Source organism: Martes martes, assembly GCF_963455335.1.
Source record: "Martes martes genome assembly, chromosome: 16".
Lineage (NCBI taxonomy): Eukaryota > Metazoa > Chordata > Mammalia > Carnivora > Mustelidae > Martes > Martes martes.
Genome location: NC_137904.1, coordinates 2661858 through 2730362, shown reverse-complemented (window position 1 = coordinate 2730362; position 68505 = coordinate 2661858). Strand labels below are relative to the sequence as shown.

General features: G+C 54.7%; 2 protein-coding genes across 2 annotated transcripts; both read right to left on the bottom strand.

Annotated features, from left to right (window-relative positions):
- Positions 1–7768: 7768 nt before the first annotated feature.
- Positions 7769–16961, bottom strand: ALOX15B (arachidonate 15-lipoxygenase type B; the record flags this gene model as incomplete). Its single annotated transcript, XM_080826090.1, has 14 exons — positions 7769–8951; positions 9383–9553; positions 9633–9733; positions 9831–9952; positions 10103–10272; positions 10379–10465; positions 11422–11625; positions 11728–11874; positions 12099–12271; positions 13487–13590; positions 13858–13980; positions 16253–16334; positions 16513–16756; positions 16815–16961. 14 exons carry the CDS (start codon positions 16959–16961, stop codon positions 8772–8774), a joined length of 2055 nt encoding a protein of 684 aa, XP_080682216.1. The 3' UTR covers positions 7769–8771.
- A 21218-nt stretch (positions 16962–38179) lies between these two features.
- GUCY2D (guanylate cyclase 2D, retinal) lies at positions 38180–51068 on the bottom strand (the record flags this gene model as incomplete). Its single annotated transcript, XM_080825751.1, has 18 exons — positions 38180–38273; positions 38390–38475; positions 38589–38683; positions 38827–38925; positions 39196–39370; positions 39558–39750; positions 39840–40003; positions 40499–40647; positions 41201–41350; positions 41834–41990; positions 42072–42278; positions 43937–44017; positions 45282–45383; positions 45777–45879; positions 46102–46186; positions 46523–46874; positions 49927–50231; positions 50327–51068. 18 exons carry the CDS (start codon positions 51066–51068, stop codon positions 38180–38182), a joined length of 3339 nt encoding a protein of 1112 aa, XP_080681877.1.
- Between the last annotated feature and the right edge of the window lie 17437 nt (positions 51069–68505).

Sequence of the window (68505 nt, the reverse complement as noted above, 5' to 3'; positions counted from 1 at the left end):
TACTGGTGTCTGAGGGAGCTGGAGTGGGAGGCCGTTCACGGGGAGGGTGGGCATCAGGCGGGATCTGAGTGCAGAAAGTGCAGCCTCTTACCCTGTCCACGGGGCCACATCTCATGGTCGACCTCCTGACTAGCTGTGCCTCTTTGGGAAAGTTAACTAACCTCTCTGTGACCCAGGTTCTTCAGCTATGATGGGAGGTTGGTGGGGGCGCCTGGGGGGCTCAGTCTGTTAAGTGTCTGGCTTTGGCTCAAGTCATGATACCGAGGTCCTGGGATCGAGTCCCAGGTAGGGCTCCCGGCTCAGCAGGGAGCCTGCTTGTCCCACTGCCGCTCCCCCTCCCCCTGCTTGTGCACATGCTCGCTCTCTCTCTCTCTCTCAAATAAGTAAATACATAAATAAAATCTAAAAAAAAATAATAAAGTGAAGTTGGTGATAAGCATCCCTCCTTCCTTGGGTTGCTCTGAAAGATTAACTGAGTTCAACCTGGCCAGTGATGGAGGCGAGGTAGGAAGGCTCCCCGCTCTGATCACCTCCCGCACAGCAGGAAACGGCCCAGGCCGCCTTGTTGGCCCGTGGTGCAGAGCCAGGTCCAGGGCTCCTGGTACCAGCCCAAAGTCACCCCGATCCCCGGTTGTGTGGGGCAGAGGCTGGAAGGGAGGGCGTGGAGATGCCTTCCAGAAGGGGTTCTGTTGGGAACACGGCCATGCGGTCCTAGGAGCATGGTCCGGTAGAGTCGATTTGGAAACCCATGTCAGGGGGGTTTGTTCTCTGACACTGAGTATCACAACCTTCCTATCAAGGTAGAGATAGAAAAAGCCTAGACAACAGCAACGCCCAAACTAGGAAGAAAACCAAACTACGGAGGGGCCAGTTGGGTTAGATGTGGTGTGGTGATTGGCACTTGGAACAGTAGCATGGGGGTGGTTGGCAAACCTTGCGGTCATCCCCAGGGGAGGCTGTGCCCCGCTGCACCCCCAGCCCTCCCAGGGCCCCGCCTTGCTGACCTGGATGGTGAGGGGGAGTAGGGGCCCGTTGAACTGGGCGGGGGGCTGCCAGGAACTGGGGCAGTTCGTTAATGATGCTGGGGCGGACCCCAAGCGGTTGGCATGGCCCACCGGGTACAGAGGGATCTCCAGCTTCCCGCCTCGGTCACTCCCTGATGCTCCCCTTCTCGAACTCCGACTGCTTGGACGACTGGATTAGTAAGCGAGTTCTCAGAAGAAAGGGGCTTGGAGGCTTGGGGTCCTCTTGTGGAGCCACGGATCCCGCAGCCCTACTCATTCCGGGGTACATCTCAGGGGCTCCCCAATGTCATGTGCGTCAGGACATGCGCGGAATGTGAGAAAACCAGGATGAGGAAGGGTGGATACCGCAGAGCCCCGGCTGCTAGCTCAGGCTTCCTGCACGGCTGCTCTCCCGCCGGCCCCCCAGCTCCCGGTTAAGACTCACCCTGTGGCGGTCTCCTGCTCTCACCCTCCCCGGCTCTCTAGGCTCACTGGCACCCTGTCCCAGGTCCTTGCACGCCTGCTGTCCCGGGGTCCAGGAGCGCCCCGGGAGACAGGAGGCCAGCAGGCGGTTCTGGGGAGACCCCGAGGCACCTGTCGCTGCATGGGCGCGCCCCTGCCCTGGGCTCCTGTCGAGGTGGCCCAGGCTGGCCGCCTCCTCGCCAGAAGTGGGTGGGCTTTCAGCTCAGGACACTGCCCATCCCCTCCTCCAAGGTGCCCCGGGAGAGACTTGTTGGTATCTCCTTCTCTGCGTCTCTGTCCTGTCCACTCCCAGCCCTGGAGGCCAGTGTCTCCTCTACCACTCTGAGTCACCCCGTGTCCTCTCTCTCCAGTCCTGCACCCCATCTCTTGCCTCGGTCCCCTCCTCAGCTCTCCCGCAGGTGCTGGTCTGTGGGGGTGGGGGTGGGGCGTGGTCTGCACCGGGTCCTCCCAGGGGAGTGAGCAGAGGCTCCCGGGGGCACCGCTCACACAAAGGCAGGGGGAAGGCAGGGAGAGGACCGAGCAGGGCCCTGGCTCCAACCTGTCAAAGCATAATTTCAAAAAAAAAAAAATTACGAAGACGATTCATAAATTTAGAATGAGGACAAGTCAAAGATTTAACTCAACTGGGAAGGATGGTAATGGCGGTTCCAAGATTGGTTCGTGCGCGGTGCGGTCAGAGCTAGTCACGGGCAAACCTCGTTTACTCGAGTTTCAGTTTACTATGCTTCACAGATACTGCTTAGTTTTTGTTTTTTGTTTTTTTGGGTTTTTTTAAGATTTTATTTATTTATTTGACAGACAGAGATCACAAGTAGGCAGAGAGGCAGGCAGAGAGAGGGGGGGAAGCAGGTCCCTGCCGAGCAGAGAGCCCGATGCGGGGCTCGATCCCAGGACCCTGAGATCATGACCTGAGCCGAAGGCAGAGGCTTAACCTGCTGAGCCACCCAGGTGCCCCGGTTTTTGTTTGTTTTTTGTTTTGTTTGTTTTTTAACAAATTCAAGGTTTGTGGTGACCCACGGAGAAAGCCCATGGGGGCCATTTGCTCACTTCCCATCTCTGTGTCACTTTGGTAATTCTGGCAATATTTCAGACTTTCTCATTCGCTGTCTCTGTCACGGTGATCTGTGGTCGGTGATCTCCGACGGTATTATTGGGATCGGTTTGGGGTGGGATGAACTGTGCCCGTAGGAGACAGTGTTGGTGTTCTGGGTACCCAACCAATGGGCCATTCCCCAGTGTGTGTGTCTCTCTCTCCTCTGACCTCCCTGTTCCCTGAGACGCAGCAAAATTGAAATGAGGCTAATTAACAATGACCCCACAGGGGCTTCTAAGTGTTCAAGGGAAAGGAAGAGTCACGCATCTCTCACTTGAAATCATAACCTAGAAACGGTTATGCTTACTGAGGAAAGCGTGTTGAGAGCCGAGATCGGCTGAAAGCTTGGCCTCTTGTACCAAAGTGACCCAAGCTGTGAAGTTGTGAACGCGGAGGAAAGTTCTCGAAGGAAAGTACACTGCTACTCCGGTGAACACACGAATGGCAAGAAAGAGAAACAGCCTTCTTCAGTGTGGAGAGTCTTTGTGGTCTGGACAAGGTCAAAGCAGCCCCAACGTTCCCTTAAGCCAGAAGCCTAACCCAGAGCAAGGCCCTAACGCCCTTTAATTCCACGAAGGCCGAGAGAGGTGAGGAAGCCGCAGAAGAAAATTCTGAAGCGAGCAGGGGTTGGTTCGGGAGGTCTAAGGAAAGAAGCCGTCTCCCTGATGAGAAAGGGTGAGGTCAAGTAGCAAGCCCTGCCCCAGGTTCTCCAGAAGACGGAGCTGAGCTAACCATGAAGGTGGCTACACTCGGCAGCAGATCTTCAGTGTGGGTGAAACTGCCCTCTAGTGGAAGAATACGCCACCTAGAACTTTCATAGCTGGAGAGGAGAAGTCAATGCCTGGTTTCAAAGCTTCAAAGGACAGGCAAGCTGACTCTGGCTAGAAGCTCGTGCAGCTGGTGACTTTCAGTTGCAGCCAATGCTCCTTTACATTTGGAGAATCCCAGATCCGCTCTGCCCGTGCTCTATCTGTGCACAAACAAAGCCTGCACGACAGCACATCTGCTTATGACCTAGTTTCCTGACTATTTTAAGCCACTATGGAGACCCACTGCTCAGAAAAAAGGATTCTTTTCAAAACATGGCTGCTCATTGACCGTGCACCAGGTCTCCCCAGAGCTCTGATGGAGATGGGGAGTGAGATCCGTGTTGTTTGCATTCCTGCCTACATGACAGTCATCAGCACCCCATAGGTCAATGAGCCATTTTGACCTTTAAGCTTCATTACTTAAGAAATATATTTGGTAGATTTCCACAGACTTGCCACAGACAATGATTCCTCTGATGGATCTGGGGAGGGTGCATGGAAAACCTTCTGGAAAGGACTCTCCCTTCTACATGCCATTAAGAACATTCATGATGCATGAGAAGAGGTCACAATATTGACACGAACAGGAGTTTGGAGGAAGTTGATTCCAACACTCCAGGATGACTCTGGGGGGTTCAAGTCTGGAATGGAGGCGGTCACTGCAGGTGTGGTAGAAACAGCAGGAGACCTAGAATCAGAAGTGGAGCCAGGAGACGGGATTGAATGGCTGTAATCTTCTAAGAGAGGAGGAATTGCTTTCTTTTCCTTTAAAATTTTTTAAATTTACATTCCAGTTTGTTAACGTATAGTGCACTGTTAGTTTCATTTGTACTTCCAGACATCACCCAGTGCTCATCATGATGAAGGCACGCCTTCCTCCCCATCACCGATTTCCCATCCCTCCACCCCATTACTCTGAGGACTGTCCAGTTTGTTCTTGAGAGTTAAGGGTGTTTTTTGGTTTGTCTATCTCTCTTTTTTTCCCCTTTTGCTTGCTTGAGTGAAATCATATGGTGTTTGTCTTCCTCTGACTTGTTTCGCTTAGCATAATACTCTGTAGTTCCATCCGTGTTGTTGCAAATGGCGATTTCCTTCTTCTTTATGGCTGAGTCACATTCCATTGTATCTCTACACCACATCCTCTTCATCCATTCATCTGCCAGTGGACCCTCGGGCTCTTGTAGATCACACTGCTATAAACATCGGGGGGCACGTATCCCTTTGAATTAGTATTTTTGTGTTGCCGGGGTGAATACCTAGCAGTGTGATTGCTGGATCATAGAGTAGCTCTTTTTTTAGCTTTTGGCGGACCCTCCATACTGTTTCCCACAGTGGCTGCCCTAGTTTAGAGGAGCTGCTTTTTATGGATAAAGAAAGAAAGTGGCTTCCCCTTTTTTTTTTTTTAAGATTTTATTTATTTGTTTATTTGACAGAGAGAGAGACACAGCGAGAGAGGGAACACAAGCAGGGGGAGTGGGAGAGGGAGAAGCAGGCTTCCCGCTGAGCAGGGAGCCCGATGCGGGGCTCGATCCCAGGACCATGGAATCATGACCTGAGCCAAAGGCAGACACTTAATGACTGAGCCACCCAGACGCCCCAAGAAGGTGGTTTCTTGAGATGGAATCTATTCCTGGTGAAGATGCTGTGAAGACTGTTGAGGCAACAACAGAGGACAGAGAATATTCCGTGAACTGATTTGATAAAGCAGCAGCAGGGTTTGAGAGGACTCCGATTTTGAAAGAAGGTCTCCCATGGGTCAGATGCTATCAAACAGCGTCACATGCTACAGAGAAATCACTCGTGAAAAGAAGAGTCACTCGATGCAGCCAATTTCACTGTTGTCTTATTTTAGGAAATTGCTAGGGTCATCCCAGCCTTCAGCACCCACCACCCTGAGTGGTCGGCTGCCCTCAACGCTGAGGCAAGACCCTCTAGCAGCAAAAAGATGAGGAATTCCTGAAAGCTCAGATGAGAGTTAGCCTTTTTAAACAATAAAGTATTCTTATTTTTTTAAAGATTTTATGTATTTATTTGACAGACAGAGGTCACGAGTAGGCAGAGAGGCAGGCAGAGAGAGAGGGAGAAGCAGGCTCCCCGCTGAGCAGAGAGCCCGATGTGGGGATCGATCCCAGGACCCTGAGATCATGACCTGAGCCGAAGGCAGAGGCTTCAACCCATTGAGCCACCCGGGCGCCCCAACAATAAAGTATTTTTAATGTAAGGTATGTACACTTTTTTTTTTTTTAGATTTTATTTGTTTATTTGACAGAGAGAGAGATGCAGGCAGAGGGAGGGGGAGAAGCAGACTCCCTGCTGAGCAGAGAGCCCCATGCGGGACTCGATCCCAGGACCCTGAGATCGTGATCTGAGCCGAAAGCAGCGGCTTAACCCACTGAGCCACCCAGGCAACCCAAGATTCAATATCTTTTCGCAGGTTTGTTAGACATTGAGGTTTATTTTATGGACTGCTTTTTAAAAAAATTTCCTATTGTGTGCTCTCTTTTCTGCTGGGTTATTAAGTGGTACAGTCCCTTCCTGTGTTTTAGATATTTACTACGTCTGCACGTAGTTACCCCTCTTGTGTCTCTGAGATCATGCTTGACAACGCCTTGCCTCTCCATTGTCCCATTCACCCGTTCTGCACAAACGTCTTAGAGTTTTGTATCTTTTTTTTTAAGATTATTTATTTATTTATTTGACAGACAGAGATCACAAGTAGGCAGAGAGGCAGGCGGGGTGGGGGGGGATGCAGGCTCCCTGCTGAGCAGAGAGCCCCATGTGGGACTCGATCCCAGGACCCTGAGACCATGACCTGAACTGAAGGCAGAGGCTTAACCCACTGAGCCACCTAGTTGCCCCAGAGTTTTGCATCTTTGTTTCTAGCCCTTTTGGGGCCCCCTACCCAGAACTTTTCTCCCCTCCTTCCCTGGTGACTCACCCAGTCCTGGAGCACTGTGCAGGGAGTGGCAGGGGTAAGTGGGGCTTCTGCCCCACGTTTACGACCCTGTGTCCTATTCTCCCTTATTCCCTAACTGAAAGGCTAGAGTCAGGGTGGTTAAGAGGGAGCCACTCCTCCCCTTCTGGCCAGCAAGTCCAGCGAGGGCGGGGTTCTTCACAGCATGACTCTGGGGTCTGGATGCCCAATGCCTTATTGTCCATGAGGAAGTCCCCACCGTAGGCCAAGGGGACCACCACGCTGAATTAGATCTCCCCTAGAGGTGAATGTTACCTGTAACAACCTTCTCTTCTTAGGGCTCACCAACCAAGAGTCCAAGGACTGGGGTCTGTGTGAGAGTGACAGACAGAGAGAAAGAGAGAGACAAAGAGAGTCAGAGGGGTCACAGGCCTGGGCGGTGGAGGTGGTGGTGGCTTCTCCAAGGAGGATTGGAGACTGAATTCTTGGATTTTCCCTCCTGAGCTGCCTTGGTTTCTCCATTTTCTCCAGATGATAGTTGTTCCCAAAAGACATACATTGAAGCAAATACTGGTTTATTGACCAGAGCACGATTACCTTCCAACTCAGTAGTTCATCCATTCCTCTGTCCATTTTTCTATCCATCTCTCCATCTATCCACCTATCTACCCATCTGTCCATCCATCCATCCATCCATCCATCCCTATGTCCTTCAATCATTCTCCCTTTTATCCATCTTCAGACAAACATTTGTTAGTTCTCTCTCACGTTGTCAGCACAGTGCTGGGCACCAGGAATATAAACTAAGTGAGACCCAGTTCCTGCCTTCAAAAAACTCATGGTCTAGCTGGAGAAACACACAGATAACTGCAAAGGGGGACAGAGCATTTGAGGAATCATTTGGGTAAGATGTCCTCTGCTCAACCCCTACTTACTGAGCCCCTGCTGTTTGCCGGGCGCTGTGGTGGGCAGTTAGGGAGCCTGTCCTCATGAGCTTGCAGTCTAGTGATCAGGGAGAGGAGGGGGCTCACGTCTTCTTGAACATGTTTCCAAGGTAGCCTCAAGGGCGAGGGAAGGATGAGGGAGGCAGGTCAGCTCCTAACCGCTTCATCGTGGAAATGACATACTTTGCTTCTTCCTCGAGTCACTGGCTACCATTGGTCATAGGGTCCCAGCTGGAGCTATTTAGCAAGCACAACCTCTCTGCCCCAGCAACTAATACTTTTTGCCAACCCAAGTCAAGTCAGACAGACCCTTCCTCATGGAATTTGCCTCTTGAGACAAAGAATTAAAAAACAAAAAATGGTAGGAGCTTGGTCATTCCAACAGCGATGCCTAAGGAGGCTGTGCATTGGGTCCTGTGACCAGAGCCTCCTTGGGTCCTTCCCAAGGACCCTGTTTAATGTTTGTTTTTTTTTTTAAATCCCTCGAGATATTCAGTTTCTTTTCCACTTTTATTGCTTTTATCACTTAAATGATCAGGAATCGTCTTCTGTTGCTTGGAGTCTGAGAGTTTAAAAGTTCCGTGTCTCTGACTCATTTGTGGCCCCAAATCTCAGCCGAGAACAGACGTTTGGGGAGCTGCCCACCAGCAACTTCCCCATGCATCGCTCTCTCAGGGGTCGTGTTTGTGCAGTGATCTGAATACATTTTGTGTTCTGTCCACACTGTTTTATAAAACTTGGCGAGCCACAAACACCAAAGCAGTGACATCTACATCTGAGCCAGAGATGGTGATGGTTAGGTGAATTCCAAGGGAGCCATTTTGGTCTTAATGGACGGTTCTTGATTTGGGACAAGAAAAAAGAAGGACAGGAGGGAAGACTGTGCATGCAGTGTTGGAATCCCATCACTGCGGACTGAACCAGAAGGCAACCTAAGATTATTACGGCTCTGCTGTTTTCTAATTCTCTGGAAATGGAGACTGCTTTATAATACGCAAGTTTTTGTCCAACTTTGGAGCAAAGTTTTAGGAAAGTGTACATGGGCACTGCCCAGACAGCTGTCCCTTTCCTTCTGCCCTGCTTCTGGTAGCCCCTTCTTAGTGGGCTGCTCATTTTACAGCTGGGACCATGGGTCACTATCAACCTCTTGGGCAATTTTTCGGCCGGTCAGGAGGGCTGCCCTGCATCAGGCGACCATTAGGCCCACCCAGCTGTGGTCAGCAGGACTAGTGGGACCAGGGCATCCTCCCTCCCCCATCATAATGTAATGCAAACACACAAGGCAACACAAAGTCATAAAACCCTTTAAGGGAGCTGTGGGTGATCAAGCACTTTGAAGCTTGGAGTCTTCAAAAGGCACGTGGGTGCTGTTCTCTGGGGTCATTGGTTTCTCTGTTTTGTTTCTGTTGTTTTGTGGTGTGTAGGGGGAGTTCCACGTGGCTTGGTTGTCCCAGGAGAGGCATATGGGGGCTGGGTTTTATGGGGCCCAAGGGATGCCTCAGAGCACACTGTTCTCCGGGGCATTTAGATGGAGACGCTGTTCTCGATGAGGGGAGGGTCCAGGTAAGTGTAGGGCAGCTCCAGCCCCTGGTTCCGCTCCCGGATCTCCCGTGAGATCTGGGCCAGGCGTCTCTGGAAGGTAGCGATGCTCCGCCGAGGGGCCTCCTCCGTGAAGTGCTCGTCCGGGTACGTGCCCAGGGGCCGCTGGGAACCAACCACAAGGTCGAGTGAAAGGGCCGCTCAGCAGCTGGGACCCGCCTGCGCTGTCCACCCAGGGACCTGGCTGGAAGCAGCCTCCCTCCGAGCCTCATCCCTGCCCCTGCCCCTGCTCTAGGCACTGAGGGTCACTGCAGGCAGCTCTCGGGGACCAAAAGCTCAAGTCGGGGTGTTCAAGGGGACGTTCCCCACCCCCTGCACGATCACCTTGCAGCTGGGGTACTTGATATCAAGTCATTTAATCATCTGACCATCCTTGTGAGAGGGCCAGCGTTCATGTGTCCCCTCGGGAAGGGTCAGTGGCATGAAGGGACCCAGTGCCTTGAAGGCAGTGCAGGGTATCCGGGCCAGAGAGAGGAAAGGGCACCCCCTCACATACCCCAAAGCTGGCCTGGCCTGACCTCCAGCCCCACACTCACCCGGTCTCCAGGCTCCTGGCTCAGTAGCCAGAGGGCAATGATGATGTCACACGTGGCATTGACCGGTGGGAGGGTAGCTAGAAATCCCTCTGGCCTTGTCTGGCCTTTGGAGGTGGGGGGTGGCAGCTGCATGGTGGGCGGCAGGTTGGGCATCCAGATACAGGAGTCAAACTGGAGTGGAGAAGGCAACACTGAGTCCTAGGAGCCCGGCCCCGCTCTGTCCCGCTGGCCCGGCACGGACCCTCCTCACCTGCCCGGCACTGACGGCGTAGTGCTTGGCTGAGCTGTTGAAGATCACCATGGTGACATACTGGACCAGGGCTTCCCGGGTCTCCAGCGTGGAGGGGACACCTGCGGGGGGAGTGGGACTGGGTGTGCAGCCACCACGGTCCTCGGGACCCCGCTGCAGGGGACTGAGGGTGGGGTCCAGGGGCTGAGGTCCCCGTACCTGAGCTCTCCCTGCCCAGGAAGCCCTCTGAGAAGATCTCCCGCACCCAGGCCTGGAGTTCAGGGTCATCTTGCACGGCTGTGTCACTCGGGTAGTAGATGTGGATTATTTCGGAGACAAAGCTGCAAGCGCACTGGGGTCAGTCCCGACTTTCGCCCCGACCCTCCCCGAGGAGCAACGCAGTTCGGTGTCCTTCACGTCCAGCCCTCCTCCTTGTCGGGGGCCTCCCTGGGCCCTCCCCCACCCCAGCTCGCTGAGGACGGCCCCTTCACCTCTCCACTGCCCCCCAGATCTTCAACCCATCATCGCGGTAGTAGTAATTGGGGATGTCTTCGACGCCTCGGGCCCGGATGTCCTCGGGCAGACACAGGATGGAATAGTTCAGCTGTTGCATGTTCCTCTGTATCAGCTCCGAGAAGCCCCTGACACCAATGCCTGTGGACTGGGAGACAGAACTCCTGGGTGCTGGAACTCTGGCCCTGGAAGGGTGAGGCAGCATTGGTGGGATCCCCCCGCCCCTAACTCAGCCTCCCTGAGGCAGAGCATACCCGGTCCACCACCTGCTCCGGGGCGATGAGCAGCTCGCGGGCAAGAGTGTTGATATGCAAAGTGTACCGAGTGTGTGGGATCAACAGCTGTAAGGTCAGAGAAGACCGAGGTGGGTGAGGCCTGCGTCTCTCCAGCCCCAGACCTCCCTGCCTCGAGGCACCAAGTCTTAGGAATCACCCATGAAAAGAGATGACAAGTGACAAGAGGGCCAGCCGGGGACTGGGATCCGGGCTCCAGACCTCATGCCCGGAGCTGGGCTTCAACTGGCATCCTGTTCTATAAACCGGGCCTGGTACCTTCCTCTCTCCGGGCAGATGAGGGGGCTGATCTGGGGGAGCACTACGAGCCCCCCAGCTCTGGCATCTTGTGGTTTACTGACCCCTGCACAGGCCACGCACCGTGAAAAGCAGGCCCGTGGAGAAAATGGAACCATCCCCCAGAGTACCAGGCCCTGGGAGCTGCTGATGGTCAGAAAGAAGCAGCCTGGACTGGAGAGGAGAGAAGAGGACCCGGGAGAATGGCTAAGGAAGGATCAGAAACTCCAAAGACCCGTGGATCCCGCAGGGGAGAATTCCTGCCCTCAGAGAAGAGATGCCCTAGGTCCCTGGGGGAAAGCAATCTGGGCCCTCTGACGGCTTAGCAGAACCCACATTAGAGAGGTGGGTCTCCCTCCTCGGGCTCCCTCACCCCTGCTGCTCTCTGCAAGAACCCCACTGCTCCCTTAAAGTCAAGTGCACACTCTGACATCTGCCTTAGATCTCTCCAAAGAACGGGGCTTCTGGATGGCAGCTGACCGCTCGCCCCTAAGAAGTCCTATGCAGTCCCGTGCCGTCCCCTCCCTCACCCCAGCCCCCATGCTCCTCGCCCAGGCTCAGGGCCTGGGGGAAAGCAGGCTGCCGGCGGAGTTGTGCAGGGAGAGGTGGCTGCAGCGGGATGGGGGGCTCTGCACCCCCGCCTGGAAGGACAGGGCCACATGGGGACAGGCTGAGGAGCACCCCGAGGTACAGGGACCCAGTCTGGGCCCCGCTGCCGAGCCGCTGACCTTGAAGAGTGGGTGGCATTGGGGCAGCTGGCGGAGTGTGGCCATGGTGAAAACCTCAGGCAGCAGGTGCGCGTGTAGCAGGTGCGTGACCGCCTCGTGCACGGAGAACTCGGCGTTCCGCACCCACGTCTTGGCCAGCGTCCAGTCCCACTTGTTGTCCCCGGGCAGGAAGATGGGGCTGTCGGGTCCCGGGCTCTGGCTGAGCTGTAGGAGGAGCCGGTGCAGGGAGGGGTGGCCGTGGGGGGCTGGCCGACCCCTCTGTCAAACCCCTCCCTCCCCCTGCGCCGCCCTCTCCCAGGCGCTGACCTGGATGGCGAGGGGCAGCAGCGGCCCTCCCCCGGGGCGCTGGTACAACAGGGTCATTGGGGCCGCAGAGAACTGAGGCTTCCCGTTCACGACGTTGGTGTGGATGCTGGAGAGGATGCCATGATCCACCAGGAACAGGGAGCCCCTCTGCAGGAGAGAAGAGGGGAGCAGGGGCTTCCTAAAGGATGCAGGGCTCGGGCGGGGAGAGGACCCAGGGCAGGGAAAGGACTGTGCCCGGGAGAGGGTGCTGTTGGAGCATACACACGGGCAGGTCCCCCGGAACTATGCACGCACGTGGCCCTCTCCAGCAGGGGACGCCCCGAAGGCACTGGGATGGCAGTGGGCCAAGCCTGGACCCCTGAGTCCCTCACCTCCAGCTCAGCCTGCAGACTGTTCCCAGGGCCCAGCACGGGGGCCACCATGTCATCGGTGACGGGGAAGTTCTCTGGGAGGTGGCGACAGCGGCGGATCAGAACAGGGTTGAGGCCGTTCAGGAACTGGGAGGCGAAGAAGGCATCCTCTTGCCAGTGCTTGACCACGTACTCTGGAGGGGGGGCAGGCAGTGGGGGGAGGGGGGCCGGGCCATCTCAGCGTGGAAGCCCACTCCCCCCACCCCCGCTCTCGGTCCACCAGCTTCATGATGGAGTTGCCTGCTCCTGGGTCCATCCTGGGCTCCCTTCACTTCCCACTCTGTACCTTTCTCAGCCGGGGCTTCAGCCACTGCGTCTCCGCAAGCAACAAACCTGAGTCCCCAGCCCGCCTCTCCTGCCATCTACCTGACGCCCCAAGGCCAGGATTCATCAGCCTCAAATGCAGCCCTGGGGGCTGCTGCCCTGGCCCCGCCTCTCCTGTCACCTGGCATCTGGGGACCGGCAGCCCCCTGCCACTGGTCGCTGGCAGGTCTGGGGACGGCTCACATGTGCTCCCCCCCCCGTGCCCTTCCCAATGGTCCCCACGGATGCTCCATCCTGAGTAGCTCTGGCGCCACCTGCTTCCCGTCACGCCTGCCAACACCCTGCCACCCCCCAGGGCACTGCCAGCTGTTCAGTCCCCACCTGGCAGCCAGCCAGGACTTCCCACTGCACTTGGGGAAAGCCCGAGTTCCCGCCCAGGGGCTACGCCGCCCTGTGCGCCCTGGGGTCCCGTGCGCCTCCCCAACTCTGTCTCTTATCGTCACTTCCTATGGCCAAGGCAGAGGTCTTTCTTCCCCCACCCCGAAAGGCCTCTGGTCCCTCCATCTCCGGGACCTTCTCATTCACTGTCCCCTGAGCCCGAAATGCACTCTGCCCATTCTCAGGACTGTTAACACCGACCCACCCAGGTAGGCAAGGCACGCAAGTCCCCTCCTGGGAGAGCTTTCCAGGACGCCTCCCGTGGCCCAGATGAGGCAGGTCCCCCTGTTACGTACTCTCTCTGGGGCCAACAAATAGGTTTCACGAGGGAAACTCAGTGTTTTGATTTTGAGCCTATCGTCCACTCACCTGCTCTACTGTGAGCCCTCTGGGGACAAAGACTGTGTCCATAGCCCTAACCCAGTGTCTGCTGGGTCACCACCCAACAAATGTGTGTTGGATTAAGGGGTCTTGGAAGGTTAGGGACGTGCCCAGTCTCCACCCTCTTTTGGATCTGTGGAGGAGGTAAGGTCTAGTGAGGGACGGGGACCTGCCCAGGGTCACATGGTGAATCCGTGCTTGACTGTCCGAGGCCCTGGACTGAGGTCTCAGGGAAGAAGTCAGGGCTCCCAGCCCGAGTTCCTCACCGGCGGCCGGGGTCTTGCGGAAGTTCAACATCGTTCTCATCTCGCTCAGACTTTTCCAGAGCCCTTTGCGGTCCAGCAACCCCTTGAGTTTCAGCTCCGTAAACCTGCCAGGGGGTGTCAAGGATGGGGAGGGGGCATGAGGCCCCCCGGGAGACCCTCCCCTGTCAGCTGGCCTTATCTTTCCTGGGCTCTGGAACCGGCCCCCCGGTCCGGAAGTAGCCACTGGCCCTGAGGTCATCACTGTCCTGTGGGAACTGGGGATGGGCAGAGGCTGTGCGGTGGGACCCACGTCCTTGACAGTGGGGGAGGGCAGAAGACGGGAGTCCCAGGGCAGCTGAGGTCCAGGGTCAGGAGGGAGGGGGCATCCTTACGCGGAGCCGACTTTCAGGTAGAAGCAGGAATTCTTCTTGACTGAGTATTTGATGTTGAGATCCAGATCTTTTACGGACTTCTCATCCAGACAGCGGGGCCAGCCCGGGCTGTAAGTCTTCCAGCTGGAGGGGGGAGTAGGAAGGTGGTTCACGAGAAGGCTCAGGGAACCCACTGACCAGGGCAAAGGGAGAGGTAGACCCCCGGAGGCGCTCATCAGAGCCATCCCCTTCCACAAGCAAGGGCATTCCCAGCCCTGCCCCTGCCTGTTCCCACAGTGAACTGGTCCAGGGTCCAGGTCATGGGACTGGTCCAGGGCTGGGCACCTAGCCAGAGCCAGGCCAGTCAAAGTCCTTTCCGGGAAATCAGAGATGGGGGCTATTGAAAAAGAGACATCGGGTCCAAAATGGAGTCACTTGTGCTAAGCCCACATCTGCAAACCAAGGCTTCACGCCTGACCTATTGGCAAGGTCAGCGGCTCCCAGGATCGTGACCTTTAACCAGTCAATCTGGAATTCCTAGGTCATCACCAGGGAGATAACCTGCCTGATAGATCCCCGCCTTTCCCCAGAGGAAGGTGATCTTCCTGAAACCGTTGGTTTTTGCTAGAAACTTCCTTTTTCTGCCCCCAGGTGCCAAGAAAAGTCTCTCATTTTGTATGGTTCCCCAGAGGCCCTTCTGTGCTAGAGGGGATGTGGCCTGATTTGCAAATCATTGAATAAAGCTAACTTGAGCTTAAAATGGGCTTGGCTTCTTTCTTTCTTTCTTTCTTTCTTTCTTTCTTTCTTTCTTTCTTTCTAACAGGGCTGAGCTAGAGAGAGACTCTCTGTCTGGGTATCTGGACTCCCACATGCAAACACAGGGACTGTTAGATACTGTAAGGACTGGGACCCAAAGCAAGCTATTCTACCAAGAGAGAGAAATGTGAAACAAGAGAGAAGCTTCTAGGCCCCCAGAGACAGGGAGAGAATCCCCTTGGCTTCTGGCCTCTGAGATCTGCGAGTCTGTGAGTGTATGTCCTCCTGACGCACTCCCCCCCCCTCCCCGCCGTGGCCCAATTTTTTTCCTGCAACCACAAAATTCCGGAATCCCACAGATCCGTCTCACAGAGGGATTTCAGGAAGGCGAGGCACTTTGACTTCCATTACCTTGGGGGAAGCCCAGAAATTTACTCTGCCCAGGTCTGGGGAGACTTGATCAAACAAGCACGACAGCCTGCAGACTTTGGTTGAAAGGGTAAAATCGGGTCCCCAGGAAGCTGAGCTCACCCCTCACCTGGCCGCAGGCCAGTTCTCTTATTCATTTAGTCAGTCACTGCCCTCGGCCTTGAAAGAACAAGTGGCAATTAAAATACTTAAAGTCCTGGGGCACCTGGGTGGCTCAGCGGGTTAAAGCCTCTGCCTTCGGCTCAGGTCATGGTCCCAGGGTCCTGGGATCGAGCCCCGCATCGGGCTCTCTGCTAGTGGGGAGCCTGCTTCCTCCTCTCTCTCTCTGCCTGCCTCTCTTCCTACTTGTGATCTCTCTCTCTCTCTCTGTCAAATAAATAAATAAAATTTAAAAAAAAAAAAAATACTTAAAGTCCGCTGCTCCCAGGTGGTGGCCCAATCCTGCCTCTCACACAGGGAAGGTACAAACGCATTCACCCAGAGGTCTAGGTGAAATGCAGGTTCTGATTCAGCGGGTCTGGCGTGCGTGGACCCCAGAACCCAAGAGCTCTCAGGTGATGCCGACACTTGAAGGCCTAGACAGTTGGCGCCCAGGTAACTGGGATGCCTGGAGCAAAACCTGCAGCCCAGGCTTGGGGCCGCCGCTGGGTTTGCCAGACCACGACCTTTCGAGAACCTGCACCTGAGCACCCCGTGGCCCCTGGCTTTGTGCTCCCCTGCAGCCCCCACCCCCGACCAAGGCAGCCTCTAGGACTGGGCTCTCCCAGCTGGGCCTGGGGCGAGAAAGAGCCCTCTTCCCACCTGCCCTCCCAGATGAGTTTCCTGGGCTCTGGAAGGCAGGGTGGAGAGCCGGTTCCGCCCAGGTTTCCAGGAGGATGAAACACCAGGAGGGATGTAAAAGCCCCAGGGCAAGCAAGACACCTGCTGCGGGAGGCATTCCCAGCCCCGGTGTTTCCACTCTTCCCAGAGTGCTCCCCCCAAGGCCGGTTACATCGGTGTTGCTACCCCTCCCCTCCCTATGTGATTCAGTAGGAATGAGGGTGTCAGGAGTTTGCGTTTCTAACACTCCCCGCCCCCCCCCATGCCGACGTCCTCGTCTGGAGAGGACTGGAGGGGACTCCAGTCAGTGTCCTACCAGCGGAACCCAGGCTGCCCCACATCCCTTGGGGGACCCTCCCGTCCCCACCGCCTCCCCCCCCCTCCCGGCTCCCCAGGGCAGCCCGCTGCTCACTGGTACGAGTCCTGCCTGGCCTGTAGCTCTTCCTGGCGCTGCTGCCGAAGGATGGGGTGGTCGTCGGCCCGGGAGACCTTGGCTGTGAGCGCACAGGAGCGGGGAGGAGAGCAGGGAAACAGCTTCCCCCACCCCTCCCCGTCCCACCTCTGGCCCGAGCCGCTCTGCCCTCCGCCTCGGGTCCCCTGCCCCCACGCCGGGCCGCCCCCTCCTCCTCCCCAGGGGCCACAGCCGCGGGCCTTTCCAGTCCCCCTGCTCACCCGCCCCCGCGCGCAGCGCCAGGCTCCCCGCGCCCTCCAGCCACTGGTAGCAGGGGAAGAGCAGGGGCGCGCCCCGCGGCGGCGTGAGCTGGATCCAGCGGCAGAACCAGGCGTCGCGGGCCACGGTCCCGACCGGGGCGGACAGCAGCAGGGGCGCCTTGTGCACGCGCAGCAGCAGCACGGGACCCACGTCCTGGGGGGACTCCACCTGGAAGTCCTCCACCTGCGGGGGAAAGACAGGATCGGAGGGGACCGTCCCCTGCTCCCGCCACCGCCCCCAGCTCGCCCCGCAGCGCACTCACGGCGCCCGCGCTGAACTCCTTGCCCGGGTGGTCCAGGCGCAGTGGGGGGGTCTCTCCCCGGGTCCCCACGATGCTGACAGCTATTTTGTTCCACGTGCCAGCCCCGATGGCGTCTCCGGTGGACACTCTCACGCTGAACTCGGCCATGGTGCCGGCGCAAGTCTGGCCGTCTCCTGCCGCTGCGGAGACCTTTAAAGCTGGCGGCTCCTCTGGGGACACGCCCGGGCCCGCCCCGCCAGGTCCCGGTCCGCGCGGCGGATTGTCGTCTCCCATTCCGAGTGTCCCCGGAGCAAACACGCTCACGCGCCGGGCTGGGAGGCTCCGCAGTGCTGGGTGAGCAGGGACGGAGTGTCCTGAGGTTTGGAGACCCGGACCTTCCAGGGCTGCAGGGCCAGAGAGAGTCAGGATGGGGGGCGGGGGCGGGGGGCGGGCAACGAAGATAGGTTTGCGCCGCTCTTTTTTTCTTTGCCTTCTAAGTCTCTGAAAACCTCTGCAGGCCCACTCCCCACTTTCTACAGCCCTTCTTGGCCTGCACTCGTTATTTTTTTTGCGTCCAATAAATAATATCGAAAACCCACCCTGTGCCAGGTGAAGCCTGCCCGGGCAAGATCCAGTGTTTGCCCGCTCGGAGGTTCAAAGTCAAGTGCGAGAGAAAATGAAGACAGGACGAGGCAGGGATGCAGTGGAGAGAGGGAGCGATGTGGTGGTGGGGGGTATGGATTTCGGTTCGGCGGAATAACACATTCGGGGGTTCTGGTCTGGAAATGCTGTCCGAGCTGCCTCTGTCTAAGAGCGCAGGGCTGGGGTGCCAGCACCTGGGCATGGGCACGCAGGCGTGGCTGCTCTCACTAGGCAGAGGGTGTAGATAGAGAAGAGGGAACAGTCCGTGCCCTACTGGTTCTCGGCCATCTGGAAGTCATGGAAAGGAGACAGATCCAGGGAGGATCAGTCAGAAGTACACGGAGGACCCAGAGCAGGTGTTGCACAAAAGCCAAGAGACTGGTCATATCTGAGAGCCGCATCCGAGGAAGGCAGAAGTGATTACTGGGTCTGTCAACGAGGAGACCTCGAGGAGTCTGTGCCACGGGCTGCTGAGCGCGAGGAAGGCAACCAGCCCAGCTCTGGCGGGCCTGGGACCAAATCCCACAGTAGTGTCTGGGGCCTTGCCCAGAGGCTTGCTGGTGGGGTGGTGGGGCTGGGAGCCAGATGGCGGTGACATGTGACTGGAAATTGAATTCCAGCCGCACATGCGCACATACCTTTACTGCCACCCTCCTGGAATCCCACTAAAATACTAAGTTTAAGGCATAAACCTTCAAGGACGGGAAAACAGGAGACCGTAGAGGCCCAGGATTCCGATCTCAGAATCCCCCAAGTTCTTATGAATGGAGAGGCGGGCGCTCTGCGAGTACTAGTAGGAGACCCAGAAAACAGGCTGAAGGGACAGAAGTTTTTATGCGATGCAGTTAGGAACCCTCCTGCCCCCAGACACCCTCCTATACCTCACCCAGCCAGCAGGAGACCTTCCCCAACTTCACAGATAATGTGAGATTTCTTTTCTGCAGAGATGGAACTAGAAGGAGTCTGGATGTGGGGACCCTAGCTAGAGCTGACACAAAATTTAAAATTGGAAGATGGGTTGCTGAGCAGGGGGGGCCCCAGCTCCCTTCCCTGGTGGGGTCCAAGGACGCTAGCAGCCACCATATTGTACCCCCAAACTCCACCTGCCAGTCAAGAATGGAGGGCTTTTCTCCAGAGGAGCTGACCAGCTCAAGTGTCCTTGGGGTCCCCCGTGAAATGGCCCCGTTCACACACAGTTTCCAATCGGCTTTTATTGGAACAGGTGGCCAAGGAGCATCAGGCCCTCCTTGAAGGCTTAGATCTAAGACAAGACTGAAGAAACAGACAAGATGGGGAGCAGAAGAGAATTTTGAACCAAAAATTGTAATTTGTATCTTCAGGGAGAGGAGAGCCTATGGCTATAAGAAATTTTGTTTCTGGGCAAAATGTTTGGATTTTGTAAACCACCCATTCTTTTTTTTTTTTTAATTGTAAAATACGTATAACCTAAAGTTTACCATTTTTGACAGTTTTTGAGTGTGTGGTTCAGACAGCACATTCACGGTGTGTCGCATTCACATGCACTCGCTCTGGTGTGTCCCCCACCATCTGTCTTCAGAACTTTGCCCTCATTCCAAATCCAAACTCTGTATCTATTAAAAGACAAGGCAAAGATAAAATAAAATAAAATAAAATAAAAGACAAAGCAAAACCGTTCTCCCCACCCCCAACCCCTGCTACCCTCTATTCCGCTTTCTGTCTCTGAATTTGACGGCTCTAGATACCTAATATAGTAGAACCTTACAATATTTGTCCTTTTGTGTCCTGCTCTTTTCATTTGGCATTTAAGCTCTCAAGTAAGTGCCACACCCAACGTGGGACTTGAACTCACGACCCCAAGATCAAGAGTCACACAATCTTCCAAATGAACAAGTGAGGTGTCCCCATTGTGTATTTCCTCTAGAACATCATCTCATAACGTTCTTTACCCAAACCATCATAATTATGATCCGTTGTCAGGTCACGTTTTCCATTTATCATGTAAAGCACACGCAGCACATTTCTAAATATATTCAATATTTTTATATTCGTAGGTCACTCTCGTGGCATAAATCAGTAGTGCCTGTATGCACGTGCCGGGCACGGTGAGGCTAAGAAAAAAATAGCGATGCTTTCCTGTCTTCCCACCCTAAAATGCATCCTTGGATTCCCTTTCTCTGCGTTTTCTGCTTCCTTTTCCCTTCTATAAATGTCAATGAGCCTATTTTTTTTTAAAGATTTTATTTATTCATTTGACAGACAGACATCACAAGTAGGCACAGAGAGAGGAAGGGAAGCAGGCTCCCTGCTGAGCAGAGAACCTGAGCCGAAGGCAGAGGCCTTAACCCACTGAGCCACCCAGGCGCCCCAAACGAGCCTATTTTAAAGGAAACTTTGTGTCCCTGCTGTACATCGAAAATCAGTTTCAGTTCTCCTAAGAGAAGGTCCCAGAAGACATGAGGGCTATGAGAAGGGAGTTGCTAGGTGGATTCTGTCGACCTTGTTTGGGGAGAGAGATCCACAAGGCACTGTGCTGGGAGGGTGTTAAAGCGACAGCACCCGAGCTGGCACTCTCTCCCTGATGTCCTGAGAACTGACTTGTGATTCAGTGTGACCCTGCCCCTTCTGGGCTCTGGCCAGGAGCAGGGTTGCTCAAGGCATGCCCAGCAGAACACATGCATCACGGTGCTTATTAAAATTGCCACTTCCCCAGGCCTACTGACCTCACACCCGGAGACTGGACTCGGGGAATGGACATTTTCAACAGTCATGCCCGGGGATTCCTCTTCAGAGCTACCTCCCTTGAGCATTTCGATATCTGCCTCTGCTCTGGCCCACAGCCCAGGATGATCTGAGCTGGTAGGGTCTTTTGGGAGCCTCCATCTGACCCTTTCAGACACGGAGGAAGAAATCAGTCCTGCCGGGGAAGGAACTGACTCCATGTTTAAAAATGTCAATGAGAGGGGCGCCTCATTGGGTTAAAGCCTCTGCCTTTGGCTCAGGTCATGGTCTCGGGGTCATGGTCTCAGGGTCCTGGGATCAAGCCCTGGGATCGAGCCCCGCATCGGGCTCTCCGCTCAGCAGGGAGCCTGCTTCTTCCTCTCTCTCTGCCTGCCTCTCTGCCTACTTGTGATCTGTCTGTCAAATAAATAAATAAAATCTTTATAAAAAATTGTTTATTAGAGAGCATAAGAGAGATCATGGAGGCGGTGGGGGTAGAGGGAGAAGCAGACTCCCTGCCGAGCAGGTAGCCCCATGTGGGACCCTGGGATCCTGACCTGAGCCCAAGACAGATGCTTAACCAGCTGAGCCATTCAGGTGCCCTAGATGCGTGTGATTTAAAGAGACAAAGAGTTCTGGAAGTTTCTCACCAACAACAGCTGTCCCCACCACCACTCCTGCTGTTTTCGCCTCATCAAAGACAATAACTTTTTTCTCTTTTAGTTGATAATCTCAGTATTGATTGCCACATCTCAAACAGCATGCATATATCAATATTTATTTTTTTATCTTTCTAATTTTAGGCAGCAATCGCCCGCTCCCCACCCCCTGGAAGAGAGGATTGCCTTCTCTTCCCCAGCCTCGCTCCTATGAGGCCAGCAAACCTTTCTCATCTCGCCTTCAGATAGAATTTCAGTAGGGCTGTAGCAAAAACCAGCACTCAATAGTTACGCGATTTGACTACGTGCGTGCTATTCAAAGGGAAGCTTGATCATGTGCTGTAAGTATTTTTTTTCTTGCCTACAAAACCGTCTGTGGCTTTTCTGGGTAATAATGATCAGTTTGCTATTTGTATAGTTTTCTAGATACTTGTATTAACTTCACCACCGGTCTGGATCCCCTCGGCATGTCGGACACATCCCATACTCCCAGGCTGTCTCCAGCATGTGATGCCCTCCAGACCCCCACTTAGCTGTCATCCTGGGCTCCTGTGTCCCCCAGCACCCCTAGGGATCCCTTCCCCCCTCTGTGGTGTTGGCCCTCCCGGTTCCCATACCCCGTGCTTTCCTCATTCGTTGCTCATTTCATTTCCATGGAGCATACCCTTTACTAGCTAGCTACTTCAGAAAGCGCACAGGGGAGGGACGAGCAGCTTTCAAGACCTCGCAGGTCCGGAAACGCCTACAGTCTATCCCGCGTACATCTGAGTGATAAGTTGGAAGCGATTCTTGTTCAGAATTTGGGGAACATTGCTTCGCGGGGAGTGTTGATGTAAAGAAAGCCTAAAGCCATTTGGATTCCTGGTTCTTTTTGCATGACCTGATGCTCCCTCCAGAAGCTTTTAGGATCTTTCCTTTGCAAACCAGCCCCCCCCCCGCCCCCTGCAGCCACCCCGGGCTCTGTCCCTTCACAAACACGCACTGCCATCATTCTCTCATCGTTCAGCCCTCTTAGGAGGACCTCCCAATTTTGAAACTTGCGTCCTTCACTGCGGAATTATTTCCTAATTACTCTCTTCTCTTCATTTCATCTACTGTTTCCTTTTTGAACTCCACTGATTTAGACGCGGGGTCTCCTGGAATGGTTCCCCAATTTCTTTTATTTTTTTTCTTTCTTTTCCATCACGTTGCCCTTGGTCAATTTCCTCAACTTTCTCTTCTAATCTACCGAGTTTTTTTTTTTAATTTCTCCTATCATATTTTTCTCTCCTATCATACTTTTTCTCCTATCATATTTTTAATTGCAAGAGCAGCTTTTTTGTTCCATGAGTATGTTTCTTAATAGCGCCCTGTTTATGCTTCCCAGTTGCAATGTTTCATTTCCCTGAGGTTATTAATGACAGAGTTTCTTCCTGCTCTTTGGGGATAGGCCTTAATCTATCTAGGTTATCTTTTTTTTTTTTAATAAAGATTTTTATTTATTTATTTCACAGACAGAGATCACAAGTAGGCAGAGAGGCAGGCAGAGAGAGAGGGGGAAGCAGGCTCCCCGCGGAGCAGAGAGCCCGATGTGGGGCTCGATCCCAGGACCCTGGGATCATGACCTGAGCCGAAGGCAGAGGCCTTAACCCACTGAGCCACCCAGGCGCCCCTATCTAGGTTATCTCTTGCGTAACGAACTGCTCTGACTCAGTTTAAAATATGAATTTTTTTTTTCTTAAAGGATATTTTAAAAAGATTTTATTTATTTATTTGACAGAGAGAGACACAGCATGAGAGAGAACACAAGCAGGGGGAGTGGGAGAGGGAGAAGCAGTCTTCCCGCTGAGCAAGGAGCCCAATGCGGGAGCTCGATTTATTTCTGATGACTTCGCAATTTGGGCAAAGCCGCACGTAGCACCAGCTGGACCAGAGCGCCTAGACCCCGACAAGCCCAGAGTTGCCATTCTCCGGCGTTTGAAGACTTGGGGCAGGCGCTGGCCCATGTCAATGTTGACACATTCCATTGACTGGCTCGGCGTTAATTTGGGAGGGGAAATGGACTTCCGATGGAAGAGGAAAGAATCTTTGAACACGTTTCACCAACCACAACAAATCCCTCTCCTGCCATTTTAATGGCGCTTGGGAAGGTGGGCAGAAGTCAGCGTTTGTGTCGCAGCTGGTTTTATCCAGAATAACTTAGAAGATCAACTTGCTGCATTTCAGTGTCTCTAATTCCCCCACCGGTTCCATTCCTCGACCCCCTTCTATGACCTTTTGCTCTTTTCTGCGTGCTTCTGCCCAAGCAGGGTGTACCTTGAAAGAGGCAATGGTTGCGTTCTCTGGGCTGTGGGGACTTTTGTGGGGGTAGAGCCATAACAAGAAGACGTGGGCTCTTGTAAAATGTCTGCATTTGTCTTTTTTTTTTTTTTTTTCACTTTTTGGCACTTCTCTTACTGGTTTTTTGCAAACTTGAAAAAATTATAAAAAGAGGTCAACCGAAGGGGCGCCTGGGTGTCAGCTGTTAAGTGCCTGCCTTTGGCTCAGGTCATGATCTTTGGGTCCTGGGATCATGATCTGGGGGTCCTGGGATCGAGCCCCGCATCGGGCTCCCTGCTCGGCAGGAAGCCTGCTTCTCCCTCTCCCACTCTCCCTGCTTGTGTTCCCTCTCTCACTGTCTCTCTGTCAAATAAATACATAAAATCTTTAAGGAAAAAAAAAAGAAGCCAACCAAAGGTAGGCAATTAGAAACAGTGAGGGTAGGATATATTTTTTTAATTTTTTAATTTATTATTTTTTTTAAATAAACATATAATGTATTTTTATCCCCAGGGGTACAGGTCTGTGACTCGCCAGGTTTACACACTTCACAGAAATCACCATAGCACATACCCTCCCCAATGTCCATAACCCCACCCCCCTCTCCCAACCCCCCCTCCCCCCAGTAACCCTCAGTTTGTTTTGTGACATTAAGAGTCACTTATGGTTTGTCTCCCTCCCGATCCCATCTTGTTTCATTTATTCTTCTCGAGGGTAGGATATTTTTAAAGAAGTTTTGCAGCAAAGGTGGGCAGAGCCATGGGGCAATAGAGGGGCATCTGAGACCGAAGGAGAGCTTCTTGCAACATGAACCATTTTTTTTTTTTAAAGATTTTTAAATTTACTTGACAGAGAGATCACAAGTAGGCAGAGAGGCAGGCAGAGAGAGGGGGAAGCAGGCTCCCGGCTGAGCAGAGAGCCCGATGCGATGCGGGGCTCAATCCCAGGACCCTGAGATCATGACCTGAGCCGAAGGCAGAGGCTTAACCCACTGAGCCACCCAGGCGCCCCCAACATGAACAATTCTTTTGACAGAGATTCTCAATCCTGGCTTCACCTTACAACTACCAGGGGCGCTCCAAAAAGCAATGTTCAGGTCTCTCACTGGGGTCTGGGTGTTAGACCCAACGTATTAGCATTTTTTTTTTTTGTAGCTTCCCAGGTGATTCTAATGAGCAGCACAGCTGAGATCCCACAGCCCCTAAAGCGTGTGTAAGTTGTTGAGAATGAGGAGGGAAGCCGATGCAGGAGGATGATAGTCTCAGAGGTAAAATCCTGACAAAGCAAAAGGGTAGAGCCCAGAGCCCAGGTGGGGACACTGGCATCTCATGGGCGCAACAAGCAGGACCATTACAAGTTCGAGCAGTAGACAGTTCCAGCTCAGATCGACTTTAGCAATACAGGTGACTGTCGTAACTGGAGCATCCAGAGGCAGAGCGTGTCACAGACGCCGTGAAAGACCCGTCTACTCTGCCTTCTGCCTTCCTCCTAGAACTCAAGTTTGGCTCAAGGTCGGAAGGTGGCCAGCTCGAGTGCTGAACTGTGTCGCCCCAAGTGTGACAATTTTATGCCTCCTCCACCTTGGGGTTGTAATACGGCTGCTCTAGATGTGACTAAGACCTCATGCCTTTCCGTCTCTTCCCTCTGCCCTGCGCAGCATTGGCTCCATGTAGTGGGGCCGTGATGGGGACAGTTCCAGACTTTGCGTCTTCATGCCAACCGGGAAAACAGAGGGAGTTTCTTCAGGGCAGTCCCTGTGAAAGAGGGCTGACCTTTCTCTTTTCCAAAACTCTGTCAAATATCTTCTCGCATCTTCTTTTCTCGTCGTTCTACGTGACTTACATTGAGATCCCTGAACCACCCACCAACGTATCCAAGAGGATGTAACCCACCAGTCAACCAAAGGTGTGTCCCCAGGAGAGTCCCACTCAACTATATTCAACTATATGCAAACCACATGGCAGAACAAGAGAATGGGTGGCTTCATAAGGGAAACACGAAGGGCTGGTACCAGGAGGAAGAGAAGCAAAGGTTAGGCAACCAAGCAGATTCACAACAGAGCAGACACACCTTCGATTGTGGCAGACGGGGCACTGGTTGGGACCAGGTGCATGAGTGTCTCTTGTCTGAGGAGAGGATGATGTGGGAGCTCCTTCCTGGTTATCTGACTTTGTCACTGAGACATGGGCCAAGTCTGCAGCTGGGAGGGGTCTGGGAACTTCTGTGCGTTGGGTCCCGCGCTGGGGATAGGAGTGAAGGATAAGCAGGATGAGTCCTTGTTCTCCAGGAGCTCCTGGTTTGGTGGGAAAGCTGCAGGGTCCAAGGGAGTATAAGGGATGGCGCATGGATGGCAGCTCCCATACCTCCTTTTCTGGTGACAAGCCCCTTGTTTTCCTGTAGAGAATGGCCCCTCCCCATTCTCAGTCCAAATGGATACAGGGGAGCTGACTTCACCCTCTGGCTCCAGGGCCAGGCACATGATCCTGTTCACCCCAAAGAGATTTGGGCAGAGTTTGGGAATCGATTCAGGGCTAAATAGGTGGCTTTCTCCAGGCCAGTAAGAATCAGCGCTGGGGGGGGGGGGGACCTGGGTGGCTCAGTTGTTAAGCGGCTGCCTTTGCCTCAGGTCATGATCCCAGGGTCCTGGGATTGAGCCCCACATCGGGCTCCCTGCTTGGCGGGAAGCCTGCTTCTCCCTCTCCCTCTCCCCCTGCTTGTGTCCTGCTCTCACTGTGTCTCTCTCTCTCTGTCAAATAAATAAGCAAAATCTTAAAAAAATAAATAAATAAAAATAATTTAAAAAAAAGAATCAGCCCTGGGGTTTTTTAGAGAGAGAGTGAGAGAGAGGTGGGGGGAGAGAAGCAGAGGGAGAAGGAGAGCATCTCAAGCAGACCCCACGCTGAGCAGAGAGCCCAGTGTGGGGCTTGATCCCAGGACCCTGAGATCATGACCTGAGCTGAAGGCAGATGCGTAACCCACTGAACCACCCAAGTACCCATTTTTTTTTTTAAAGTACTTTCATTTCCTCGAGTTGTGAAGTTGATAGGATATAAGTAAGTCTTGAAGCTGCTGCTGGCCACTCCTGTAACCATTTTGGGAGGACCCACCTGAGAATGAAGACAACAGAGAAAATAATACCCGAGGATTATATGGAGACCCTTCATGGGAGCACCTGGATACAGCCACACCTGTAGGGAGATATAATACTCATGGACTCCTGAACTCTTTCGATCAGAAGAATCCTCATTAGAGCAGAGGTCCATCTCAGGTGTGAGAGTGGGGCGTATCCAAGAAAGTTTCCTTCAGGTAAGAAGGCTCACATTGCAATTTGTAGGATGAGCAAGACTTAGATGGAGGTGAGAAGAGTGCTGTAGCCCACCTGCCACCACACCTGTGTATTTGATTCCTAAACTGAGAGCACCAGATGCCTCTGTCTCTTCTGGCCCGTTCATCCTCACATCATCCACTTCCTGTCACTCATCCCCCTGAATGGTGTCTCTTCAACAGTCATGCTTGTCATGTATCTATTCAACAAATACATATGAGTCTAGACCAGGTGAGTCACTCAGTTGGATGTTGTATGGAAGGGGAAGGATGTGTGACAAGATTAGGGAACAGACATGGCGAACACTCAGCTTCTTCCCATCTCATGCCCTTGGCGGACCTTGCCAATCAATCTGTATATTTTTCTTTTTGAGCCCAGAAGTAGCCGGAGAATCTTTGTCATTGCAGCACTTAAGACAGGCACAACCAACTGACTGGAGTTGGCATTTATGATGAAACCTATTGTCATCCTCAAGGTAGGGTGTGGTCCAGGACAACATGGATCCAGAAGAGAAGGGAGATGGGCGTGAACCACTCTGGAGACCAGGGAGATTGTAAGGAGCAGACACCCATGGGAGAGAACTTGAGTAAAAAGGAGAATTTATTATAAGGACACAAGGCTGGAAAGACAGCTGAGCCTCAGGGACAGCCTAGAGGCAGAGACGAGAGCATTGTAGGAACTCAGGGAATTCTCTGTCTTTAACCCTCTTTTCCCTTGACCTGTTCTTTGTCTTTCCCAGTCCACCAGGCAGAGGCAGCTGCCACACCATTCACGTTCACATATTCTCAGTCTAAGATAGTGAGTAGGTTCAGACGTGCAAACTTCAAGTTCCCCAGCAAAGGCTTCTCATTTACCCAGCTGGGGACAAGGATCCAAGCTTGGCCCAATTTCCTCTGTCCAGGAAGAAGGGGTCAGACAAGATGCCAGGCTGGCTGTGTATCCAGCCATGTTGGTGGTGATAACGAGCCGTGGGGGTAGTGCAGATTTTTTTCTTAAGTATGTGAGGAAATCTCCTCTGCGCAATAGAAAACCCCAAACAACAGATATCCCCTATAGAATTCAAGAAGATCTTCTGGTAGGGGGTGCATTCTAAACTAGTCGTGAAAAATTAGTACAGTTTTAATTAGCAGAGCTGAATGAATAGGATACTGTAAACTCAAACTAGCTTGATAAAATAGGGGACTACATCAGCTTATGTAACAGGAAAGTTCATCGGTTACTGGTTTCAGGCATGGATGGATCCAAGTGCCCAAAACGTGTGTCCAGAATTGTTCTCCCTCACTATTTCATTTCTGCTTTCTTCTGTGTTGAACTGTACTGACTATATTCTCAGGTAGACACTTCCCAACCGGTGGCAGAGAAGGTTTCCAGCAGCTGTGGGCTTCTATCCTGTCAGCTTAGGAACCCGACACAAAGACCAGTGTGGTGTCTCCCTGTTACTACCTTTTACAAAGGTCCTAGGGCTGACTCTCGTTGAACCTGCCTTGGTCACAGACTCCGAGGTGGGGGCAGGAGTTAGCTCCACACAAACGACCACAACTGGGTTGAGGGTGGAGACGGGTGGATCCCCAAAGGAAAATCAGACATGACTACTAGAAAAAGTAGGCAAAAACAACATCTCTCTACTTGGTCTTTTCTGGGCAGAGTCCCTCTCAGAAACCACCTGTCAGTGAGTTGCTGACCTGAGGTCTTTGAAAGCGCTTGGCAAAGATTTAAAGAACTTCCTAAATGGAGAAGAGTGCTCTGGTTATCCATGACCACATAATTAAGTACACCTTAGTGGCTTACAACAACCCTTTGGTACCCCACGATTTTGCAGGACAGGAACTTGGGCAGGGCTCTGCTGGGTGATTCTTCTGGTTCATATGGCGTGAACAGAGATCCTGGGTTGAATTGAGGGTGGGTGGGTTGGAATACAGGCTAAAGAGGACTTTATTCCTACGTCTGACAACTTGAAGTGGATGGTTCCAAGGCTACACGTGGCCTCTTCAGCATGGTGACTTCTTCTGAACACCGAGGCTCAGGGTCGCAGAGGCTCCAGGAGGCTCCAACAGGAGGTGAGAAGCTTCTTATGACAGTCTTGCCTCAAAAGTCCAGGAGTGTCTCTTCTGACATTCCATTGGTCAAGCCAGTCACTAGGGCCAGGGGAGCTTCCAGGGGAGGAGAATGAGACCCCACTGTTCAGTGGGTGGGGTGCAAACAACAACAGTAAAAAAAAAAAGATTTTATTTATTTATTTGACAGGGAGAGAGAGAGATCACAAGTAGGCAGAGAGGCAGAGGGAGGTGGGGGAAGCAGGCTCCCCTCTGAACAGAGAGCCTGATGTGGAGCTCTATCCCAGGACCCTGAGATCATGCCCTGAGCCAAAGGCAGAGGCTTTAACCCACTGAGCCACCCAGGCACCCCCAAACAACATTATTTTTATCTCCCCCAGTGCTCACAACTCATGGCACAGTGAGGGAATGACGGAAAGTGGGGGTTGACTGGGGAGGATCTGCCCGCGAGTATCTGATTATCTGTCCTGCCTACAGGAGAGTGGCTCTGGTTGGCAGGTTCTCCGGAGGGTGGGGGAGCAGAGCCTGTGCAGGCTGCTGCAGACAGCTGGGTTGAGTGGAGGTTCCTGCTCACTGGGTCCCAGGCCAACGAGGCCAGAGGAGTTTCAGGACCTTGGTCCCTCAGAGTCCGGTTCAGTTCTTGGGGTCTCAACCTCCTCCCTGGAGCACAGCTGTCTCTGGGATTCCACTCCTCATTCCTCTCTCCTCTTTTCCCTTCCTCTCAACTTTTCCTTACCACGACCCCATATTGATCTGATTCTACCCCCTCCCTCCCTCCTCCCCTCCTCCTTCTAACTTCAGCCCCACTGCAGAGCACCACAATTCGCACCACTCTTCCCTGTTCCCGTTTCCAAAAGGGAGAGTTCAATTGGCTCAACGCCTCTTTTGTGCACCAGGGTGTCTCGTTACCCGTCAACCAAGGGCGTGGCTGCGCTCGAGCCAGGTGGTGATGCCTGACCCAGTCAGCTGGAGCTGGATGAGGAGGCACACAGGTGGCTGGCCCATGGCTAGCCTTCTGCAGGGACTGTGCATTCGCTGGGGTGACCCTGGGTGTGGGCTTGGTGGGCATGCGACTGCCACGTCTAGCCCAGAGGTGCTGACACGCCCTGGAGAAAGGTTTCCCTCTCTCTGGTTCCACTGTCAGCCCCTGGCTTGTGTGCGAGGGGACTCAGGGCCACCACTGTTGATGTGGAGGAAGTGGAAGAGGTTGAGAGTGACGGAGGCGGAAGGAGAACCATTGTCTCGCCAACACCTGTGGTCCTCCTGCCAGCCCTTTTGTACCAGATGTCCTGGTCCCTGTGGAGGGGCTGCCGAGCCACACGAAAGCAAATAGCCATGCATTGTGGGGTCCCTGCATGGTCCCTTTCCAGGTGAAAGGCTGGTGGCCCTCAGCTCTCTGGTGGTTTTGCTTTATGCATTTTCTAAACTGATCAGTCCAAGTCATCTGAAATCCCAGTCTCCTTGGGCAAGTGTGGGGAAGGAGTGACCTTAGCCCCTAGCAGAGGAAGAACTGGCCCCCAGCGCGGCCTGTAGGTCCCTGGCCTCTGGCCCAACCCTCGCTCCCCAGCCCTGTGGTGACCCCTCCTGCCTACATGCTATTTGGCCTGTTAGTCTCCTGCTTCGCTGCATGGTGAGCCCTCCGTGTCTCAGAGGGGCTCTTTCCTTAGGGTCTCCACACTCCGGGACTCTGGGCCCTGGGGGGCTGGAGCGCTAGAAGACCTGGGATTCCATAGAGATCTCCTTTCTCCTGACCCCTACACTCACCAGAGTCACCTCAAATCTTCACCTGACTCCTCACCCCCTCCTCTTGCTACTGGCAGACACGTGGCCGTCCTCATCCCTGAGCACGTGGAGGACCCAGGAAGAGAAGATCTTTGACAGACTCTTCTTCCCAGGGAACACTTGCTGCTGTATCTCTTACTCCTACTTGGAGGAAGAGGCTGGCCCCTGCTCTCTAAAGCCATTTCCATTTCCTCAGGGACCTGGTCCCATTGATGTTCAAGTCTTTATTAATAGCATAGAGTTTAAGATCTTGGGAAAATTATAATCCTGACTATTGTTTAATAACAAGGTGACCAGAGCACCTGGGTGGCTCAGTCAGTTAAGCATCTGCCTTCGGCTCGGGTCCATGATCTCAGGGTGCTGGGATCAAGCCCTGTCTTCAGTCTACCTTCTCAGCACGAAATCTGCTTCTCCCTCTGGGTGCTCCCCACCTCCACTCATGCTCTCTCTCGCTCTCTCTCTCAAATAAATAAATCTTAAAAATAACCAGATGACCTCAGACAGGTCGTATCACCTTTTGGAACCTTAACGTTCATGTTAGTAAAGGAGTTATAATGGTATCTGACTCATAATGTTGTTGAGGATACTAAATGAACTTTCATGAGTAAAGTGCTTAGTATAGTTTCTCGCATACAGGAAGCACCCAGTGAAACACCGCTCCTTCCTCCCTCCCCTACCTGCTCCAAAGATGACCTCATTTCCTATTTTATTGAGAAAAGAGAAAACGCCAATGGAGATTTCCAGAAATCCCCAAAGGTACCTGCTCCCAGGCCCATCCTGTCTTGTTCTAATTCTCTTACAAGAGCCTCCCCTCCTCCCATCCAAGAGAATCCCTCCTCCTGGGCCTGGATATTCCCTGCCAGACACAGAAGCCTGGCTCCCCCGGTGCCCCGCTCCAGTGGCCTCCCTCTCCACGCACTCCCACTCATCAGCTGTTAATAGGCAAAAATCTGTCCCTTCTTCAAAAAAGAACCTAACACATCTACCAATGCTGCCTCCTTTCTAGTTCTTGAAGGAATGTCTTAGATAGCCACGTTATCATAGGGTGTGTCCTCTGGCCTTTTTCTGGAAGGCATTGACTCCTGGAAGGACCAGTTTCTGGGACCGGCTCTGGTCTTGAGATGTTTCATGATCATCCAGTCCACCCACCTCAGTATATATAGCTGTTGCCTTGTGCTTGGGCACCAGGGCCCAGGAAGCCACCGAGATGAGACGGAGACCAGGTTGGGGTCTCTTCTCCAAGGGGCCAATGTTGAGGGTGAAGTGCTCAGCACTGGGTCTCTCCTCTTCCCTTTTCAGGGCCTTCCAAAGTTGGTCTGGAACCCTTTGCTGCAGGCCTTAAGGTCACTACACAATCTCTCGGGCCTTGTTTCAGCTGGGGCCACCAACGGCCTTGGCAAAGACCGGGGCAAGAGTTTTGGGTGTCCCTCCATCCTGGGATTAAGGCTAAGCCCTAGAGGAGGTGACTTCAGGGCCTGAGGTGGAGGACCTGCCAAGACATAGAAGAGAACCCTCGTGACCCCAAATCAGACAATCGGTTGATAGGAGTCACAGGGAAGTTGTGAAGGAGGCACATGACTTGGGAGCAGGGGTGTCAGGGCTGAGAGAGGACTGAGGAGCTGATGTGCTAGCAGAGGGTAGGGGTGGGGCAAGGCCCTGAGTTAGGAACATGTCTTTGCTTGACTTGTTGGTATGGAGGATGAGGGAGTCTTGAAGGAAGAACCTTTTCTTGACCTTGTAGTCGGGACACCATTGTAATCAAATGACCGCCATTTTGTTGCAGTGGAAAAATCATGAGAATTCTGTGGTATAGAACAGAAGTTAATTTTGTCCGGCACTACGAAGTGGTGTTTGACAGTAAGCTCTGTGACTGAGGGATGTAACCAACTCATAATGTGCATGTTCATTCGGCCATAATAGGATATCAAGAGAACTTTTCCCTTGGCCGTGGAAATGGTGTCCACAACTGAAACCATTGAGCACTAAGTAGCCTGCATTCTACAGAGAGGGGCCAACCCTTGGCTCGCCTCCCCTTCCCTGCATTCCTATCCCAAGGGCTGTCTGAGAGTTTGAGCAACTGGTTCCCTCCACACCGCTACTCCCGAGGCCACCAGCAGAGGTGTGGGGGTGGTGGGGGGAGGAGTTGGTGGGATACAGAGTTGCCCTTCCCCCCACCGACAACCACCAGAGTGGCAGCTTTCTGGAAGAATCATTTTTGGAGAATGGAGGTGCCTTCAGGGGTGGGAGGTAGACATCTCACTGCTGGCTGGGTGAGGCTGGGCTGCCGAACAGAGGAGACATGTGTGGAGGCCAGAGAGAAGGCAGTGGTAGCCCTCCCTCCCAGTCTCCTGTGGCCTGAGAGTATGAGGAGGAGGACAGTTCCTGCAACTCCTCACGGTGGAGGACAGAGGGGCACAGGGCGAGCCAAAGCTGGGGGCTGTCCGGGCTTCCCAGGCAGCCAGGGGACGCCCGAGGGGCTCTGGTCCCCAGACAAGATCATGGGGGTGCCCACCACTGTTGGGCTATAGGAAAACATGGCTGGCACCTTCTGAGGGGTCTTCAGTGATGAAGAAGGCTTGGGGGACGCGGATCCCCAACCCGCAAGGGACCACATCCAGGACAGATCCAAATGGTGTGGAAACCTCGAGCTGATCCCATTTTAAAGGTTCTCCTTAAGAAAGAGAATACAAAATTGGGTCGGCAGGCTCAGAAGGGGCTTGTGCAGGTGAGTAGGGACCATGAAGTTTCCATTTTCTTAGCTCTGTGGCGAGCTCACCCATGCACATGCATGTGGACGGGGAGGAGACCCCTAGCTGGCGTCAGCAGCCTCCGCGAGCCTAAGTGAGACCAGGGACGCTTTCCCAACAGGTGACTAGGTAAGCTTCCTCTGTATTCCCCACTTGAAGAGTGAAGGAGCAGAGGTCCTAGAATCCAATTATGTCCCCAAGACCCTTCCCTCCTGGCCAAGGAGCCAGAGTCAGGGGAGCAGGGAGAGGGGCAGACGTGTACCTCCTACCCACCCCCGCCCCCAGGTCCCTGACCTGCAGCAGACAGGAGCCTGGAGTTCTCCACTGGACCAGCCTTTTGAAGGCACGGATTGGAGAAATGTGTAAAGTGTTCATGTGCATATCCCGCTGAGTCAAAACCCTTTAATCATCTGATTACACGACAGTGATTTCAGAGGTGAAACCACGCTCTTGCGGAAAACAGTCAAGAGGGCATGAAGCGGGACTGTCCAGAAGAGAGATTTCTCCGCGGCACCCTGGAGAGGCCACCCAAGGCCCGGAGTGTGAACCCCCGGCTTTGCTTCCTGATCTCCAGATTTGTCAGACATGACGCCTTCGACAGGTTCATTTCACGGCTGGGAGCCTCTCTTTTCATGCGTGTAAAATGGGTCATCCGGGGATTAAAGACGGAGCACGGGGATCAGCATCCCTGTGAGCAGAGGGGGTAAACCGTGGGACAACACGCCCTTCTCTGAGCCCCGGGGCCAAAGGCACAGGCTCCGGGATGGGGAGTGAGGTCAGTGTCCTGGGCGGAGGTGACAGAATGGCTTTAGTTTGGAAGGGCGAGTCTCCAGACGGGGAAGCAAGCCCTGTCCTGCTGGGAACTGAGGGATCCCAGATGTCCCAACCTTTCTTCCCCCCATGTCTTCTCCTTCCTTCCACATTCCAGGAGCGGGGGCGCCACCTGTCCCACCCCAACCTGCCTGTCAAAGCCTAGTCACTTAGTTCCCCAGGATGGCAACAGCCAGCGTTGCTCCGAGCCCCGAGAGCATCAGTCTCACGAGCCTTGCCTGGGAAGTCGGCCCCGGAAGCTACTCCACCTTCCAACTGCTGGGTCAGCAGGGGGAGTCCAGGGGAGGCTACGAGGCTGTGTGCATGTTCTCCTCCACCCCCCCCCCACCCCCCGGCAGCTCCCAGGTCCTACTCTTTCCCTGGGTTATGCTCCCGTAACTGGAATTTTCCGCACCAGTCACAGGGCAGGGAGAGGCGCCGGCTGACTCTTGGTGGAGTCAGGGGCTGGAGGCTGTCTCCTCCCGGTCACTCAGCCTGCCTTCCCTGCGTCCCTCCCAAGGCAGCCTTTTCTTCTTTTCTTTCCTGTCAAACCAGTCCAACCCCCACCGCACCATCAGCCTGCCGAGGAGGGTGTCAAGACTGTGTGGATGGCAAAGAGCCCTCCGCTTCCTGCCCCGGCTGCACTCCAAGCCTCTTCTGCCCCGCCCGGCAAGCACCTGCCTGCCCATGGAGCCGTTCCGGTGGGCTGGGGACCGTCTCTTCTGCTCTCATGGCCCTGGGCCAGGCTCTTGAGGGGTGAGAGGCGGAAGGTGGACGGCGAAGTCCTGTCCAGAGATCGGAGGACCTCAGTTTCTACATTTGCGGGCCCCATGCCTTTGGTCTTGGGTTCCGGCTTCCCTGGGCCGTGGTCACCAGACAGCTTTGCTCCTGTCTCCCTTCCCCTCTCCTGCCTACGACCCAGGGATGAGGCCAAACCAGCCTTTTCCAGAGTCTCGGGGACCCCCTGGTCTTTTCTAGAAGCCTGAAAAGCCTGAGGTTTCCCTGCTTTGTCCCCTTAGAGCAGATGCCCTGAGCAGAGTAGCTGCTGGAGGGGGGATGCTGGGGGGGGGGAGCTTAGCTCACTTCCCTCTGCTTCTGCCGTGGCTAAGCCTCGCCCCTACCTGAAGCACCAGGTGTCAACGCTGCAGGGAAGGGGCTGTTCGGACCGCCCAGGCCGAAAGGATCACACAGGCTGACACGGAAGAAAGCACACCTTTACTCCAGCCCCCGTCCTCCCAGGCCCCAACACCGTGGCGCCTGGTGTCCGCGGCACCCAGTCCAGAAGACCCCAGGGAACACAGTCCCCGGATGTAGCGTCTCAGACCCCCCAAGGCGGGGTGCCTGGGGCCCGCTGCAGGTAGGGCTGGGGGGCAGGGCCCAGACCCTGAGCAGCAGCAGAGAAGAGGCGCCGTGTGAGCCCGGGACCTGATGCGGAGCCCCAGCTACGGGGTCGAAGCAGCAGCAGCCATGGGAGGGCCCTGCTCTGGCCATCACTGGTCCTGGCTACAGAGTCACCGGGAAGGCGAGGACAGACCCACGTGCGGGCTCCCGGGCGCAGGCCAGCGGCAGGGGTAGTGTAAACACATCTGAAGGTGGGGAGTGCCTGATGGCCAAGCCAGGTGCTCTCGGGGCGGGGAGGTGCCCGTGTCGTGTCGCAGGAACCACGGGGCTGAGCCGGTGAAGGGGACCGGAGACAGAGGGGAACAGGGCTCTAGGACACTGATTGGGCTCAGGAAGGAAGGTTCCCCAGAAACGGGGGAGTTGCAGGGACCGGCAGGCAGGGAGGGAGTGTGAGCAGAGACAGGATGCCAGGGGAGAGACAGGGTCAGAGAAGGGAGCAGAGAGGCAGAGAGGACACTGCGCCTCCACCTTCTGACCTTCTGGGCTCTATTTCAACTGGCTCTGTGAGCTCTGGGCTGGGCCTCTGCTCTCAGGCTCTCTTGACCTGTCCAGGTTCCTCCTGGGTCAAGTCGGCTGCCCGGAGGTAGAGGTGAAGGTGGGACGGGACCAGCTGAGCCCTGCTGCCTCCGCCCCTACCCCAAACCAGGTTTGGGCCCTGGCTCCTCCTCCCCGGGACTTCCTGTCCCAGCCTGCCCCTGCTAGTCTCGCCCAGGTTATCCCCGGTCAGCTCTGCCCAGAGGCTCCCCTGAATCACAGGCCATCCTCACAGGCCGGATGGAAGGCGAGAAAAAGGGTGAGAGGGGGAGATTCTGGGAGGGGTGGGGACGGAGGGGGCCCTGGGAAGAGACGGGGAGTGACGGCTGGGGTCCCGTTGTTAAGCCCAGTGCCAGCAATGTGGTCTGCTCTTAATCCCCAGGACCCAAGTACAGAGAAAATCTGAAGAGAGATATTTAAGAATGTATGTAATTGAAAAAAAAAAATACTGTGTGCGCGCATCAGGGTTTAAAAAAAAAAACAACAAAACTTTAACTCATCATCTCCAAACTTCCTTAAAAGTGTTTTTTCAATTGCGCTATGTTACTCTAGCGGCACCACCTCAAGTAACCAGAAGCTACACGGGCTGGATTTTAGATTTCCTAACAGTGGTTCTCAACCTTCCGGATGGATTTGGATTTCGGATTGGATTTCCCAAGGCGAGCCAAACCACCTCCAGGAGCTCCCATGCCCACAGGCGACAGACGGCAAGGAAGGGCGTTGAGAAGATCTTGGCGTCTTGGAGCCTCCGGGGGAAGGGGCGGGGTCCATTCGAAGGGAGAACTTGCCTTTCTAGCAAGTCCCCAGGGGGGGGTCGATGCTACGCTCCTGCCAACCGTGCTCTGCATCCCCGAGGATTTCATTCGTCCTTCCACCTCCGCGTTCTCCCTGACTGCTGTGTCCCTGGCCCGTGATGGTGCTGCTTGCAGACCTCCGGGGACTGGACGCTCACTACCTACAGTGGCCTTCTGGGCGGCTGCCGCTAACACCTGCCGGGGTCTGCGGCGGTGGCTGAGGGACACCTGGAGGGAACGGGGCGCCCGCCCAGGCTCCGGAACATCACGGTTCTGCAAAAACAGCTTCAGTGGGACTGGCGGGGAGGGGTGGTGGTTGGTACTTGTTGGAAAGATCTAAGCAGAGAGGATAGGATGGTCTGTCCCACCCGCCCGCTCAGCGGTGCCCACGTAAGCAGGGAATACTATGATTCCTAGGGTGTCTAGCTAGTAAAGGTTTGGTGCAGCCTGCTTCCTTTCCTTCCCCCAAAGCCTTGAAACCAGCTTTTCTCTGCACTTGGGCGGGTCACGGTTGTGCCAGCAGGAGGGGCTGGTTTCTGACAGGTGGGGGGGTGGGGTGGAGGGTGGGGATGGATGAAGAGAAGGATGCTGGAAGCCAGACAGAGGCTGATCCTCAGGCCACAAGACAACCCTGCTCTGGAGGAACAGGACCAATCCCACACCCTCTTTCCTGGGGCCTCCGGAGGCCCTGGGAAGTGGAGAAGCCCCACCCCACCCTCTCCTGATGGGCTCAGAGGCACTGGGGCTGGAGGCCACAAGCCCAGTGACACGCATCCCGTGTCATCCCCATATCCCCAGGCCAAGGATGCTGACGCTTAGCTGTCAGAGCAGGGCAGTGCGGAAGCCACCCAGGCCACTTCTTATTTCACCATGGAGGGGGAACCCAAGCCCAGAGAGTACATGAGACTCTCCTGAGGTCACACAGCGGGTTTGCAACCAGCTCCTGTAAAGGCCCAGGATCCTTTGAGGCAGAGCTGGCTAGAAGCCACTGGTATTAGCCAGACTTTTGGTCACCTATAGCAGCAACTTTCAGGAAAAGGACCTTCCAGAATACTCCTAAGAGAAAGAGGAGTGTCTCAGAGGGAAATCGTGGAAAGGCGTCATGGGGGTTCACCTAGGAAGGGGAGGGTCGTGGATCAAAGCTTCTTCAGGGAAGGTAGAGGGCAGGACTTCTGCCCTAACAGAACTCTAGAGACAACATTCATCTTGTCTTCTGCTGAATGGTGCTCCCTAGAGTTTCGTCTTTTGTGCAGTGCACAGCCTGTGCAGCCAGGCAGGGAGGCCTGGTTAATGCAGTGGGGGATCAGAGGAGAGGTCTCAGGTCATCTGTACAGGGGTTCTCAAGTCTGGATTCCTGGGCCACTCCAGACCTACTGAGCTAGAATCCTTGCAGCTGGTGCTTCCCTCTCAGGGAAAATCCCTGGGTTTAGGAACGAGCCTGAGCTCCCTCGGATAGGAATGGGTACACCTGGCTTGGTTGAGAAGTTCAACAGGCAGGGGCTAGGCCCTAAGGCTGGCAAAGAGGTGCCCGTTCCCCCGAAAGCATCTCCCAGCGGTCGGTAGCCCCCACCCCCCACCCCGGAGTCTGAGGGGAGACTGGCGTCTGGGAGCGCAGGGCCAGCACCTGTGCCCGCTTGGCCTCATTTTCCGGAGAACTGGCCTGGTCTGGCCTTCTCCAGCTTCTGGCGCCGATCGAGGGGGATCTCCTGGAGACTGATGCCGTGATTGCTCGCCCTGTGGGAGAGAGGGCGGCAGCTTCAGGGAAGGCGAGTGGGAAGGCGTGGTCAGGCACCAGGCAGGAGACCGGGAGAAGGGAGAAGGCGTGAGGGGCCGCGAGGCTGGCTCCTCACCCAGGCTGCAGGTCGGGCGGTTTGGGGATGGGCTTGTTGAAGCCGCGTCTGCCCACCAGCCAGTAGGTGTCTTCAGCGCCCTTGCCCTGGGGAAACACGTGGGAGGGGAGCACTTAGGCGGCTGGGTGGGGATCGCGCGGATCTCGAGGTCTGAGTGGAACCCGGCCTGGGCGCAGGACGGGGCGGGGCTTAGCCTCACCTTCAGCTCCGTGCGGCCTCGCACCTCGGTCTGGAAGCCCTGGTCCAGAGCGTGAAGAATGCGCACGGTGCTCATGTTCACGTGGATACGGTAAGCTGGGATGACAGGGGAGGCGGGGATTTCGGGACTCCCCTCCCCCCCCCGTCCTCTCCCCCCCTCCCCCAGCCATTCTCCCAATGCTCCGTGAGTCGCCCCCCACCCCAGCCCGCCTCGCCCCGCCTCGCCCCGCCCCACTCACGCAGACCCGTGGACTCCATGCGCGAGGCGGTGTTGACCGTGTCCCCAAACAGGCAGTACCGCGGCATGGTGAGGCCCACCACGCCCGCCACGCACGGGCCTGCAGAGACGCGCAGGGTGGGTGGCTGGGGTCTGGGCTGCGGCTGGGGCGTGGGGGGGAACCTAGCACCTCGGGGACGCTGGCACCCCATCTCCACCAGCTCCCCAAGGCAACACTCTCGGGGTACCTCTTGGTCGCAGTGGGGTGTCGAAGGTGGCTTCAAGACAAATTACCACCCCCACCCCCCGCCACGGCAAGCTGCAAGCCGGCGTCCTGTCTCGGGACTGCGCGGCCGCCCGCAGAAGATGAGCCTGAGGGCCCGGGAGTTACCCGAGTGCAGGCCGATGCGGATGCGCACGGGCACTTCGGGCATGTGGCGCATTCGGAAGGAGCCCACGGCGCTGAGGATGTCCAGAGCCATGTTGGCAATCTCAGCCGCGTGCCGCTGCCCGTTCCGCTGAGGCAGCCCCGAGGCCACCATGTAGGCGTCCCCAATTGTCTCCACCTGAGGGAACGGGTCGTGCGGACTCAGCTCTGAGCACCCCTCCCCCCCCCAAGGCCATTGACCCTTGGCAGGGGACCTCAACGGGGGTTAATGCGGGGATCCGGGGGAGGCCTCCAACCTGGGGGGCGGGGGCTGGCAGAAGGGACAGAAGGGCTGCGGAAGGCTTGCCCTCGCCCCCACACCCCACCTTGTAGACGTCGTGGGAGCCGATGATGGCGTCGAAGAGCGTGTAGAGGTCGTTGAGCAGATCCACCACCTCGATGGGCTCGCTCATGGCCGAGATGGTGGTGAAGCCCACGATGTCGCTGAAATACAGCGTCACCTCCTCAAAGTACTCGGGCTCCACAGGTGTCCCCATCTTCAGGGCCTCGGCCACAGAACTAGGGGTGGCGGGTGGCGGGGTGACTGCCGGGGCCGCGCCGGAGGGGCTGCTCTCCCGCTGCCCCCCGCCCCTCCCGTGGGCACCCACGGGGGCAGCATCTGCGTGAGCAGCCGGTCCGTCTTCTGCTTCTCCAGCTCCAGCTCCTCCGTGCGCTCCCGGATCAGGTCCTCCAGGTTGCTGGAGTACTGCTCCAGCATCCGCAGCATCGAGTCGATGATGTTGGTTTTCCGGCCCTTGTTGATGCTTTTGAACTAGCAGCAGGAGGACGCTGGTGGGACCTGGGCCGCTGTGACCCTTGCCTGCGGCGGGATCGCGCCTGGTCCCTGCAACCCTCCTCTCCCCCTTCATCTTTTACTCATCAACCACCCCCTCCCCCCCGGGGGGATGCCAGGCCCTGCGTTTTCATGCATTATCAGGAGGCCTGAGGGAAACGGGGGTTCCCAGAGGCCAGCTACCGTCAGCTAGCAATTGACGAGGCGCCGGAACCAGCCCAGCCTTTGGACTCCCAGGCCAGTTGTCTTTCTGCCACACTGTGCCCAACATTTCTCCCACGTAGAGCTCTGTCTCCTGCTCCAAAGGCCTCCACAGCCCCTGTTCTAACTCTGTCCCCACCGACCCCCAGTCCTCAGACTACCCCTCTGGGAGATAGCTTGGAGATCAGACATCCTGCTCGTCTGCCTTCCGGAAGCTTCCCCAGGCTGTTGGCAAAGAGCCAGCCCAGCCCTTGCCCGATCCCAGCCCCTGACCTGCTCGAAGGTGCGGTCCATAGAGGGCCGGAGCTCTGGCTGCTCAGCCCAGCACTGTTTCATCAGCTGGATGCACTCTATGGGCGCCTGGTCCACGGACACGGAGGGCCGGCACAGCGGAGGGGGGCTCCGAACCTTGTGCACGACTTCTGGAGGCATGAGGGGGCCAGGAGAGTCCACCTCTGACACTGGCCTGACTGTCAAAGCCCAACATGGGGCACTAGGTGGGGGTTCTCTAAATCAGAGCTTGGGTGCACTGAGGGGAGGGTCGCTGGAGCAAGAAGAGGACCTTGAACCCTGGGGGGCGGGCAGAGCAGAACGCTGTTGCACGTAACAAGAGGGAGGTTTGGGGCGATCAAGGATCTAAACCAGATCCAGCTGTTCTTCACGCCCTTCTCCCATCACTGCCGCCTCCCTGGGGCCCCTAAGAACCGGAGAGGAGCCTGTTCCCCCAGCTGGAGGAGAGGCTTGGGGCCAGGGCGAGGACAGAGGCGACCGCGGAAGCCTGGGTGTCTAACAGCCGCCCCGTGCATCCCGGGGCTCGGCTCTCCACTGCCCTGACCCTTCAGACCCACGTAAGGGAGGCCCACATAATGACGCCTCCGCTTCGGGCTTTGGGAAAAATAGGTTGGGTCAGGCGAGGCTGTGCCTCGAAGCCGGCCGCCTTTCTAGCCCAAAGGCGCACCGGCGAGGGCGGCGTACCCTCGGCAGTCAGCTCCAGCATGGCATAGGGCGTGCTGCGACACACGACCTCCTGCATGATGATGCCCAGGCTGAAGACGTCACCGGCCAGCGTTCCCCTGCGCTCCAGGGCCGGGTCCCGAAGCAGCTCCGGAGCTGTCCACAGCTGGTCTGGGGTCGGGGGAGGGGGGCGTGGGCGTGCGGAGGGCCTTGGGGGCGCTGGGGACGGACCCCCCCCCCTCCTAACCAGAAAGGCCGGGCCCGCACCCACTCACGAACTCCCAGCCTGAGTCTGGCCCGGCTACCTGCAGCTGCCCTCCCAGGAAAAACTACCAGACAGCCAACGCGGACCTTAGAGAGAGCAGAGTCCTCGAAAATAGGCTCCTCCCTTCAGACCCAGCCGCGTGCAGAGGAGACTCCGCCCTCCAGGCACAAGCCACGCCCCCAGCCCCCCACCCCCGCCCCAGTCACGGAGCCCACCCTTCTCATCTCAAAAGTCACAAGACCTTCTCCGTGGCAGGAGCCACATCCAGGGGCGGTGGAAAGGAGAGCATGCGAGGGCGGAGGGCGGAGGGCGGGGTGGACGGACCCTGGAAATAATGGGAATCCTGGGGGTGCCCTTCCGCGCGCGCGGGAGACAGCCCTGAATCCTACCCTCCGCGCTGGGAGGTTCCGCTAACACCCTCTGCGCTTCCAGCAGTCGCCCCTGGCCGTGGTCTGTGACTTTGAGCACGAACCTCCCGTCCACCACGCAGTTCCGTGACTTAAGTCGCCCGTGGGCCACACCTCGATGGTGCAGATACCTCATTCCCTGGAGGGGTGGGAGGGAAGGCGGCCTCAGCCCCGCGGCTCCCTGCCCGGTCCTCCCCGCCACACCCGCACCCCCACACACCTTGATGAGGTCCAGCAGGAGGGAGGACTTGAACATCCAGTCCAGCTTGATGTCTCTCTGGGCGAGGAGGTCGTGGAGGGAGCCCCGGGTGCAGTGCTCTGAGACCACAGCCAGCGTGCCTTCCCCCGTGGCCACCGAGCCACCAGCTCCTGTGCCCAGGAAGAGCCCCAGGTAGAGGGCCACGTTCTCGTGCCGGAGCTCCAGGAGCTGGAAGCAACGTGCGGAGGAGACCTGTTATTCAGGCCTGTTTCTGAGTGTCCCAGCTCAGAAGATGGGATAAGAATGGGGAATGGAGGGGCGCCTGGGTGGCTCCGTGGGTTAAGCCTCTGCCTTCGGCTCAGGTCATGATCTCAGGGCCCTGGGATCAAGCCCCGCATTGGCCTCTCTGCTCAGCAAGGAGTCCGCTTCCTCCTCTCTCTCTGCCTGCCTGTCTGTCTTCTTGTGATCTGTCTGTCAAATAAATAAATAAAATCTTAAAAAAAAAAAAAAAGAATGGGGAGTGGAAAGGTCCCTGGGGGTGGAGATCCCCTCTCTTTCCAAGAGTCCAAGGCTGCCGGCTGCTCAGACGCTGAGCCCGCTTTAGTTAGCTTCAGGTTAGGACTGAAAAGGCAACCTTGCCTGGGGAACCAGGACCCGGGCACCTTCTGCTGGACTAGCGGTAAGACTTTGAAGTGCTAGGCTTTAGGGGGAAACACTCCATGGAGAAGCCCTCCCTGGCCAGCGCCCTCCCCGTCTGACGTAACAGCGCTTGCAGAGAGAACCCGGCAGAAGCCTCCCTGCTTTCAAAAAAGCACCAGACTTGGGTGTGCGGGGCACGTCCCAGGGCTGCCTCGCTTGGTTCTGTCACTGCGTCAGAAATGCCTGAAACTCCCAGCCTCCCCAGGTTAGGGAGGAAGGGACTGAGCAGTCAAGCTGTGGTCCCAGAGGAGGACAGCCCCCCCACACACCCCCCCAGTCTGGGCAGGCTGGAAGTACAGGGGCTAGCCACCCACATTTGTCCCTTCTTGCTTTCCTCCGGTCAAGTGGGGGGCTTCCTTTCATCTGAGATGCCTGCCATTAAATGGTGACTTAGCGGTTGACCCTAAGTCCCTCTGCAGCTGCGGCCAAGAGCTCCGGTGGAGGCCGCAGGGAAGGAGGCCAGGCCGGGGCTGCATCGTGGAAGGGGGGGGCCGTAAGGGCAAAGGGCCAGAATCAGCCCGTCTACAGGCTGCCTGCCAGCTGCCCCCCTCGCTTAGCATGTGTTCACCAAGCCACGCTGTGCAAGTGGCTGGACGAAACTGGGAAGCCCTTTTTAACTTTCTGTCATTCGCTCAACAAACATTCATTACGTCTCTCTAACGTCCCAGACACTATGTTGGGTGCCAAACAGGCAATGATGGGGCAATGATGTCCTCACCCTCACTTAGCTTACAGACCAATGAGGGAGGCAGGTAAGAAATACGCCAGAGGGGCGCCCGGGTGGCTCAGTCGGCGGGGCGTCCGACTCTTGATTTCCGCTCAGGTCGTGATCTCACGGTCGTGGGATCGAGCCCCGCTGCGGGGAGTCTGCTTGGGATTCTCTCTTTCTCTCTCTCTGCACCCCTCCCCCTTCTCTAAAATAAATAAATAAATCTTAAAAAAAAAATAGGCAAGCCCACACTGAACGCACAATGACCAATCACGATAAGCCCACCGAAAGAAAGGGCTCATTTTATGAAGGAGCGTGGAAATCTGCCTTAGAGAGGCGGGAACACTTCCACTGACACCTACTGGCCTCTCCCACACTGGGGTCTACTTCTGTACCCAGCTGCAAAGAGAAGGCAAGGAAGTTAGGAACTGATGGCCACCCCCCCACCCGCCACCCCGCACCATGCGCCCACTCTCACCTTGGAGAAGGCTGTCTTGGTGGCTGGACGGATAGCAACGTGCTGATCCCCGGGGAATTTCTTCAGCCAAACCCAGTCTCCCTGGAGCACAGATGGGAGCAGTGAACTCAGTTTTTCTTTTTTTCTTTCTTCCTTCCTATTTTTTTTTTTTTTTTTGCCTTGTGTGAATTCAGTTTCTTAAAACCCTGCAAGGCAAGGAGCCCTAGGGCCCCCCCCCCATTTCCTCTAGCCCCTGCCCACATCTTCCCTGTGACGCAGAGCCTCAGTGACGAGGGGCTTGAGGTCTGGGGGTCCACTTCGCGGCTAGCCAGGAGGGAGCCCCCACCTTGCGTGGCTGTCCTCACCCCCTCGGATGCACCCGCCAACAGCCTTGCTAAGCAAGCCATCACCACCACACATGCAACTGAAACCACAGCCCTCGGCACGCTCTGCTGCCATGAGAGAGCACTGTGCTGGGAGTCAGAAGTCTGGGAAGATCAGGCTTTTTATTATAGTCGAACAGCGAAGGCCAGGCAGAGCCCCTCCAGGCTCTGAGCTGCCCTGTCCTCAGCTATTGGTCCGGCTGGTTCACGGGGACTCAGGTGACCCGGTAGGAGCCCCCACATTTTCTGTGTGACCTGTCGCTCGGGTGGAACTCTGAATCTCCATCCCGCCCTCCTGATTAGCTGAGCTCCCCCAGCTCCCTCCGACTCTGTTCACAATTCTGCCTGCCTCCCACCACGCGCAGCCTGGCTGACCCACAGTAAAGATCCTGACGCCCTTTTGTAACTCTCTTTTCCCCCTCTAAGGCTTGCTGTCCCTGAGTCTGAGCTGAACTGGGTGGCAACGTTGGGTTGGGGCCAAGACGTGGGTCTGTCTTGAGTTGGGGATAGCCCGGTCTGGAAACTCCCCAAACTGAACAAGCCCATGTCCTGGAAATGTCATTTTTATGACCATGAGACCACTTCCCAGGGGCCCTTCTGTCCCAACCTTTCTGGGGAGGCCCATACCCTCCGGTAACCTGAAGTCTTGGATCACTGAGGGGACAGGGACAGGGCCCGGGGCGCCCAACAGGACAGGGGATGGCTTCAGTGGGCACACCAGGCTGCGTGGTCCCAGGACCCCCACCCCCCACCCCGAGTCAGCCTCCAGCCTCTGAGCCACTGGGACTGGCCTTTGAGGAGGACTCATCTGGATAAAGGTTAAGGCAAAATCCTGGGGCGGGAAGGATTCCCAGATGCTCCCCTTTGGGGAAGCCATGACTTCTTCCCAGAACCCCTCCTGGGCGCCTATCACCATTTTCGGGGGGGCTGCAGGGTACGATGCAACTATACTAGAGCTGGGCCCGGCTGGGGGTGAGGCTCACCTCATAGATGCCGATGTTGGAGCTGTCCGAGGGCTGGCTGGGGACGCTGCGAATGTCCGACATGCTGCGGGCGGCCAGACTCGATCGGCTCCCCTGGGCCACCTGGAGGGCAGAGGTCAGTGCGAGGGGTCAGAGTCCCGGGTTGAGGGCAGGCTGAGTTCTGGGGTTCACAGAGGGGAGCGGAAGAACTCTTTATTAGGGAAGGTGATGACGACATTTCTTCCCATTCGCGCTGCCCTTTACAGTTCGTAGGACAAACAGGTCTGTTTTCTCCGAGCCTCACGCTGCCCCAGGAAAGCAGCCGGGACAGCGGCTCTGACTCTCCTGGCACAGCCCCAGAGCTCAGACCTGATGGGGAGCCAGGCCAGAAGCCAGGCCTTCATGTGTGGGGGCAGAGGGGAGGGCTGGCCCAGGCAGGGGGACAGATACGCAGGGAAGGACACTCGGAGAGCTGGCTCTCTGCCAAAGGTCCCCCTGCCTCCCCGCCTCCCCCACCTTGCGCGTGCTGCCCCCGTGCGGGTGGAGAAAGGTGATATCGTCCAGAGTCAGGATGATCTTGTTGGGGCCAGAGACCATCTGGATGTGAAGTAGCCGGTGCCTGGCAGGGAAAGGACGTCATCTGCTCAGAGGGGACGCCGGCAGGGAATAACGGCTCAGGGAAAAGCAGCCACCCCCAAACCAAACATCCTCTGGCCGGCCACCCCTTGGGGCGCCCCCTCTCCCCCAGCCCTCCCTTTGTCTGCTCTTGATGGGCCCAGCCTGCTGCCCTTGCCGCCCAGATGCAGCTGTGACAGGTGAGCCAAGCGCGTCCCCCACTCACCTCACGTAGTGGGCCAGGAAGGCCCCCATCAGCCCCATCCCGACCACCAGGAGGAAGCCGATAAAGACGAGGCTGGGCTCCACTCCTGGAGAGGAGAGAGGAGGGAGGCTGAGGACCCCGCGGCCAGGGGGAGCACCCTCTCTATCCAGGTCATGTCAAATCCTGAAGGTTCTAGCAAAGGTGGGTGGGAGCCCAGAACGAGGTCTCGGGAAAGGCCATGGGTTCTGCAGAGGCGAGCCTCTGGGAAGGCTAGAAAGGTTCCTACAGGGGTATGGGGGCTTGGCAAGAGAGGGGTGCCGCACAAGCCAGGGGTCTGAGGGGGACCTGGAAGGAGTCACAGGACGAGAGTTCACTCTCTTTCACCACTTTGTGGAGGGTCAGCGCTGACTGTCCCAGTGGGGCCTGGGGTGCTCGCCCTCACCTCCGTTGCAGATGACGTGTGGCTCGAACCAGCACGAGGGGTCGGGCCCGGGTGCTCCTCCCCCTCTAGGGAAATGCACCGGGGTCCCAGCCGAGCGGAGGGAGCCCCGGGTGGGGTCCAGCACGTATGTGGCGAAGAGCCGGTCCCCGGCCGCATCCGAGTCCAGCAGCACGAAGGCAGGCTCCTCGCCTCCTCCCAGGGCCCCGCAGAAGCCGGGCACCCGGGCGTCCTGCATGTGGCGGGCCACCGCGGCTCCGGACACCCAGCCGCCCCCTGCGGCCGCCCGCGCCCGCGCCACGCCGCCCGCCAGCAGGAAGACCGCGTCGTAGATGGTGCCGAAGAGTGGGGACACCTGCGGAAGGAGAGGACGGCTCAGGGCTCGGGGACACCGCCCACAGCAGACGCGGGCGGACTGGCCCACCCAGCCCTTCACGGCTTCGTTCCAGTCCCCAAGCCTGCGTGTGTCGACTGTTCACACCTGGTTCGTGTTAGAGAGCTTCCCGGTGCCCCGGGTGCTCTCTCCTCCTCTCTCCCCATTGGCTCTCTCCTCCTCTCTCCCCAATGGCTCTCTCCTCCTCTCTCCCCATTGGCTCTCTCTCTCTCTTTCTCTTTCTTCCCATTGGCTCTCTCCTCCCCAAGGGTTCTCTCCTCCTCTTTCCCCAATGGCTCTCTCCTCCTCTCTCCCCATTGGCTCTCTCTCTCTCTTTCTCTTTCTTCCCATTGGCTCTCTCCTCCCCAAGGGTTCTCTCCTCCTCTTTCCCCATTGGCTCTCTCCTCCTCTCTCCCCATTGGCTCTCTCTTTGTCTTTCTTCCCATTGGCTCTCTCCTTTTCTCTCCCCAATGGTTCTCTCCTCCTCTCTCTCCATTGGCTCTCTCTCTCTTTCTCTTTCTTCCCACTGGGTCTCTCCTCCTCTCTCCCCATTGGCTCTCTCTCTCTCTTTCTCTTTCTTCCCATTGGGTCTCTCCTTCTCTCTCCCCATTGGCTCTCTCTCTTTCTCTTTCTTCCCATTGGCACTCTCCTCCTCTCTCCCAATGGCTCTCTCCTCCTCTCTCCCCATTGGCTCTCTCTCTTTCTCTTTCTTCCCATTGGCTCTCTCCTCCTCTCTCCCAATGGCTCTCTCCTTCTTTCTCCCCATTGTCTCTCTCTCTTTCTCTTTCTTCCCATTGGCTCTCTCCTTCTCTCTCCCCAATGGTTCTCTCCTTCTCTCTCCCCATTGGCTCTCTCTCTCTTTCTCTTTCTTCCCATTGGCTCTCTCCTCCTCTCTCCCCATTGGCTCTCTCTCTTTCTCTTTCTTCCCATTGGCTCTCTCCTCCCCAATGGTTCTCTCCTCCTCTCTCCCCATTGGCTCTCTCTCTTTCTCTTTCTTCCGATTGGCTCTTCCCAATGGCTCACTCTCTTTCTCTCTCTCCCCAATGGTTCTCTCCTTCTCTCTCCCCAATGGTTCTCTCCTTCTCTCTCCCCAATGGTTCTCTCCTTCTCTCTCCCCATTGGCTCTCTCTCTTTCTCTTTCTTCCCATTGGCTCTCTCCTCCCCAATGGTTCTCTCCTCCTCTCTCCCCATTGGCTCTCTCTCTCTTTCTCTTTCTCCCCACTGGGTCTCTCCTCCTTGCTCCCCATTGGGTCTCTCCTTCTTTCTCCCCATTGGCTCTCTCCTCCTCTCTCCCCATTGGCTCTCTCTCTCTCTCTCTTTCTCTTTCTTCCCATTGGCTCTCTCCTCCTCTCTCCCCATTGGCTCTCTTCTCTCCCCTCTTCCTGGCTGACCTTCCCTCTTTCCATGGTTCCCAGGCTCTTCTCACAGCTGGGTACTCCTACTCTCCACCATTGACAGCTCCTCTCTCCCCTTTCCTGTTGGTTGTCCTGCTTTTGTTTTTAATATCATCACCTCTCATTCACCTAAAAGCCTCCTTTCCTACCTTTTGGTTGGCTTCTATCTTCTATTTTTCCTTCTTTTCTTCCCCCAAGGCTATCACCCCATTTCATCAAGCTTATTTTTCCTAGTTCCCATCTCTTCCAGTGCCAGGCACTGTGTAAAGCAGTAGGCGATACTGAGATATTGGTAAGACAGTCCCTGTCCCAAGGAATCTCTCTTCTAGGCGGGGAGACAGACACAGAGGCTAAGGCGGTGCCATGGGCGAAGGTAACAGGGAGGAGGGAGGAGGAGAAGACGTCCAGAAGTGACCATCCTTCAGGGAGGGAGTCAGAATTATCTGGGAGAGGGGAGGGACAGGAGACCTGGTCAGCCATCTGAAGAGATCTGCATCTAGCCCGGGCGAGAGAAGTCCCTGGGAGGCTCTGAACAGGGGTGTGACACACTCAGATTTGTCCAATTTCTGAAGTTTGAACGGATCGTTGGGTGGAGAAGGGCCTGGGCAGGTAAGCACTGAAGCAGATACCATCTGGAAGATTCTGTTTGAAGATGTAGGTCAGAGGGGCCGTGGCCTGAACCAGGGCGGTGACGATGAGAATGGAGACAGTGAATGGACTGAAATGACTTTTGCCAAGTAAAAGTGACAGGACTTGATGTCTGGATGTGTGTGTGGCGGGGGGTGGGAAGGTGAGAGGAATCCAGGGTCACTTGTTCTCCTCCTCTTACTGACTCTCCCCATCCTTTCTCCCATTGGCTACCCCAAATCCTCTTGGAGGAGACTAGGGGCGTTGGTGGGGGAATATCTCACAGCTGTCTCTCAAGTTCAACCCTTTGAGTGGGGCCTTTGTGGTGGTTAATTTGCTGCCCACTGACATCTAACCCCCCCTTCTGTCTTAGTGGTTTCCAGCCCCTTCCCCTTTCTATGAATGGTATGGAGTTGGAAGGTCTGAACTGGGATTCTGGAATCCCAGGGAATCCTGGGTATTAGTTGTTTGTCCAGAGTACGTTGTGGATCTCAAGGATCACGGAAGCTCCTTGCTCCTTCTAGGGACCTTTCTGCTTCTCACAAGAGGTCAAGGCTCTCAAAAAATTATGACCAGCAGATGAAGCCCCAGAGGAAACGCCTCTAAACAGGGCGTGGAGATTGGATCTGCAACCTTCCTTCTCCGGGTTAAGGACACCAGCAGCCTATTCTGGACTGTGTTGGAAGTGGGTTTCCTTTGAAGCCGACGGCCAACATTGCAGGGTAGAGTTCACTAGGGTCCGCTGCTTGGAGCTGGGTTTGGGAGGTCTCATTGCCCTCACTCCGGAAGCAATGCTAGTGCACTAGAGCAAGACCAGAGTCTCTACACTCCCCGGGAGACTTCAGAACAGGGAGGGCTGCTGGCTAGTTTCTCCCTCCTGACGCCACCCTCGGATTGGATTGACTCGATCAGCTTCTCTCCTCATCGCCTCCATCCTCCTCTCCTCTCTCCGCCATCTCCTGCTCTCTTCCCCCTCCTCCTCCCCTCTCTTCCCACCTCCCCGGTCCTTCTACCTGCTCCAGATTGAGGTCAGAGGGCAGCTCCTGGTGCTCCTGGGCCCTGCGCAGGCTGTCCATCACGCTGCCTCCCAGGGGACAGTGACGCGTGAGGGTGAGCACCGCATCGTGGGCCCTGCGAAGCTGTGAGCTGTTGGCGAGCACGGCCAAGGCCTCCGGGCCCGGGGACAAGGCGTAGTGGAGAGTGTCGAAGGGCAGGAAGACCAGGGAGCCATCGGCCAAGCCCAGCTCTTCTGCAGCCTGCAGTAGGCAGCGCTGCTCCTCGCCGCCGAGCAGCACCGAGTGCATCACCATGATCACGGCTGCGGAGCGACGGAGACCCCGGCTCACCGCGGCGCCCCGCTGCCTGCGGGCCCGCACCGCCTCCCCCTCCCCCGCACCCTGCAGGGGAGCCTACCGCTGACTCTGGGCCCGTCCCGGACCCTCCTCAGGGCCTCCCGGGCTCCGGACACGTCCGAGGGTTCCATGGTGGTCACCAGGGCCACGGGCAGACCCCGGGCCCTGAGCGCGGTGGACAGAGCGCGTCCCGCCTCCACCCACAGGTCCTGGGGCGCGGTGACCAGGGCCACGCGCGCCCAGCGGAAGGCGCGGAGGAGAGCGTAGAGGGCGTCCGCTGCGGGCGTCCCGGCCGGGGCCGTCGTGCCTGCCGCCCGCGCCCCCGGGCAGCCCCAGGGCGCCAGCGCCACCCCCGCCTCTTGGGCCAGGAGCTCGGCCGGCCGGCAGGCTGCGGCGTTCACCGGCCCCACGAGGCCCGAGACGCGCCCCAGAGCGGAGGACACCGCCCCCAGGGAGCCCGGCGTCCGGCACGGCTCCGGCAGCAGCGCGACATCGAAGCGGGGGCTGCCTTCCAGCGCCGGGTCGCGATTCAGGCGGGCGGCGGCCAGGCGGGCGGCCAGGTCCGGGCGGGAGCGGGCGAAGATGGGGTCGCAGGTCCAGGGGCCGAGCACCCCCACTGTGAAGACGGCGGAGGGGGCGGAGCGGGGCGGGAGCAGCAGCAGCAGCAGCAGCAGCCGGAGCCGAGGCCGAGGCCGGGGCCAGGGCAGGGCCCGGGGGACGCGGGGCGGGGACACAGCCCACCGCGCGGGGGCGCACAGCAGGGGGTCCCGAAGCCCACCCGCAGGGAGGATGCTCGCGCTCATCGCCGGCTTCTGAAGAAGAGGCGGGGCGGGATGAGCAGGCCAGGCCCCCAGAGCTCTCTTAGGGCCCTGGCCGCAGCGCCCCAGTTTCTCCAAGCCCAACTAGCCCGGGACGTGCATCCACTTCCACGGCCCCCTCCTCTGGCTCGGGCGACTCTATGGGGGTCAAGAGCATGGCCTGCAAGCCCCCTGCACCTACCCCCTCCGACCCCCCTGCTTCTCCTGCTGCCTGTTCCCCTCTTGGGTGCCCCTCCTCCCTCCTCAGGCCATGGGGGGGTCAGTGGAGACTCGCTCATGCCCTCCTCAGCTCCATCTGGGGCAGAAGGGACCCGCCAGTCCCTGTGGAGGGGCCTTTGCCACTCACCGGAAAGTCCGGGGCTGGGGCTCGGGCCCAGGCCCGGGGTGAGGGGTCACAGGGCAGATCCCCCTTCTGACGCCCTCCCACAGGTCTCCTTTGCCAGCCGGGCCCAGGGCGGGGGTGTGGGAACAGCTGTCCTGAGCCCTTAATCTCCCCAAGCTGATTAGGGTCCCTTAATCAGGCAGGGAGGAGTTGGTGGAGGATGGGGCTCCCCGGGGCAGGATCTATCCTAGCCTCCAGGCCACCAGCAGTTCTTTCTCCTCTGTCCATCTCAACCTCTGCGGCTCTCAACCTCCGCGCCGGACACCCAGCGTGAAAGCAGCCGCAGGTCCCCCTTTTCAAGCTGCTGCCACATTGCCCTGTTCTGCCCGGAAAGCAATAACATGAGCCCATGGATCCCTATGGGTGATCAGTTTCCCTGGGGTGAGGAAGGAGGAGGGGAGTGGAGAGGGAGGGGGTGTCTCTCAGGCTCATTCTCTCCAGTCATCTGTTTCCTCTCTTGGCCCCCAAGTTCAAGCCCCATCCTTTGGCTGGCAAAGTCCACATAAGACCAAACCCAAACCAGTCTGATTCCTGTCTTTCTTCTCTCATCAGCCCATGCTTAATTCTCTGATTTTCACTTCTCCACGCCTAGAAACATGGCCCCTGGGCCTTGAGAAGTCAGAACTCCAAGAAATAATGGTGAGAGCTCAGCCTTGGGCAGACCTTGGTTCAAATTCCTCCTTCCTGGCTTCGTGACCTTGGGGAAGTTGCTTAATCTCTCTGAAGGTTGTGAAAGGTACCTGTGATAATTAATATACTGCCTGGATGATAGAGATGACTAAGACAAGTTTAAAGGAGACTTGCTTGACCATATATCAAAACTGATTACAAAGCTGCACTAATTAAGACATGCAGTATTGGTGTGGGAATAAACAAGTAGACCAGTAGGAAGAATAAACCATAGAGAACACAGGGACAAACCCAGCAAAAATGGAAATATGATGCATGAAAAAGTGAACATTTCTTACCGGGGGCGGGGAGGGAATGAGTTATTCCACAAACAGGGCTGATTAATTAGCCATATGAGAGCAGACAGGGTGAAGGGATAGGTTACGATCCCTCACGCTCTACAAAATCAAATTAATTTAAAGACATACATAACAGTCAAAACTCAAAACCATTTCAGAGAATCATTTTTCAACCATCATGGCAAAGATTGTATCAGGCAAGAATCCTCAGTGAGTGCTAACGCTAGTGGGAAATTGTAATGAGAAGCGGAATGTTTGCATGTCTTAAAAGAGCTCCCTACAGATCTCTTACCAGTTGGAAGGAAGCACAAAAAAATAGAAAGCATTTGATACAGTGGAGAGACTGGGCAACGCTTTGACCGGAGATCAAAATTAACCGATGAGAGGCAGATAGACATCTGTATTCTTCAAAACCATCAGTATTCTAAAGACCAATTTTGAGGAATCGTTCTATATTAAAGGAAGCAAAAAGACCGTGACAATTAAATGTGATACCTGCTCCTAGTTTGGATCCTGCATTTAAAACTGCTATAAGGTTATGGGGCTCCTGGGGCACCTGGGTGGCTCAGTCGATAAGCAGTCTGCCTTCGGCTCGGGTCATGATCCCAGGGTCCTGGGATCAAGCCCCGAATTGGGTTTCCTGTTCAGTGTGGAGTCTGCTTCTCCCTCTCCTGCTCCCCCTGCTTGTGCTCCCTCTCTCCCTGTCTCTCTCTCTGTCAAATAATTAAATAAATAAAATCTTTTTAAAAAACAAAAAAAGGTTATGGGGGCTCCTAGCTGGCTCCATCGGAAAAGTGTGTGACCCTAGAGCTCTGGTTCGTGAGCTCGAACCCCACGCTGGGTGCATAGATTACTAAAAAAAATGAAATAAACTTATAAAAACAATCATTTAAAATGGCTATAGAGTATATGGTTTATAGGGTTATAAAAAGGCTATGAAGGGTGTCGACATCAAATCTGTCAACTCAAAATTGGGATATGAATGGGAGATTTGATAAGATGTATTTTTTAATTTTTTAATTTTTATTTTTTTAAGATTTTTATTTATTTATTTGACAGACGGAGATCACAAGTAGGCAGAGAAGCAGGCAGAGAGAGAGGAGGAAGCAGGCTCCCTGCTGAGCAGAGAGCCTGATGCAGGGCTCGATCCCAGGAGCCTGGGATCATGACCTGAGCCGAAGGCAGAGGCTTTAATCCACTGAGCCACCCAGGTGCCCCAATAAGATGTATTTTATCGGTGTAAATTTATGAGGTTGATAACTGGTCTGTCAAACGTAAGAGACTATACCTATTCCTAGGAAATACGTACCTGAAGCCCTTAGCTGTAGTAATAATGTATAACGTATGTCACATACCTTCAGATAATCAAGAAAAAATATGATATGTATATGTATTATATATGCTGTGTTTCATATGTTACATGTATCAAGTGATAAACAAATGGATAAAATGATAACATTGGGTCGACTAGGTAAAGGGTATGTGAATGTTCTTTGTACCATTTAGTTTTGCAACATTTTTCAAATTATTTCAATTATGCTAATAAAATATTAACAAATACGCTAATTTAAAAAAAAAAACCCCTTTTAGGTAAAAAAGAGAATATCTGTGTCAATTCAGAGTAGGAAAGAATTTCCCAAACAAGACACGTGAGGTACAAACCATAAAGGAAAAGACTGATACATTTGAAAACATTAAAATTAAAATGTCTGGGGGCACCTGGGTGACTCAGTCAGTGAAGCCTCCAACTCTTGGTTTCAGCTCATGTTACGATCTCAGGGTCGTGAGACTGATCCCTGTATCAGGCTCCGTGTTCAGTGGGGAGTCTCCTTGAGATTCTCTCTCTCCCTCTGCCCCTCCCCCTGCTTATGGGCACTCTCTTTCTCACTCCCTTTCTCTAAAATAAATAAATAAATCTTTAAAATTAAAATTTCTGGGGGTGTCTATCTGGCTCAGTCAGAAGAGCATGCAACTCCTGTTCTCAGGGTCATGAGTTCGAGCCCCACGTTAGGTGTAACAATTACTAAAAAAGAAAGAAAGAAAGAAACTTGCTTTTTTAAAATTCAAAAATTAAAACTGTCTGGTCAAAAAAGCATATCACAAAGAGGAAACATAAGCCAAAGACAGGAAGATAGCAGCAAAACATTAAGAAATGTTTACTACCCCCAATACATATGATATGAAAAAGCTAAACAACCCACTAGGAAATGGGCAAATCGTATGAACAGGCAAGTCATGAAAAAAGCCTAAGGAAAAATGCCCAACCTCACTAATAATCAAGGAAATGCAAAATAAAACAAGGAAATATGCTTAACATCTATCAGTTAGGGTTAGGGTTAGGGTTAGGTGGGATGATACCAAATGTTGGTGTGAATAAGGGGGAGGCACAACCCCTGCGTATTGGTGAGGAGGTTTAAACTGGTGGGCTGTTTGGCAATGCTTGGTAGAGAGGAAGGACCCACTTGCAGGAACTACCTAAGAAAATCATCCATTTGTGCCCAAACAGACTTGAATAAGGACTTGTTCATTCATTCAAAAAACACTCATGAATTTCTACTGGGAAACAACAGTGCATGAAGAGTTTAAGAATCTCATGGAGGTGAACACTTGGTCACTATACTGAGAGATTTTGAATACATTTTAAGTAAAAAAAATTTGATGCCCGACCTATGGTAGATTCTCCAAGTCTAGCAGGTGTCAGTGCTCATTTCAATAATCCCGGGCATCCATCTATCTTTCTTTCTTTCTTTCTTTTCTTTCTTTTCTTTTCTTTCTTTCTTTCCTTCTCTCCTTTCTTTTCCATCTTACTTTCCATAGGGTTATTTTCCCCCCAAAGCTCTCCTCTTCTGACATAACATCTTGACTTGGAATCACGGATTCTCTGTTCATTTCACAGATGATGTGACTGAGGCCCAGAGACTAATTTGGCTTAATCCCTAATCTCCTAATTTTCTCCTGGGGTCCGTGAAGTGTCAGGTAATGTAGTTTTGAATGAAAAGCCAACTTTTTGAAACTTTTTTTTTTTAATTGTGGTAAAATGGGCATAATATGAAATTCACCATTCTAGCTATTTTTACGTGTCCAATTCAATGGTGTTAAATATATTCACTGTCACCACTACCCATTCCTAAAACTTCATCACCCCAGACTGAATTCACCACCATACCCAGTAAACAATAATTCCCCATTTCCCGGCCCCACACCCCCTGGCACCACCGTTCCACTTTCTGTCTCTGTGAATTTGACCACTCTGGGTACCTCATAAATGTGGAATCCTACAGTATTTGTCCTTTTGTGCCCGGCTCATTTCACGCAGCAGGATGTCCTCAAGGTTCGTCCGTATCGTTGCAGGTGTCAGGATGCCCTTCCTTTTTTTTTTTTTTTTTTTTAAGATTTATTTATTTAATTATTTGACAGAGATCACAAGTAGGCAGAGAGGCAGGCAGAGAGAGAGGAGGAAGCAGGCCCCCTGCTGAGTAGAGAGCCCGATGCGGGACTCGATCCCAGCACCCTGGGATCACGACCTGGGCTGAAGGCAGAGGCTTTAGCCCACTGAGCCTCCCAGGCACCCCAGATGCCCTTGTTTTTTTTAAGGCTGAATCATATCCTATCGTATGTTTATAATAAGACATTTTGTTCACGTGTTCATCTGCCCGTGGACCCACGGGTGGCTCCTACCATTTGGCTATTTGTGAACAGTGCCGCTGTGAACATGAGTGTACGAATCTGTCGGTGTCTCTGTTTTCAGTTCTTTTGAGTATATATCCAGAAGTGGCACGGATGGGTCACACGGTAATTCTCTGTTTCACGTTTTGGGGAAATGCCATACCGGTTTCCAGAGCGGCCACACCATCTTCTATTCTAGGGGCAGAATATTTTAAATCCGTCCCGGTCCTCGTGCCAAGGTGACACGGCCAGGCTGCGGCCACCACACTGACTCCCCTCTTCCAGTGACCCATTCCGAGCTTGTTTTTTTTTTCTTGTCTGTTGCCTCCTAAACTCACCTTCAGTCTCTCTTGTACTGAAGCCACCCAGCCCTCGGACCTAAAGGGTGGGGCCAGCTCTTAAAGCCGCCACTCGGAGGGAGTTACCAGAGGGCAGAATTAAATTTAAATCCCACTCCTATAAATAACCAGGGCCACGGGTAGAGCTCCCCTCTGGAAGGTCTCGGTTTCTCTCCTTCAGGGAAGGGATACATCTTTCTTCTGGGATTTTTATCCCTCAGAAAACAGCCCCCCACCCCCACCCCCACCACCAAAGTCATGAAATCTGGAGTTGACAAAAGGAATTAGAAGTTTCCGTTTGTGGACTCGCCACAGCCGTAGACGAGGAAAACCGTGATTCTTTAAAGTTTAAATGGGGCAAGAAGACTTTTTTTATCCCTTGTCTCCAATTTGGTCTGAATCGGAGAGTAGCAGACGATACCCGAGGGAATCTGATGTTTAAAAAATAATTCAAGTCGATGGGTGCCTGGGTGCTTCAGTGGGTTAAGCCTCTACCTTCCACTCAGGTCATGGTCTCAGGGTCCTGGGATCGAGTCTCGCATCAGGCTCTCTGCTCAGTGGGGAGCCTTCTTCCCCCTCTCTCTGCCTGCCTCTCTGCCTACTTGAGATCTCTCTCTGTGTCAAATAAATAAATAAAATATTTTTTAAAAAAAGAATCCATTTTTTAAAAAGAATGCAATTATAGGGACACCTGGGTGGTTAAGCATCCGACTCTTGGTTCTGGCTCAGGGTTGTGAGATCGAGCCCCATGTGGAGCTCCAGGCTCAGCGTGGAGTCTGCTTAAGATTCTCACCCTCTCCCTCTGCTCCCCCCCACTCTCTCTCTCTCTCTAAAATAAATAAATACATATTTTTAAAGAATGCAATTCTATATAATATATGTAATAGAACATATTATATAAGAACATATTATTTATATATATACACACACACACACACACACACACACACACACACACATATGAGTGCCACATCGGAAGGCTATGTAGCAACTGGAAAGATGCTATTTTGCAGTCTGAAGACAGAGGAAGGGGCCGTGAGCCAAGACGTACAAGGAACGCTGCTCTAGATGCCAGAAAGGGCCAGAGAAGGGACCTTCCAGAACTTCCAGAAAGTCTTGCAAGACAGCCCTGCCCTGCTGACCCCAGGGAAAATGCTTTCGGACTTCTGACTTCCAGAACTGGAAGCGAGTAAGTACACGCTATTTTAAGCCACCAAGCTTGTAGTGTTTGTTACCGCAGCCCTAGGAAACAGATACATGGGACCCTCTGGCCTCTTGGGGAGGCTCCGTCGGGTCTAATGGGAGAGAGCTGGGCTCACAGCCTATAGGAAGGTTCTCTTGCCAACGAGCATAAGGGCCTCATCAAACCAGGTTTGCTATGGAGTCCCCAACAACACATGACACTTCGGCCGGTGATGCATTTCTAGAATTGTCACAGGTGTCAGAGTGCCCTTGACAGTTGGCAGGTGTCAATTCCTTGACAACCAAAGGCGCAGTCACCAAATCCCCCACCTTAAACCCAAGGAACATCCTCTTGGAGGGAAAGATGTTCATCTTCGTCTCAGTTGTATGGAGCTTATGAAAGTTCTGCTCTCGGCATGCCCGTGTTCCCATAAGAAAATAAACGATGGTAAAAATGAGGTTGTAGTCAAAACCGAAAGGAAGGTTGGCTGGCAGGACCGGCGTTGACCACCCTCCGCAAGTATCTGCTTATCAGCTGATATTCAAAACTCTGAATTAGCACAGAATACAAGCAGGCAGTGTGAAAGCCGAGTGGACAGCTGACCCCTTGGACAGCGTGGTGAGTACGAGACTCGGTCCTCACGGGGTTGAAAATCCGCATACAACTAGTGACTCCTTCCAAGTATAACCAAGAGCCCGTTGTCGACTGGAAGTCTTACAAAAAACAGTCGGTGAAGTCATATTGTGTATGATATGTGTATTCTGCACTGTGTTTTAATCTAATTTAATTTTATTTATTTGACAGAGAGAGAGAGATCATAAGTAGGCAGAGAGAGAGTGGGAAGCAGGCTCCCCGCTGAGCAGAGAGCCCGATGCGGGGCTCGATCCCAGGACCCTGAGATCATGCCCTGAGCAGAAGGCAGAGGCTTAACCCACTGAGCCACTCAGGCACCCCTGCACTGTGTTTTTACAATAAAGTCAGCTAAAGGAAAGAAAGTACACTTAAGAAAATCAGAAGGAAGGGGTGCCTGGGTGGCTCAGTTGGTTAGGAGTCTGGCTTTGGCTCAGGTTGTGATCCCAGAGAGTCCTGGGATCGAGTCCCACGTCAGGGTCCTTGCTCAGTGGGGAGCCTGCTTCTCCCTCTCCCTGCCCTCCCCCTGCTTGTGCCTGCCTTCCCCTACTTGTGCTCTCGCTCTACCTCTCTCTCTCTCTGACAAGTAAATTTATAAAACCTTAAAAAAATCACGAGGAAGAGAAAATACATTTTTAGTACTGTGCTGTATTTACCAGGGGAAAATAAAATCCTCACATTCCGTGGACCTGCACTGTTCCAACCCGTGTTGGTCAAGGGCTTTGCAGAGGGTTTCCCCAGTTCCCCGAGTAGTGGAGCCACTCTGGGGCGGCCACAGGGAAAAGTCTAGATCGCACCTGGGGCTGGCGGATTCTCGGTCTTTCTCATCCACCTGGGTTTCCCACAGCGCGTAGAGGGTGTTCAGGGAGCGCTGGGATAACACGAGGCTGCTGGAGTCCCACGGGAACACTTGCCCACCCTACAGGGCGGCGATCTCTTTTTAAATTCAGGACAGATACCCTGAGAGCTGCAGAAGACGGGTGAATGGCACCCAGGGAGTCTCGTCTGCGTCCCGACCTGCTTTGAATGAGAAAACCCTAGACCTCGGCTTGATGCCACCCGTGAGAGGGGACAAGGACTGGGGCACTTGTGGGAGGAAGCATGTGTGTCTTGTGGGCAGTATGTGGACTGTCGTGCCCGGAGTAGGGACTGTGGCAGACACACAGTGTGACTTTGACAGCAGTAGAAGTAAAATCATCTCGCTCCCGGGGCACCTGGGTGGTTCGTTGGGTTAAAGCCTCTGCCTTCGGCTCAGGTCATGATCTCAGGGTCCCGGGATCGAGCCCCGCTTCGGGCTCTCTGCTCAGCGGGGAGCCTGCTTCCCTTCCTCCCTCTGCCTGCCTCTCTGCCTGCTTGTGATCTCTGTCTGTCAAATAAATAAATAAAATCTTAAAAAAAAAAAATCTCACTTCCTTCGACTCTGGAAGGGCTTGTGATCAGGGCAGAAGGGCTGCTATGAGCCTTCCTGGGCAAGGTCATAAAAGCCACGGCGTCAACAGCCCGAGCTCCCTGAGACCTCCTAGAGACCAGCGTCTTTGCACACAGATGGGGAGGGGAGCGCTTTTGCGGTTTTTCTTTGTAATCAGAGTTATTTCGGTACAATTCACAAGCAATAAACGCACCCCTGTTCAATGTACACTTTGCTGGGGTCTTGACACTTTCGTGCACCTCTGTAACCATCACCCCAGTCAAGAAACTGAACATATGGGGTGTCTGGGTGGCTCAGTTGGTTAGGCAGCTGCCTTCGGCTCGGGTCATGGTCCCAGGGCCCTGGGATCGAGTCCCGCATGGGGGGGGGGGGTCCCTGCTCAGCGGGGAGCCTGCTTCCTTCTTCTTCCTCTGCTCCTCCCCCTGCTTGTGCTCTCTCTCTCTCTCAAATAAATTTTTAAAAAAGAAAGAAATGGAACATTTTCACCACCTCGAAGTTTCTCTTGCGGCCACTTGCAGTCAGCCCTTTCCCAGCCCCTGCCACAGGCAACCACTTGTCTCGTTCACTCTAGATGAGTTTGGTTTGGCTTGAGTGTGTGTTTTGTAACTGATGTATAACTGACGTATAACATTGTATTCCTTTTAGGCATACAACATCATGATTTTATATCTGCACATGTGATGAAATGATGATCACGATAAGCTTAGTTAACATCCATCACCGCACATTGTCAAAAAAATCTTTTTCCTGGGGCTCCCGACTGACTCAGTCGGAAGGAAAAGCACATGACTCTTGATCACTGGGCTGTGAATTCAGGCCCCACGTTGGGTAAAAAGCGTACTAAAAAATTTTTAAATAAAAGAAAAATCCTTCAAAAAAATTTTTTTTCTTATGATGTGAAATTTTAAGATCTACTCCGTGGAGTCCTGCACATATACAACACGGTATTAACTATAGTTACTATGCTGTACTCTATATCCATGGGACTTACTTTTTTTTAAAGATTTTATTTATTTGTTTATTAGAAAGAGAGAGAATAAGTGGGGGGAGCAGCAGGCAAAGGGAGAAGCAGGCTTTCCGCTGAGCAGGGAGCCCGATATAGGGCTCGATCCTGGGACCCTGAGATCATGACCTGAGCCAAAGGCAATCGCTTAACCACTGAGCCACCCAGGTGCCCCTGTGGGACTCACTTTTCTTACAGCTGCAAGTTTGTATCTTTTGACCCTATTCCCCCGTTTTGTCTTACCTTCCCCCCCCCCACTCCCTTTCCTAGCAACAACCGATCTGTTCTCTGTATCTTTAACTCTTGGGGTTTTTTTTAAGATTCTACATATAAACAAGAGAATACATTATCTGTCTTTCTCTGTCTCACTTATTTCACGCAGCGTAATGCCCTCGAGGTCCATCCCTCTTGTCACAAATGGCAGGATTTCCTTCTTTTTTATAGCTAAATAATATTTCTTTGCACACATGCATGTGTGTCTGAGTGCGGAGTGTGGACTGTGTGTATCACATTTTGGTCCATCCATCCTGGTAATTGTGAATGACGCTGCCGTGAACACGGAGTACGGAGAGCTCTTCTAAACAGTGATTTCGTTCCCTGCAGCTAAACACCCCACTTCTTCCTTCGCGCTCACCCAGGGCCAACCCGAAGGTTGATGAGCCTCGAATTTCTAGAAATTCAGCTCCAGATTTTCAAACCATCCGGTCTTCTACGTTTTCACATTGTATCTTTTCTATCTTTGGGATCCCTTCTCAAACATTTAGGACCAGCAGTGAAGACTTAACCACATGTTCTGGTTTCCTTTTCCCACCATTGTTTCTTGTTTATCGTGTTTGCCATTTATTGTGTTCTAAATTCTGCCCCGTGTGTACGCAGCAGGGCTGTAAATCTCCGCGCACGTTCAGGAGCGCGACAGAGGCATTCCGTGTCTGGTGATCCTTTCTTCCTTCCTGTGTCATCGCTGGCGGCAGGAGAAAAGACACTCATGGGATCGGTCATGGAATATGTGTCCTGCAGATTAGATGTTCTCTTTGGAATAAATACACGGCCATTTCCAAGTTTAGCTTCTCCCCAAAGGCTGTCCTTCCCCTCCTGCTTGTCGCCTTTCCCAGGGATGGCTGTCTCTGTGCTGCCCTGGGCTGGGTCAAGGTCACCCATAAGTCCCACCCGGCCTTGGCCATGCCAGGCTCTTTGGCCCCTTGGCCATCAAGGCCTCCTCTCTTCAACCCCGGGTCTCGACTGGCTTGAGGGCTTCTCAGCCTGTTGCATTCCCTCCATCCCCGAGCCCCGATCTCCCCCATCACACACAATCTGAGGCTTTTCTCTGCCCCCTCTTCCTCCCTCTGTCTCTTCTGTGCTCCTGCTCCGATCCCTGGTGGACCTGGTTTGAACCATGTCCCCAGTGCATGTCCACGAGCTCCCCCACACCCTTCTGGATGGTTCCAGCATGCCAGGACCCCACAATTCCAAACCAGGAAGGGGAAAGAAGAACATGAGCCCGAGTTCCTCCTCACATCTTCTTTCCTCCTTTCCTTATCCTCCAGCACCTCAAGAATTGGGCTTTGCCTCCTCTGTCTCTTAGGGGTTGCCCCTATGTTTCCCTCTCTCCCTGCAGGCACCCTCAGCCTGGCTTCTCAGTCTTGAGTCGCGGGGCTGGGGGGCGCTGTAGGAGATGCCTTCTTTGCAGAACAGAATGAGCCCTATGCCTTGGCCTTGGTAGGTCTGATTTTTTTATTGGAACCACAGACTTGTCTGGAAGGAGGATTTGCTAAGGATGGGTTGATTATAAACCCAAGGAGCGTCCTCAAAAATGTTCTTTTGGCTGTTTCCTTGGCTGGCCTTGTAAATCACAAGGGTTTTTTGTTTTTGTTTTTGTTTACTTTTACTTTTTTTATTTTAAATTTTTTAAATTTTTTAATTTTTTAACAAACATATAATGTATTTTTATCCCCAGGGGTACAGGTCTGTGAATCACTAGGTTTACACACTTCACAGCACTCACCATAGCACATACCCTCCCCAATGTCCATAACCCCACCCCCTTCTTCCGACCTCCCTCCCCCCAGCAACCCTCAGTTTGTTTTGTGAGATTAAGAGTCACTTATGGTTCGTCTAAATCACGAGGTTTTTAATGCAATGTCTATTCTATTCCGTTTTTCACTTTTGCCATTATATTCCAAATTCATTTTTTTAAAGATTTTATTTATTCAACAGAGAGAGAGAGTGCACAAGAGAGTACAAGCAGGGGGATGCTGCAGAGGGAGAGAGAGAAGCAGGCTCCCCACTGAGCAGGGAGCCCAATGTGGGGTTCAGTCCCAGGACCCCGGGATCATGACCTGAGCCGAAGGCAGACACCCAATGACTGAGCCACCCAGGCGCCGCTAGCTTCTGCATTTCTAAGAATCCTTTTTCCCTGCTCCTTTTTCTACAACAGGTTGGTTTGGGGAGGGGGCGAGGCTTTTTATTGTAGTAAAATACACTTAACCTAAAACTTACTATTTTAACCATTTTTAGGTGTGCAGTTCAGGGACACCTGGTTGATTCAGTCACTGGAGCGTGTGACTCTTGATCTCAGGGTCGTGAGTTCGAACCCCGCTTTGGGTGTGGAGCCTACTTAAAAAAAAAAAAAAGCGTACAAGTCACGGACATCAAGTACATCGTGTAAACATCACCTAGAATATCTGTACCCCCAGCTTTTCCATCGTCCCCAACAGAACTCTGTGCCCATGAAAAAATTACTTCCCCTCCTCCCCTCCCTCTAGTGCCTGGTAACTGTCGTTCTACTTTGAGTCCCTAAACACTCGCGTATTTTAAGGGCCTCACGTGGGTGAAATCTATCCTTCCACTCTGGCTTGTTCACTTGCTACAGTATTTTCAGGGTCTATGCATGGGATAGGGTATATGGAAATTTTATTCCCTCTTACAGATGAACAATCTCATCACGTGTGTGTTCCACAAACCAGGTTGGTTTTTACGAATGCGGCATCCTGTCATTAACATTTTCGAGGTGCTCATGTGACTACCTTTTTTTTTTTTTAAAGAATTTATTTATTTATTTGAGAGACAGAGATCACGAGTAAGCAGAGAGGCAGGCAGAGAGAGAGGAGGAAGAAGGCTCCCGGCGGAGCAGAGAGCCCGATGCGGGGCTCGATCCCAGGACCCTGGGATCCATGACCTGAGCCAAAGGCAGAGGCTTAACCTGCTGAGCCACCCAGGCGCCCCAGGGCGCTCATGTGACTATCTTAAGCATATTTGTTTTCCCCCCATTCCACTAGGGGACATTCCTTTCCAGCTTGTCCTTCCCGATCCCCCTTTCTCAGGACACGGACCGCCCTTGCTCGAGAGGGGACCCTCTGTCCGCTCCTCACGCGGTTGGTAGTAGACGCAGGGAAGGCGTGCAGGCTGGTGAGAGCAGCCTGGGTGTTTACCCAAATCATTTCTTGCTTCTTCCATCGGGCCCCGTCCCCTCAGTTCGCAGAGTGGAGGGCTGTCGGCCCTCGGTGCTATGTGAGCGGAGAGGAGGCCATGGCACCTGTCCCTGCAGGGACGGGACCAGCCACCAGGCCCCCCAAGGGTAAGACCAGGGACTGCAGGGGCTGGAGCGGATCAGACCCAAGGGCGCCTGGGGGTTACTCTGCCCCCCACTCTGTGCAGCCAAGGCGGGGCAGGGCCACTCTCTCCCCAGCCTCCCCTCCCATGGCTGTACCCTTAACCTGTCTGGGTAATAACCTCTCCCAGCCACTTGGACGGAGGCCTTGGCAAGTCCCCGGCCGCCTTAGTGAGGGAGGAAGGACAGCGTGCTGGGCCACTAGGCACCAGCACAGCTCACAGACCCCCTTGCCTGGGCGTGCAGGCCCCACTCTGAGGCCGTGAGCTCAGCGCTGGGGGGTGTGCACGGGGTGTGCTGGGAACGGGCAGGTGAACGCAGGGGCTCCTCTTGGAAACCGGAAGCCAGTGAGGTCACACTTGACCGGATTTTAACATTCTACCACATTCCAGTTTTCTGTTTTCCTTCTCTCCTTATTTTCCTCTTTTCCGCTAGTTTCAAGAACGGATTCCTAGTGATCTAAATTCCTAGTGTTCTAAATTCACTTCGTGATTCTGGGAAAGCCCCACGAGCGTGTTTTGTTCCGGATTATAGATCTGAACTACAAAGTGTGTTGGGAAAGGACCGTAATCCAAATTATAAGCAGCTGAAGTTACAGATCGTGTGAACCAGGAAGTCTGTTGTCAAGTAACCCAGAGACACTCGGACCCACGACTTGGTAGGTCTGGAAAAAAACAATGTTTGCCACCAGGGGGCGCTGCCGGCCACGTCTGCAGATTTTTAGGGGAATTGTTCTTTGTGTCTGTCTTGGGCGGCGTTTGAATATGATTCCCCTGGCAGAGGCGGCGAGGGTCAGGACCCCAAACGCGCTGTCGGAAAGCCTGGAGGGGCTCCTGTTACTGAAAGCTTGAGAGATTGGGCTCATTTCAGGCACGGCTAGGTTTAGGTGCAGACAACCTGTGTCATGTGTCAGACTCGGCTCTCAACGGGGATGGGCTTTATTGTCCCCAAGGCTCTCCTCTCAGTGGCAAAGCGGCTGCAGCGGCTCTGGCCCCCCAGCCTCCCACTTGCAAAGACCCCACTCGCCCGACAGTGTTAACACAAGTCCACGAATTGGGTCTCTGGGCTCCGATGGGCCTGACCTTGGTGGGAGACCGCTCCTGAGCCCAGCTCAGTTCCCGACAGCGGAATAGACTGGGAGACACTGGGTCACAGGGCGCTGAGGGTGGGGCCAGCCCTACCCAGAGGACAGGGACGGAGGGTGTGGGAGGAGGGGTCTGCGGACGAGATCGGGCTCTGCTCCTGGGAGCTGGGTGAATGCGTGCTGGGCGGTCCCCAGAAAACCTGGTGAAGACGCCGGAAATGGAGGGTCTCAGGCAGAGGTAGGGGTGAGGGGTGCGAGCACAGCCGGCAGGACCAGCTTCAGACCAGAGGAGAGACTCCCGGGCCATGGTGACGGGCAGGCTGGGCTGAACCGAGACCTCCGAGCTGGGGCGGTGCGGGGAGAGGGGATGGGCTCCCCCGAGTTGGGTCCTGCAAGGGCGCGGCTCAAGCAGGTGTTCTCTGCATGACAGCAGGAGGTCAGGGAACCAAGGGGCCAGAGTGATGGACAGACCCATGGTGGGGCCGGGGGCAGGGGGTGCGGGGGCCGTGTTGAAGTCTCTGGAATGAGGACTGTCCTCTGGGATGTCCACCGGGGATGGGGAGGAGAAATCACTGCACTCCTCAAGAACCTACTGGCAGCGAGGAGGACACTGGTCCCAAACCTCCCAGCGCTGGTGTTGCGGAGGCTGGGAGGACCCTCCGAGCAGAGAAGCCCGAGGGTAAAAAAAAAAAGTGGAGGGGAAGGTCTGTGCATGAGGGACGAATTCAGGGGAAACAATGGACCCACAGATCGGTCATCTACTTATCTCCGCTCCATCCCAAAGCCCCACGGAAATAACCCTAAAGGAATCAGAAGGATAAGAAGGATGGGGGAGGGGATGAGAGCAGATGAGAGACGCTGCCATTCTGGAAACTGGGGAGACGGTGGACGCTCCCTGCTTGACCCGGCAGAGAGGAGACAGCTCGACCCAAGGGCTGCCGGGGTCGCACATCAAAGAGGCAGAATCCTGGAAGCTTCGGGAACTGGAAATTTCAGGTGTTTTGTCTCTTGATTGCTCCGTAATAAAATGCCCTGACATTTAGCAGCTCGTCCCTTGAGTACAAGCAGCCGTGTGTGATTTTATGATCTGTGGGTTGCCCTGGGGGGGTGCTCTGCGGCTCCCCGGAAGGCCGGCTGGGCTCTCGGGTGAGGACCTCTGTCTCCATGACTGTCTCCCTGGGGCCTGGGCTTCCAGCTCGGTGTCGCCAAAACCAGCCGAGGGTTAGCGAAACCGGGCTCTTCCTCAGGCCGCTCATTTCCCCGATGCATGAGAGTATTAGGGTCAGTATTATCCTTAGACCTGTTCATGGGAAGCGGTTGAATCGTAGCAACGGGGTCAGCAGACACGAGCTGAAACCCCAGAGCCAGACGATAACTGGCCCGTTGATAAGGTCCTCTCGGTCATTAGCCGTCAGTCCAGCCCAGCGTTGCAAGCAGTGCCTCTCCGAGAGATGCGGGTCGGGCCTGCAAGCGTTGACGCTGTTAGGTTCCAGACGCAGGACCGGTCTCGGCGACGTCTGGCTCCGCGCCTTCAGGCATCCTGGTCACTATCCCAAGAGGCAAAAATCATCCTTGCTCTAAGCCTCTCTCAAAGCATCGACGCGATATTGGATTTCGCTCACTGACCCTCAGCTAACATTCCTCTTTTTCCCCGTTTCGATGCGAACGTGTCCACCTTTGGAGGGGACATCAAGTTGGCCACTGTGATGGCCCGGAGTGTCCCTGGCAACCACGTTCTGGCAAATGTCTACCCCTCAGTCCCTGCCGTTCACCTAGTTGGGGTCTCCGGGTACAGAACTAGTGGTGTCTCCAGATCCCTGGGCAACGCGCCGTACTCACCGTTAACCCCAATGTTGCCCAAATAGGTGACCACGCCGTGCCGGGGCGCCTGGGTGGCTCAGTGGGTTAAGTGTCTGCCTTCAGCTCGGGTCATGATCCCAGGGTCCTGGGATCAAATCCCGCATCAGGCTCCCTGCTCAGCAGGGAGTCTGTTTCTCTCTCTGCCTCTCCCCCTCCTCCAGCGTGTGCTCTCGCTCCCCCTTGCTTGCTCACTCTCTTTCTCAAATAAATAAATAAAATCTTAGGGGGGAAAAAAAGGACACAGCGGGAGTCCCTTAGGAATTCTGACACAAGGTTCAAGGGTGTCGTTTCTTTCTCTGAAGTCACACCGCTGCTTCCGGTACCCACCGTTGCGGCCCTGGTCCTGGGAACCAGGATCCGTAGGAACCTGGGCACCTGCATCAGGTAGGAAGAAAGAAAGCAGGGGCGCCTGGCTGGCTCTGTGGGAGGAGCACACAACTCTTGATCCTGGGGTTGTGAGTTCGAGCCCACGTTGGGTACAAAGATGACTTTAAAAAAAAAAAAAAAGGTAAGTAAGTAAATAAGTAAGTGATGTGGGAAAGAACTGTACGACTGTGTCAGCTTCTCTCCACAGATCGCCTGGAAACACGGAGCGATCCACTTCGTGGCCGCCCCCGTACGGATGTGGCCCCACACTCAGGACGGTGTGCAAGCGAGCTTGTTATGCCTTTGTCTCCCCCTGTTTTGGACAACAGACGTTCCCGCCGTGTGTTCTGATTCCTACCCAGCCGTGACTCTGAAGACGAAGATGTGTTCCTGGGGTGGAAACTGTGGCCCAGAACCACGGAGCGGTGCGGTGCTTCCTGTTTTCATCCTCCCGTAGCGCGTTGGGCATTGGCACCTGCGTGTAAAGCGTGTTCCTTCTCGGGCCCACTGGTGGCCACCTGCAGTCCCCGCCTCTTGCTGCCAGAGAAAAGGCTTCCGGCTGGTACTCGGCGCTTCCCAGGGTGAGGACAAGATGGCCCGACTCAGCCCAGCCCCGCTTTGCCGCAGGACATACACCCGTGTCCACTCACTTTACGGATGCGGGTGGTCTCTTCGAGCAAGACCACCAGGATATGCCCGGGCACCTCGCCGTCACCGTCCAGCGCTGGAAGGGGGTTCTTGGGGTGGGCACTGGCGCGTCCTGCTTTAATGCACCCTTTAAATTCTCAGTGAATTTCGCGGAGCCACGCTGCGCAGGGGTACCCTTCCATCGTCCGGTCTCCTCTTGGTCCTCTGCGGGACCCTACGTCCAGGCCATCCGCCGGCACTTTTGCGGGGGTAAGAATT